The sequence below is a fragment of the Camellia sinensis genome, chromosome 2 (assembly GCF_055761805.1).
Source record: "Camellia sinensis isolate YWXY chromosome 2, ASM5576180v1, whole genome shotgun sequence".
NCBI classification, from domain to species: domain Eukaryota; kingdom Viridiplantae; phylum Streptophyta; class Magnoliopsida; order Ericales; family Theaceae; genus Camellia; species Camellia sinensis.
In genome coordinates this window covers 36,502,550-36,574,638 of record NC_138962.1, presented here as the reverse complement: position 1 = coordinate 36,574,638, position 72,089 = coordinate 36,502,550, and the positions used below count along the sequence as shown (strand labels likewise).

At 35.5% G+C, this 72,089-nt stretch overlaps 2 protein-coding genes and 1 pseudogene across 2 annotated transcripts; all 3 read right to left on the bottom strand.

Moving 5' to 3' along the window:
* Positions 1 to 4,584: 4,584 nt before the first annotated feature.
* LOC114272153 (ADP-ribosylation factor-like protein 8a) lies at positions 4,585 to 9,655 on the bottom strand. Its single transcript, XM_028213814.2, has 6 exons — positions 9,280 to 9,655; positions 6,572 to 6,653; positions 6,438 to 6,470; positions 6,175 to 6,296; positions 5,670 to 5,831; positions 4,585 to 5,036 (listed from the first exon to the last, which is right to left on the bottom strand). Exons 1-6 carry the CDS (start codon positions 9,315 to 9,317, stop codon positions 4,919 to 4,921), a joined length of 555 nt encoding a protein of 184 aa, XP_028069615.1. The 5' UTR covers positions 9,318 to 9,655; the 3' UTR covers positions 4,585 to 4,918.
* A 3,900-nt stretch (positions 9,656 to 13,555) lies between these two features.
* LOC114272170 (uncharacterized) lies at positions 13,556 to 18,067 on the bottom strand (annotated as a pseudogene).
* A 16,451-nt stretch (positions 18,068 to 34,518) lies between these two features.
* LOC114272169 (endo-1,4-beta-xylanase 5-like) lies at positions 34,519 to 38,257 on the bottom strand (the record flags this gene model as incomplete). Its single annotated transcript, XM_082908248.1, has 6 exons — positions 34,519 to 35,082; positions 36,071 to 36,441; positions 36,769 to 37,180; positions 37,254 to 37,352; positions 37,474 to 37,637; positions 38,017 to 38,257. Coding segments are annotated over 6 exons (1,647 nt in total), but the record flags the coding sequence as incomplete, so codon positions are not given.
* Between the last annotated feature and the right edge of the window lie 33,832 nt (positions 38,258 to 72,089).

Here is a 72,089-nt window from a genome sequence, read left to right as displayed (position 1 = left end):
GGGAGGCCAACTTCCAGTGGGATTACTGCTTCTATTCCATAGGCTAAGGAGAATGGTGTCTCTCCTATTGATCGTCGAGGTGTGGTGCGGTAAGCCCATAAAACATGAGGAAGTTCGTCCGACCATTTGCCTTTTGCCTTCTCTAGTCTTTTCTTAAGTCCATCCAAGATGACTTTATTTGATGCTTCTGCTTGGCCATTTGCTTGAGGATATGCCGGTGTAGAATTGTAGAACTCTATCTTGTATTCTTCACAAAAGTTTCTGAAGATTCTGCCGTCGAACTGAGTGCCATTGTCTGAGATTAGGGCTTTTGGTATGCCAAACCGAGTGATGATATTCTGCCAAACGAACTTCTTCACATATTTTTCTTTGATTGATGCCAATGCTTCTGCTTCCACCCACTTTGTGAAGTAGTCTGTTGCTGCGATAAAGAACTTCCTGTTGCCGGGTGCTGTTGGAAGTGGTCCTACTATGTCTAAGCCCCACATTGCGAAAGGCCATGGGCTGGTCAATGGTAGGAGTTCTCTTGCTGGTTGGTGAATTTGGTGTGCGAATTTTTGGCATTTTTCACACTTCTTGACATATTTCTCTGAGTCTGCCTGCATGTATGGCCACCAGTAACCTTGTGAAATGGCCCTGTAAGCTAGCGATCTTCCACCTTGATGGCTTCCGCACACCCCTTCATGTATCTCGAACAAGAATGCTTCCACTTTGCTGGGATGGACGCACTTTAGGTAAGGCCCTGAGAATGACTTCTTGTATAATGCCAAAGATGGAGATAGCCAAAATCGCTGCGACTTCGCCCTTATTCTGTTGGCTTCTTTTTTCTCTTCTGGTAGGATGCCGTCTTTTAGAAACAGGATAATGGGATCCATCCAAGAGGGGCCTAATTCTGCGCAACATACTTCTTCTGCTTCGGGGTCTTCTATGCTTGGTCTTGGTAAGTAGTCGATCAGTAGTGGATGAGGTATGGAGGAATCTGCCATTGAGGCGAAGCCTGCTAGTTCGTCTGCTCTGCTGTTTTCCTCCCTGTCGATTTGTTCTATCCTTACTACATCAAACTTCTTGATCTCTGTTCTGACCAACTCTTGGTACTTGGCCATCCTATCATCTTTTGCTTCATAGTCTCCAGAAATTTGATTTACCACTAGCTGTGAGTCGCTGTAAACCATTAGTTCGGTGGCCTTCATATAGCATGCTGATTTGAGTCCTGCGAGAAGCGCTTCATACTCCGCTTCGTTGTTTGATCCTGGGAAGCCAAGGTTGATTGCTTGCTCTACAACCAGGCCGTCTGGGGAGATGAGGACTATGCCAAGCCCTGCACCATGCCGGTTGGATGCTCCATCCACAAAGAGCTTCCACATCTCTCCAACGAACAACTTCCAGCACGTGGAGGGGTCAGATGATGTCGTGGGGTCAAGAATGGTGTTTTCTTCAAGGTCCATGTTTGCTGTCTGCCCTTCGTCCTCTGATTGTACTGTTGGTGAGCCTTTGTTTGTCTTTTCCTTGTTGTCCTTAGTCTGGTCTGTCTTGGCGTTTGATTGACTACCTTCTACTAGGGGTTGCGCTATTCCGGCGTCAACTTCCGTCCCTAGTTCGGTTGTGTCAGTTAGGTCGACTGGGCAGATATGATGACTTCCAAGAGTAAACTCTGCGACGAAGTCTGCCAAAGATTGGGCTTTTATTGCGGTCTTGGGTTGGAACTTGATGTCGAATTGTCCTAACTCTACTGCCCACTTCAAAATTCGCCCACTAAAGTTCGCCATTTCAAATAGAGCTTTTAGTGGAAAGGCTGTGAGGACGACTATGGTGTGGGCATGAAAGTAGTGTGCCAATTTCCTGGAGGCCATCATTAAGGCCAATGCTAATTTTTCCAAGGGCAAGTACCTTGTTTCGGCTCCCAACAATGTCTTGCTGACATAAAAAATTGGCAAGTGTTGTATTCCTTCTGCACGAACCAATACTGCGCTAACTGCTGCTGAGAGACTGCCAGGTATAAGAAGAGTTCTTCACCAGGTACTGGGGTGACAAGTAGTGGTGGGGAAGACATATATTCCTTCAAGCTTTCCAGAGCTTGGTCGCATTCTTCATCCCACTCAAACTTGGCCTTTAAAGCTTGAAAGAATGGTCGTAGTCTATCCGACGACCTGCTTATGAACCGATTGAGTGCAGCCGCCATGCCGGTGAGATGCTGCACTTCTTTGACTGAGTTTGGTCTCTCCAACTCCTGGATTGCTTTGATCTGGGAGGGGTCTGCTTCTATACCCCGGTTGGTCACAAGGAAGCCTAAGAATTTGCCAGATCCTACTCCGAATGCGCACTTGGATGCATTGAGGCGTAACTTGTGCTTCTTCAAGACTTCAAACATCTCTCCTAAGTCCTGGAGATGGTCATTCTCATCCTTGCTTTTGACCACCATGTCGTCGATGTAAGCCTCCATTGTTCTGCCTAACAATGGTTCAAACATCTTGGTGACCATTCGTTGGAATGTCGCCCCTGCGTTCTTCAGGCCAAAGGGCATGACCTTGTAACAGTATAGTCCTCTTGGAGTTGTAAAAGATGTGACCTCCTGGTCTGGCTCATGCATAGCGATTTGGTGATAGCCTCTGTATGCATCCAGAAAGCTGAGTCGGTTGTGCCCTGCCGTCAGGTCCACTAGTTGATTTATCCGGGGTAGAGGAAAGCTGTCTTTTGGGCACGCCTTGTTGACTGTTTTGTAGTCGACGCAGACACGCCACTTACCATTCTTTTTTGGCACTACGACGGTGTTGGAGATCCATTTTGGGTAGTGCACCTCTTTAATTGCTCCTGCCTCCAGTAGGTTACCAACTTCTTCTGCCACTATTTCGGCGTGGTGGAGTGCCGATCTGCGTGTGCGTTGAATGACTGGTCTGGCAGATGGGTGGACATTGAGTTGTTTAAATCAACCCAAACCAACAGTCAAAATATTTTTGCTTAAATAGATTTAGTGGAATTTGTATGCTTGGCATAACTAGCCATACAAAAATTCTTCAGAAGAGCTCTTTTGAATCTTAACAAGATGCCCACGAGAGAGATGAGTTCTTAGTCACAACAAAAACCACTGTGCCCATGTCCTTCTCTTGTGGTGTGCATACCATGCCCAACACAAGGCCACATCAACCCAATGCTGAAACTAACAAAGCTCCTCCACCATAAAGGCTTCCACACCACCTTCGTCAACACTGAATTCAACAGCCACTGTCTCCTCAAATCTCAAGGCCACTACTCCCTCTCCAACACCGCCTCCTTCCGCTTCGAAACCATTCCCAACGGCCTCCATTTTACACAACTTCTTAGATCCCTTTAGAGTCCTACTCGCCAAACTCAACCCTTTGGAGACTTGCATGCGTAGTTTCAGATGTTGTAATGGGGTTCACTGTGAAAGCAGCTCAAGAATTGGGTAGCATTCATGATGTTTTTTTCAACAGTTCCAGTGCTAGTGGCTTCATAGCCTATATTCAACATCCCAAACTCATGGAAAAAGGTCTTACTCCACTCCAACTACTATTTATTTTTTTGAAATTTGAAAAATACCGTGATTGCATCCTGCGTTGCAAGCAACATTTGAAACCCAGACCTTACTTTAGTTGCATGTGTTCGCCACTTCGAACGATGTAACAACTCAATGTAAACATATATGCCATAAACAACGATTGTTCAATATTCACGAGAGTGGTAATGCGTTCCGTACCAGAGCGCCGTCGGGAGCCTTCACGTTGGCTGGAACAACTCTTGTTCTCCACACACGATAGACTGAACCACACAACCCTACCCCCCCCCAACTGCAAAATCTTTGTGTACTGATTCTCCTCCGTCCTAAAAACGTGGGATTACAAATTCTAAATATAATCAAAACATCCCAACAAACGTGTGAGGGTATTTTTGGCAAACAAATACCATCAACATTTAAAAAATGACCTGTTGGTAACAAATCCCGCATATGGAGGACTTTAGAATCAAATAATAATTATGTAGGACCAAATGGATCACATGTTCCTCTAGTGAGACTTTCTAATAAATTTCCCTTTTTTATTTTTTATTATTTGAAAAGCTCATTAAAAAAATGAACAAATGCAAACAAAAATATCACGATCTATTTATCAAAAAACAACCTTTAATAATTTTAAAAATATCTTTTATCTACACACAGAAACCCTTTAGTCATCGAGCTAATTTCATTGAATGATACGCCACATTATTTCTTTGCCTTTACACAGGAGAACAAACCACTACAGTTGAAAATTTCAATTTGTCCCGGTGCTACCAATCAACTCACTAATATCAGAAAAATCTGACATTAAGAGCTTAATAATAGTTGTTGAGTCTCCTTCATTCAAATCATGTGTATTATTGTTGTATTATGTTTATGGTAGACATATTCATATGTTACCCATGTATCCTCTATTATTGATAGACCGTAGCAAGTTTTGTAATAAACTCACTCTTTTCTTGTGTGCTTAGCCATCCTCTCCATCAAAACAATGCCAAGAAACTACTCATTGGAAAATGCAATTGCTTCACCCAATTCAATGCATGTTGGATACTCTAGTAAAAGGCCAAAACTTACCACTCACCAAATAATTGCAACCAATTCTATTCATACAATCGGTATCAATACAAATTTGAGATCACCTTCCCATTCAAACAAGCAGTGGAGGTCACCATCCATGACATCTACCCAAAAAAACAATAAAAATTTAAGCCAAGCACTAAAAAGAAAGAACAAAATGCAAAAAAAAAAAAATATATATATATATATATATATTTAAGGCACACATTCAAAAGAAAGAAGAAAATGGTCAGAGTCGTCAGACAATATGAACCCTGCCAACCCAAGAATCAAGCTTTTTTTATAAATCAAGAGAATGACATCCACAAAGATGGTGGGAAATGATACTTAGTTTTTCACTTTCGAATGCTTTACAAGCCAATCAATAACTGTATCAATGTTGGCAGAGTTCTTGCACGAGATCATGAAGCAACAAACTTCCCGGTCTGCAATGGACTTGAGATCCCTGGACAAAATAACAATGTTCTCAACACCATGACAATAATACACTCTCTTACTGAGATTGTTGGAACCAAAAGAATTACAGGCAGAACAAGTGGATCGTGTATTATGTGTTTTTGTTACCATTAGGCCCAAAAATACCTCAATCTCAATAATCAATATATTCATCAAATCTACCAGTCTCTGAACCATAACATATAGACATATATATATAAGCATCCTAAGAAACCCTACTTAAATTGACGTTAGCAAAAAAATATATATCATAATTAAATCCTCATAAAGCAATAAAACCTGATAAAATAATAAAATTCAATAAATATAAAATAATGCCAAAATAAATCACTAAATCTTCGTCCAATGCCTTTCCAATCCCCATTGGTAATATTCTCATTATTTTCCACAATTTAGATGAGGTTCTGTATTTTCGTAAGATAAGATGTGCTATTTGGTGCAAGAAAAACTATTTTGCAAAACAGGACAACGTGGGAAGGGGCATTTGCTTCAGCCCTTATTTTTATTTTTATCCTTTCCCTCTGAACAAAAGGCAGAATTAAGATGCTAACCCACAGAGCACCACCCTTACATTGCAAGGAAAATTATACTGCCATGAATATATATATATATATATACTTACATTTGATCGGTCAAAGCTTGTTTAGTCAATGCTTCAGGTTTGTCAATCTTGTTGCCAAGTACCAACAAAGGAATACCACTCAATGACGGTTTACTCAGTAGGTCGTGAAGTTCACTTCTTGAAACAGGCAAGTTATCCTGATCCGCAGCGTCCACTACATAACTGCATAAAAAGCAATCATAGTTAGAAACATCAACTGAAATCCCAATATGATGAATGGGGAATTGAAATGGCTGGTCTGCTACAGCACATCACCCTATAGGCTATACTCAGCTGTGAAAGTTCAACTGTGTTATAGAACACTGAAATAAAATATAGCTAAGCCAAGTGGTCAAAACCAAAACAAAATCATACTGTTGGTATATGGTAATTCACTTTGAGACCTATAAAATATCTTTGGGCATCTTATGTTATTCAGGTCCAATGAATTGTATGCGAAGGAGAAAATTGTGAGACCAAATAGACAAGGTAGTCCAAACAGCAAGTTAACAAGGTTAAAACATACACAATGGCTGAAACTGCACGGCAATATCTCTCCCACATACTGCGAAACCGGGGTTGACCTCCAAGATCCCACAACTTTATTGTGACATTCCCTTTAGTAACCTTCCTCATATTAAATCCAACCTGCAATGAATGTAATTCTATTTAAAACTGTAGGGAAATCAAGCAATTATAATAATTTAAAACTGTAGGGAAATCAAGCAATTATAATAAAAAAAAGTTAGCTTATAGGTAAAGTTCCACACAAGGATATAGATTACGCACCGTGGGAATCATGTCTTCACTATATCCACCCGTCTTGGAATGAGATTCAGCCACAGTTTCACAGCAGTTAGCCTCAAACAATATATAAACAAAAACAAAAATAATCTCTCAAAAATTTCATGAATTTTGCTTACTGCGATGACATTTACGAGCGATGTTTTCCCTGCATTTTGAAGCCCTATCAAAGATAATTCCATTTCTTGCTTGAAAAAAAGGCTGCAATATACAAATATATAAGTTAAAAAAAAAAAACAAATCCAATTGATTGGCAATACCCAGTTGATGTATCAATCGTCCAATAATACACTAATACGAAAAAAAGAAAAGAAAAAAGGGTTTGTTTAAAAAGGCAAATGTTGGGGGTACAGTGGAGAGGCAAGGCAGTTTAATCAAATGTAATTTCTTACCCAACCTGACATAGCACATGCAATAAATCCTCGTACTAGATTACATAATTCCAACAAAGTTACCACATGGACACATAACAAGGGAAAGATGGTATAACCTATTTACTGAACCAAAATTTTTGAGAAGATAACCTAGATCCCAAATAAATGAATAAACAAAAAAGAAAAGAAAAGATGGGATATAAACTATTTTAGAATAAAACATAACATGTTAAGTATAATTTTAGCAGAACAATAAATGGAAAATAAGATGGAGTATAACTTAAAGCCAAGAGATACCCGTAAGTAACCAATTTTTATATTTTCGATCAATTATTTATAGAATGAGACTCATAAAATTAGATCAAGTTAGATGAAATAGAAAGTGCATCAAGAGTGACAGCAACAGGAAAGTTAAAAAGGATAGTTTCATAGGACTTCTATCCAGCTTGCTATGATACACAGTGCAAAATGTCAGATGGTTAAGAAACAATATGTTCGAAACATGAGTATAATGGAAATGAGAAAGTTGAGATGGATGTTAGACCACCAATTGCTCCAAAAGCATAAGCTGTTAGGAAATGAGCCCAACAATTTATATCAAGCTATTCAATACTTTCCCTCACATGCAAACTTGTCTTGCACATGAAGATGCAAACATCCATACATACAAAGAAAAGAAAAATGCAAACAAGAGAAGAAAAATACAAATGGGGAACAAACGCAAACAAACAAACTTGAACCCAAGACCAACTCAAACCTAAACTCTGATATCATGTTAGATTACCAATTGTCCGAAAAATTTAAGTTGTTCAGAAATGAGCCCAACAATGTATATTAAGCTATTAAATGATAAGATTGTCTTGATCTTGAGTGTTGATCTTAACTGGGGATATGGCTTTCAATAGAGCCAATTTGAGGAAAAGATTCATGCAACCAACCCCAACTAATTGGGATAAAGGATCGTTGAGTTATGTATCATTAACTCAAAACATAGTTAAAAAATGACACCATGCGTAAGAAGATTGATAGGATAGAAAATACTAAAATTCTTTTCCTTTGAAGAGATTCCCAACTTAGAGCATATATGGCAATATATTGGAAACTAACCATCATACCATAAATACTAGGAAGCTCATTTCGAAGGGAAAACTTATTCCATCAAATCACGTTCCCAATCTGGGTACAAACTCTTCTTGAAAATGTGTGTTTCCCATTTTGTGATGTTTAGGTGTTTATGATTTGCACACATAAATATCATTCTTTTGTAACATCTTCCCATCCTATAGAATTCAATGATTTCAAATTTGATCATATCAATCCTATTTAGATCTCAGTTCTAATCTTTCCAAAAATCTCAAAAAATTAGAGTCACGCTAACATCAAGCTAATCAATTACAAAAGTTGAAAACCATGTAATTAAATTAAAGCATTTATAAATGCATCCATTGCAAATAACTTAATTAGATTATAATCTCCAGTATGGGATCTACGCACGCGTAGGCAGTCCAACTAGGTAAAGCAGTGCCCAAGCTACCGTAGCAACTTGACAACACGTGCAAATCATATCAATCACTCAAATTTTATATAAAAAACAAGGGCCAATTAATACACATTAATGTGTGTTTGGAAAGGGAAAGATGAGTACACATCTAATCTTCGACATAATACACAAAGTGGAGGTCCCAAGACTTGAACCCATAATCTCAAGATTATTAGACCAAGTCTTAACCATTGAACCAATAGTCACCCTTTAATGACTCAAATTTTATATACCGTAAGAAAATTTCAAAAGCTCACAGTTCACAAAACTTTTGTTCCATTACTTTAAAAGTTAGGTGAAATTACAATTCAGTGTATTTCTAGAAAATAATATCAGATTCATGGAAAAGTTTAAGATTTTAATTATTAACATTTATAACCTTTACCACTGATCTGAATTTTTTTTGTTAAACTTACACTGAATTGTAATTTCCCTAAAAGTTAGCCATATATAAGAATTAAAAAAATTAAAATTGAAAACAAGGGCAGGACTAGAATTGTTTGCTGTCATGCTCTTGACTAGCTTCAATAGTAGTATCAAACAAATTAAACCCAAGTACCAATCAATAGAGCCAAAACCGAATGGAATCAACCATTAAAAAGTATAAAAAGCAAAGTCCAAAACACTGCCCACTCTATGTGACAAAAACAAATCAATCAAAACTTCGTTAAACACATCAGTATCAACAAACCCATTAACCCACATGGCTCAAAAAGTAGCTAATTTTTTTTTTTTTCATTTTCTTTTTCTACAGCTTCTGAGTGACCAAACAGAGACAAACCCAGAATTTCATCAAACACAAAAACCCATTAATAATACATCACACAATGCCAAAAAATTCATATGGGATCAAACTGTGAAGTTATGAATCAAAAAGATCAAAATCAAATTACTTAATGAATGAAAAACTTACCTCCGAAGCCAATTGAGAAAAGCTTCCCACAACCCCATCGAACCCAAAAAAAAAATAAAAACCCAATTAAGGTTTCTGATTCTGATCCTGATCTGAAGAAAAAGATATACTTGAATTCACTTCTCTCTCTCTCTCTCTCTATATATATATATATATATGGGTGTGTATTGAATTCACTGTTCAACTCCTGAAAGCTTTCAAATTCGTAAATCTGAGGATTGAATTTGGTTTCATCAGAAAAAAGGAAGGTGATGTAGTGATGAAATAGGAATGGGAAGCTTTTTCACGCTCCACGCGCCAAATTGTGTGTGGTTTGGAACTGTTTGTGGAGAAGAGATACGATGTAGTTTAGGGTACTTTGAGGAGTGGACTAAGTGTATTTTGAATTGAATGTGTTGTCATTTGTTGATTGCTTCGCCGGAGACGTGGTCCCGCTGGTCGGTTGTAATTGCCAGGTTGTAGAAGATCACGATGCCACCCTTTGATTCAGACACCACGTAATCATACCCTCACACAAATTATAATTTACCATGTCTGTTGTTCCCTGGTTACTCAGGCTTCATTTGGAAAGTGGGTTGGTTTTTTGATTTTTTTGCTATTTTAGTTAAGGCTAAAAAATTTAGTTTTGGAAGGATTTTTTTGACTTTTTAACTTTTTAAACTTTTTTTGTGAGAGAAAAGTATAATAATTATGGGTTGAATGTGATATTTTATTTGTTATGACTAAAATAGACTATTTTATTTTTTATGACTAAAATAATCCTAAACTTATCCAAACCCACTTGCCAATCCATTAACACAAATTCTTGAGTCCTACTCCTCCTACTAATTACAACAACAATGATAGAGATCACTAATTTTGGAGCTCTAAAAAGATCACTAATGACATGGCACTCAATAAAAAAAGAAAAAAAATACAACACCAAGGCTAAAACATCAAATCATTTATGGTAGGATCCACTGCCACATCATTAGTGATAGCACTAATTAGTACTTTCACTCATTTTCCCTAATTACAATACTATTGACACACCACGTAAAGATGGCTCAAGACTACCTAATAACTTTTTCACGTGGATAAATTTTAGAGAGAATTTGGATAAATTACACTTTACTTTTTTGTTTTATTTTATTTTTTTGATGATTGCCTACATTTTTACTTTGGCCTTTAAAATTTATTTATTTTCTTATTTTGACTTTTCACATTTTAAGTTTTTTTTACTTTATTTTTAAAATTATTTTTTATTAAAAATTAAATAAAAAATAATACATTAATATTTAAATAACATAAAAATATTTTATTATATATAATTCACGCTATTAACATAAACTTAAATTCTAGGATGGGCGATGCTGTTGCTGCGTAGCTTTACAATGCCATTTTGGACAAAAAAAACTTTGATTTACTTTTTGATTGCATTATTAAAAAGAAATAAAAGTTACGTTTGGTAGAATTTTCTAAGTATGATTTGAAAATATAAGCTGTATTTTAAATTTATGAGTTTTAGAATTATGATTTGAGTATAGAAAATTTGTTTGGTGAAAAGAATTTTGAATTGAGTGGAGAATTTTTAATGTGACATATGATATGTGATACAAAAATTTACAATTCATAACAAAATATACAACTTCAAAATCTATTAAACCTCATAAATTTTTTTAAAAAATTTCAAAAATATTGTTTTATTAAAAATATAAAAAAACACACAAGTGCAAAAAAATAAAATAAAATAAAATAAAATCACACTGTAGAGATCAACCGGCTGGACATCCGATAGGCCAAATTTCAAAATTTAAGAACGAGTTTTCAAAACAAGAGGTGGAATTAACTTTTCAAAACTCAAACCAAACATCATACTAGAGTATAAAGGTGGAACTATAATTCTAAAACACTTCCAAACACAGCCAAAAATTTTCCCTTTATTTTTTCTTTTTATATAGTATTTCTAAGAAATTCTTTTACATTTTGGTTGTATATGTTACCCTTTTTTTTAATAAATATTATGTAAAATTTTGATAAAATTATGATAATTTGTAATTTAGAAATAAAATTGGTATTTTGTGATAATGTCATATATTTTTTAATAATATTTTTTAACTATAAAATATGTATAATACTACAATAATACGTAAGATGTTTATAATACACACTATTTGAAGGGTGTGAAATTTCCTTTCTATAAAATTTCAATTTCTTATATAATTTTATTTAGTTGAATACAAAAGTATGTAAAATAGAATTTAAGCTTAATATAATTCTTTTGCTTTCAATTTGAATGAGTCCTTTAATAAAAATAAAATAAAAATAGTATTAACTTATTAAAACTTCTTATTTCTCATATTTTATATACCTTTTACATATTTTAATATAATTTTTAGGGGATTTTTTTTAGGGTCCCTGATATTAAGATTTTATAGCATAAAGAATATCTAATATTTTTCATAATGCCTAAGGTCCTTCAAATCAATTTAGAGAAATTTCAATCCAAACCAAAGAATTTTTCTGGACTAAACCAAAGAAAATTTAGTCCAAACCAGAGAATTTCTCTGGACCAACCCAGAGAAAATTCAGTTTGAACCAGAGAAAATTCAGTCTAAACCAGAGAATTTATCTGGACTAACCAAGAGAAAATTCAGTTCAAACCAGAGAATTTATCTGGACTAACTCAGAGAAAATTCAGTTCAAATCAGAGAATTTCTCTGGTAAACTAGAGAACTTCAATTCAATACACAAAGCAGAAGCAGTGATCATTATGCACAAAAGTGAAAGACAATCCCGCCAAGAAAATACAACATTTTCCTGGTCGAAGATGTGCATCTACCGAGTTCCATTAAAATAGTCATCTCATTAAAATTGTTCAATAACATTTCACAATAATTAATGCCACCCTACATGTTTATTATAATAGCAAAAATGATCTAGTCATCAACCAAAAAAAAAAAAAACTAACCTGCATTTGATTATGTTCTACCTATTTGGTAACGTTTACGTTTTCAGTTTATATTCACAAAAATTTTATAAATTGGTTTTTGTTTATTTTTTGTTTATTTTTAGAAAAACATAAACTACAAATGCGTTTGGTTTAGACAAAATGTTTAAAAAAATTTAAAAATATAAAAAATAGTGAGAAATGGCAAGTGGTGGCGGGTGGTGGGTGGTGACTAGTGGTGACGGCGGAAGACGGTGGTGGAAAATGACGGCGGGTGGTGGTGGCGGAAAACGGTGGTGGAAAATGGTGGCAGATGGTGGGTGATGGTGGCAGAAGACGGTGGTGGAAAGTGGTGACGGGTGGGTGGATGGTATAGCAGATGGGTGGTGGATGGCGGGTGGTGGTGGGTGGGTGGTGGTAACGGTGGGTGGGTAACGGTAGTGGGTGATGACGAGTGGGTGGTGGTGGTGGCGGCGGGTGGTGGTGGCAGGTGGGTGGTGGCGGGTGGTGGATGGTGGTGGCAGGTGGGTGGTGACAAGCGGATGGATGGTAGTGGCGGGTGGCGGGTGAGGGGTGGATGGTGGTGGTGGTGGTGGCGGGTGGGTGGCAGGTGGGTGGTGGTGGCTAGTGGTCGGTGGTGGATGGTGGTGGCTGGTGGGTGGTGGTGGCTGATGGGTGGTAAGTGGTGGTGGCGGGTGGTGGCGGCGAGCGGATGGATGGTAGTGGCGGGTGGTGGATGGTGGCGGGTGGGTGGTGGTGGTGGTGGTGGCGGGAGGTAGGTGGTGGTGGCGAGTGGGTGGTGGTGGTGGTGGTGGCGGGAGGTGGGTAGTGGTGGTGAGTGGGTGGCAGGTGGCTGGTGGTGGTGACAGGTGGGTGGTGAGTGGTGGTGGCAGGTGCTGACGGGTGGCTGGTGGTGATGGCAGGTGGGTGGTGAGTGGTGGTGGCAGGTGGTGATGGGAGGTGGGTAGTAAGTGGTGGTGGGTGGTGGTGGTGGAGGACGGTGATGGAAAATGGTGGCGGGTGGTAGCTAGTGTTGGGTGGTAAAAAAAAAAAAACTCAAAAAGACATTTTTTGAGTTTACATTTTTTGGCCAGATTTATAAACTGAGACCACTGATTTATAAATCAAAAATTTACCAAATAAGTTTTTATTTGAGTTTTTTAAATTTTTGTAAATATAAACTGAAAACGTAAGTATTACTAAACGGCACCGTTGTAAACAAAAGTCATAATCATTTTCACTGGGCATCCGAAAGCCCTACAACAGCTAAGCGAATTTCATTATTTGAAAATTCTTGATTTGGGCTAGTGAAAACTGCAACTTTCTTGCATTGTGCTGCTTCGGTGCCTACAGCGCAGGTTCGGAGTTTTCCAATGTCATTGCCACAACTTTGCATATGGGAACACTCTCATATTTACTGAAAAGCTTCAACAATGGGTGAGCCTCAATATCGTGCATAAACACCTTATCTTCAATGTCTAGATTGCTTATGTCCACCTCAATTTTGGAGGGGATGTGTTCAGCTAGGCATAGATATTTTAAAGTGGTTCTTATCCTATTTAAAATACCTCATTTCTTAAGACCAGGACAAACATCTTCTCCTTTGAAAACAGCCAGCGCATATATCAACCTTCAACTCCGATCCTTTATCAGCCCAAACTGTAACAACCCAGATTTTTAATTATTTTGTAGAATTTATACTAATATTATTTAATCTCAGTTCGGAAAATATATAATTTATTATATATTATTATGCATAATTTTGTAAAATAATATAATTATTAAAAATTTAGGGGTCAAAATATAAATAATAATAATATAGATAATATAAATAATAATAATAATGGGTGTGGTACTAAAATAAATAAATAATTTTCCCTTAATATATAATAAAGTGTAATTTAATTAAGAATTAATTAATTTATATAATTATATTAAAATATTAGGTTAAAGGGTAATTATCTTAAATATCTATTAAAGATAAAGATAAAAATAAATCTATATAATTATGAATTAAATCTTAGCGATAGAGACGCTTGCCACGTGTTGACCGGCTGTGGCTTGCTCCTCCCTTAGGAAGGAGGTGATCAACCTGCGTGAAAGAAAGGAAAAGAAGAAAGGAAAAAAAAGAAAGAAAATAGAGGAAGAAGGAAAAAATAATGAAAGCTGAAAGGGTTTTTAATAGTAGAAAGAAAGAGTAAGGTATTAAAATTAAGGTAAGTTATATTATATCTTGAGTTACCATAATGCATTTTATATATGTTTTGACTTACCATATTTATTTTATACAAGTTATGTTTTATAAGTTATTATAAATTATATAAACATTTCAGTTACGTCGTTTTATTTCTGAACCCTATTTGCCTAAAAGGAAAACCATGGATATCTTTGTTTATATTTTAAAGAATATTTGACTATAACCTTATATGCAATTATATTTTGTAAGTACCACATGGGAGTCCCATGCCTTGGGGGACTTAAATAACTATTGGCCTCTGTTTGACCACTTTGTGGTCCTCTGTTTGTCATGGATCCATTGACCTCTGTTCTATGAGGACCAAAGTGCTGTGTGGAGCTAAGTGCTACACTATTGTGGGAGCCACCTCTAGAATCCGTACGAGCCACCTCTTGAATCTGTACCTTTGTTCTGTGCGGAGCTAAGTGCTACACTATTGTGGGAGCCACCTCTAGAATCAGTACGAGCCACCTCTTGAATCCGTACCTCTGTTCTGATTGTCACACCTGTGACATCTGTTCTGTTCTGTCTTGTACCGTGGTAATGGTCATTTACTTACATAATTTCTGTATTTCAATTTCTGCCATTTAAAGGATTTATTTACCAAACTGAGTTATATAAATGTTTTGGTCTAACTAACTATCCATAGTTATTTCGTGTCCTTTATACTCTTGGTGTAATATTTCTCACTCTGCCATGTGCTTATAGTTGTTTACCAATTTTCACGAAACATGCAATTCAGAAATACCTTTTGGAAAGTCTTTGACGCGGGGCTGCAGAATAGACACACACAACACTTTTATGATATTTTTTTATATGTAACTATCGGTCTTTTTGGTCAAAATAATTTTGTAATAAAAATAGAAACTTCAATGATTATTTTGGCACCCTCATTTAAATATTACTTCCGCTCGCGTTTATTAATTTGTTTAAGAATTGGCCGTAGGTAACTTTAGTTGCTGGCCATCACGATGCTTAACCCTTGGGTACGGGGAGCGGGTTGTGACAAATGGTATCAGAGCAATGGTTTTTTTTAGAAAAAAAAAAAAAAAAAAATCGCCATTGGAGCATAGGACACATGCACATTTAAGAAGCAGGACAGCGGGTAATTAGTATCTAAATATTACATTTTGTTAGTCGATTTAATTATATTATAATTTTATATGATTATATATATATAATAATTTTTTTTTTAGTGTCCCTAACTTGTGAAGGAGATTAGATATAATTTATATTTGTTATAGTAAAAGAATGACAAGAAAAGAAGGATGTCGGGCTCAAGCACCTACCAAAATTATAATATAATTAAATACATATAATTTTCAGTTCAGTATTCAAAAAAAAAAATTATTTTGATGTTTTTTTAAAAGTTGGTTCAAATTATAAAGATATTAATTTTGAAACTATTTTCCATCAATAAAAAGTTCATTTCAAATTTTTTTCAATTCTTGCATATAATTCTGTCATTGTGTTCTCATTTTTATTTATTTTTATCGTAAACAAAACGAGTGAAAAGTTTTTAAAGTCGCTCTTTATTTCCTATTTTGGCCCAAAACAATTTTTGACAACTAGACAGTGAGTTATTTTTGGTAAAATTTTTTTGAAGGTACTATTTTCTATCAGATTAATCATCTAATATATATTTATCAGAGTGCGCAGCAGATAGTTTACATATGACAAATTTCGACGACGAAATTTTAAAAGGAGAGAAGATTGTAACAACCCAGATTTTTAATTATTTTGTAGAATTTATATTAATATTATTTAATCTCAGTTTTGAAAAATATATAATTTATTATATATTATTATGCGTAATTTTGTAAAATAATATAATTATTAAAAGTTTAGGGGTCAAAATATAAATAATAATAATATAGATAATATAAATAATAATAATAATGAGTGTGGTACTAAAATAAATAATTAATTTTTCCTTAATATATAATAAAGTGTAATTTAATTAAGATTAATTAATTTATATAATTATATTAAAATATTAAGTTAAAGGGTAATTATCTTAAATATCTATTAAGGATAAGGATAAAAATAAATCTATATAATTATGAATTAAATCTTAGCGATAGAAACACCTTGCCACGTGTTGACCGACTGTGGCTTGCTCCTCCTAATAGGGAGGAGGTGATCAACCTGCGTGAAAGAAAGGAAAAGAAAGAAAGAAAAGATAGGAAGAAGGAAAAAATAGTGAAAGCTGAGAGAGTCTTTGATAGTAGAAAGAAAGAGTAAGGTATATCTTGAGTCATCATAATACATGTTATATATGTTTTGACTTACCATATTTATTTTATGCAAGTTATGTTTTATAAGTTATTATAAATTATATAAACATTTCAGTTACGTGGTTTTATTTCTGAACCCTATTTGCCTAAAAGGAAAACCATGGATATCTTTGTTTATATTTTAAAGAATATTTGACTATGACCTTATATGCAATTATGTTTTGTAAGTAACACTACGGGAGCCTTGGGGGACTTAAATAACCATTGGTCTCTGTTTGACCACTTTGTGACCCTCTGTTTGTCATGGATCCATTGACCTCTGTTCTGTGCGGACCAAAGTGCTGTGCGGAGCTAAGTGCTACACTATTGTGGGAGCCACCTCTAGAATCCGTACGAGCCACCTCTTGAATCTGTACCTCTGTTCTGTGCGGAGCAAAGTGCTGTGTGGAGCTAAGTGCTACACTATTGTGGAGGCCACCTCTAGAATCCGTACGAACCACCTCTTGAATCTGTACCTCTGTTCTGATTGTCACATCTGTGACCTCTGTTCTATTCTGTCCTGTACCGTGGTAATGGTCATTTACTTACATGATTTCTGTATTTCAGTTTCTGCCATTTAAAGGATTTATTTACCAAACTGAGTTATATAAATGTTTTGGCCTAACTAACTATCCATGGTTATTTTGTATCCCTTATACTCTTGGTGTAATATTTCTCACTCTGCCATGTGCTTATAGTTGTTTACCAATTTTCACGAAACATGCAATTCAGAAATAACTTTTGGAAAGTCTTTGACGCAAGACTACAGAATAGACACACACAGCACTTTTATGATATTTTTTTATATGTAAATATCGGTCTTTTTGGTCAATATAATTTTGTAATAAAAATAGAAGCTTCAATGATTATTTTGGCACCCTCATTTAAATATTACTTCCGCTTGCGTTTATTAATTTGTTTAAGAAATGGCTGTAGGTAACTTCAGTTACTGGCCATCACGATCCTTAACCCTTGGGTACGGAGAGCGGGTCGTGACACAAACAAACACCAAATTCAAAATATTTCCATTCTCCTCATCGCTATGAATCTTGATGGGGAGAACAGTGCCAGATTTGAGGAGAGTGAAGGAACCAGAACTAGCGCGGATCTAGAGAGGGAAAGTGGTGGAGTAGAAGAAGGGGAGTTGAACGGAGTTGAGGATGGCTTGAATCTACTTCCTCTCGGTGGTGACGAGGTGTGTCTGGAGGCCGACCTGCAGGTGGTGGTGGCGGTGGTATGGTTGCCATTGTCTTGGGCTAACACGACGGCGGGGATTTGGCCTTAGAGTCTGTCTGTGGCGTAGACTTTGCGGGCAGTGTACTGTCTGGGAATGGCTTGGATCGTGTGGTATGATCACCGTCTTCACCGCCTCATCCTCTCTCGTCGCTCCTTCTTTACGGACTAATTTGATTTGAGGGGGTTAAATTTCTTTGTGATATATGGGTGTGAGATTGAGGGACCTTAGACATCATAAAATAATATCGTGGATCTCTTCCATTACTAAAAGTCGGAGAGGGATCTTAGACTAATTTTTCCTAATTTTTATGCACATACTAATATTAACCACCGCCCACTAGCCCATGGTAAATACAAATGAAATTATTTATAAAAATTAGGCCTTGTTTGGGAATTGATTTTTTGTGATTTTTTGACTAAAATATGAATTTGTGACTTTTAAAAATATTTGTAATTTTTTTTGATTTTTTAAATAAAATAGTCACTTGCTAACTCAATATGATTTCTAAATTTCAAAAACAAAAATGCTATGAACCCACCCTTATCAATCCATAATTTACCCTAAATGTGTTTGTGTGGTGGAGATTAAATTGATGAAATATGGATTCATGAGTAAAATGAATTTAAACCAATAATTCATTTTTCTGAGTAAATTCTGGATTGATAATAGTGAGTTTGTAATATTATTTCAAAAATCAAAATCTATTTATTTTTTATTAAAAAATGATAGAAGCAGCCCTAAAGACCTTTGTTAGTATTGAAAAATTGTATAAAAAATGTGTTAAAGTGAAGACGTAAAGAATTTCATAGAAATACTATTTAAAATGAAAAAACAAAGGGACAAATTTTTATTTTTATTTTTAAAAATGCAGCCAAGAAGTAAATCAAAGTTTTGTTGGCCCAAAATGGCACTGTAAAGCTACCCAACAGGAGTTGCTGTGCTTTGAGCACAACAGTATCCTCTATCCTTAAATTTTAATATAATAATATATTTTTATATTATGTGATAGTTATTGTGATATTTTATATTTAATTTTAAACAAAAGTTAGCTTTAGGAATAAAATGGGAAAAACTTGAAAAATATGGGTCAAAGTGAGAAAAAAATAAACTTTAAGGACCAAAGTAGAAAAGTGATCAAACATAAAAGGGGCAAAGTATAATTTACCCGAAGAATTTCAATATTGCCTCGTTTGGGAACAAGTTACTTTAGTAATTTTTGTCTTTTGAGTGGTGATTCATCCCACTAATTTTTGGACCACTAATAGCTCTAATGAGCTTAAAAAAAAAAAAAAAAAAAAACTCAAGCCAAAACATCACATCACTTTGGTGGGGGCCACTGTGCCACATCATTAGTGATGCTCTAGAGCTCCCAATTTAGTACTCTAAAACATTATTCTTGTATTTTTATCAAACCATGCGCAGAAAAATAGAGAGAATGATGTGATACTTATAGTAATTTTTTGCCTTTTTGGCTAAAACTAAATGTTGCCAAATGAGACCGTGTAGATTTTTAAAAAAAATTACAGATAAGTGATAAATTTTATACACGTTAATAATTAAAATTATAATTTTTTTTTATAATGTCAGTAATTTTTTCTGGACTTTTTTCTTGCTAAATTTCTTAACACGAGGTTTTGATTTTTTTAAATTAAAATAAAAAAAAATGATTAAATACAAATTAAAAAACTTGGTCTAAACCAGATAACAAAACAAAGAAATTGTAATAGACACTCACTTGCGTTAAAAAGTAATAATAATAATAATAATAATGCTACTAATAATAAAAAAGGTTCAATTGGGTCCCATAAAATTATGGAAAAATTAGTCTAACATTCCTCTTAAACTTTTATTAGTGCAAGAGGTTCACAATGTATTTTTTTTGTAGTGTAAGGTCCTCAGATACATCACCTGTAATTACAGATATCAAACTTCTTCTAAACCCACTCTCTCTTTGTAACGCCCTCAAAAAAATACATAAAATCCATCACTTTAGACATGTATTGATATAAAAGAAACCAACCATTTATATTCATCAGAGTAATTCTTACAACTGTATTACATGTTAACAACAAAAGCAAATGCCCTATGGGCTTATAGCTTTCCAAGTCAACACCTGGTTACACAAAAGAAGAGTACTAACTCTTTACAAAATAAACCCTTGGCTTGATATACATGTAATACAAACAAGGTAAACAAAAAAAAGAGTCTTCAACTCTCATCATCATCCAAGCTATGTCCTTGGAAGTGGTATACTACCTGTACCTGAAAATAATGTCCCATAAAGGGTGAGCCAACGCCCAGTAGAGATATGCTAAACACAGTATGAGCAATAACTAAGACATTAGCAATTAATAAATGTTCAATTTCCATAAATCGATTCATAACCCATTTCCATTTCATTTCAATTTCCATTTCTTATCAATTTCACAATTTACATCAACGGCTCAGAACCTGCCCAACCACTTATATGAGACAATGACTCATATTAAACATTTCCCACTTTACAATAGACAAACATACTAGTTGTATCAACATCTCAACAGATAAGCATACTAGCTGTATTCACATTTCAACAGACATGCATATTAGCTATATCAACACTTCCAATGATAAGCATATGAGCTGTATCAACACATTATCTGACAAGCATATGAACTGTATCAGTGGAGTCTATCGCTTATCTCCTCCCAAACAACATCCAGTTTAGAGGTCCATCCCTTATCTTCCCTTAAACCGTGGAGTACATCCCCTATCTCCTCCCACACACACACAACGTATATACACAAAGGTCATATACACAATCAATCAATGCATAACGTTAATGTATTCTATCAACCGTCATACTCTATGACATATCCAATTGATTAGTTTTAGTTTGCCTAATCATCATGCATTGTCTACAACAATCAAAACTACCCTCCACCGGTAGCCCAAACAATTATTTCTAAACAGATAATAAAAGCTCCAACAGATAAAATATCAATGTTTTCAAAAGTGAGCGATTAATAAATCTAACTCCACTATTCTACCATACAATGAACCAATTTCATTATTTCTAACTCAATTCCATATAGCTACAATTTTCCCAAATTAATTATACCAATTAATTTAAACAACAAATTAGGGTTTTTTTCCCCAACTCTCAACATCACCTCAAATGTTCAAATATCACCAACCAACAACTATATCATCATTTTGAAACTCAAAATACATATTATGAGCCCAAAATCACAAAACCCTCTTTAACACATTTTGAAACCCTAAGTCCCAAAATCAACCATTTAAACAATAAGCTCAAAATCTAGGTTAAAACCCATAAGAGTAAGTATAAATCCTTACCTCAAATTTGGAGCTCAAGGAAAAAAGATGAAGAAACTCGACGTGCTCCAAAACTCAATATACTCGGATCAAAACGTAGCCCTCGACGATCAACCCAACTCTTACAAAGGCCGAAGGAAAAAGAAATACTCTAACTATATCAAACCCTAGAGAGAAGGGAGTTTCTAGAGAGAGGAACTCTCAAAATGTCTTTTTAGAAAGTAAGAGAAAGAGAGAGAGAAAATGTAAAAAAGTGATTTTAAAATGCCCAGCTGCCAACTGATATACGACATTCCCACTCGAGCGGATGTACTTTATTCTTGTGTCTTGACGCTAGAGCGGGCTTTCTTGCGCTCGAGCGTACCTAGTTTTTTGTTCTTGACGCTCGAGTGTTGTGTTCTCCGCTCGAGCGGGAATGTCGTATATCAGTTGGCAGCTGGGCATTTTAAAATCACTTTTTTACATTTTCTCTCTCTCTCTCTCTCTTACTTTCTAAAAAGACATTTTGGGAGTTCCTCTCTCTAGAAACTCCCTTCTCTCTAGGGTTTGATCTAGTTAGAGTGTTTCTTTTTCCTTCGGCCTTTGTAAGAGTTGGGTTGATCGTCGAGGGCTACATTTTGATCCGAGTATATTGAGTTTTGGAGCACGTCGAGTTTCTTCATCTTCTTTCCTTGAGCTTCGAATTTGAGGTAGGGATTCCTACTCACTCTTATGGGTTTTAACCTAGATTTTGAGCATATTGTTTAAATGGTTGATTTTGGGACTTAGGGTTTCAAAATGTGTTAAAGAGGGTTTTGTAATTTTGGGCACATAATATGTATTTTGGGTTTCAAAATGATGATATAGTTGTTGGTTGGTGATATTTGAACCTTTGAGGTGATATTGAGAGTTGGGGAAAAAAGTCCTAATTTGTTGTTTAAATTAATTGGTATAATTAATTTGGGAAAATTGTAGTTATATGGAATTGAGTTGGAAATAATGAAATTGGTTCATTGTATGGTAGAATAGTGGAGTTAGATTTATTAATCGCTCACTTTTGAAAACATTGATATTTTATCTATTGGAGCTTTTATTATCTGTTTAGAAATAATTGTTTGGGCTACCGGTGGAGGGTAGTTTTGATTGTTGTAGACAATGCATGATGATTAGGCAAACTAAAACTAATCAATTGGATATGTCATAGAGCATGACAGTTGATATAATAAATTAACGTTATGTATTGATTGATTGTGTATATGACCTTTGTGTATATACGTTGTATGTGTGTGGGAGGAGATAGGGGATGTACTCTACGGTTTAGGGGAAGATAGGGGATGGACCTCTAAACCGGATGCTGTTTGGGAGGAGATAAGGGATGGACTCCACTGATACAGCTCATATGCTTGTCAGATAATGTGTTGATACAACTCATATGCTTATCATTGGAAGTGTTGATATAGCTAATATGCATATCTGTTGAAATATGGATACAGCTTGTATGCTTATATGTTGAGATGTTGATACAACTAGTATGTTTATCTATTGTAAAGTGGGAAATGTTTAATATGAGTCATTGTCTCATATAAGTGGTTGGGCAGGTTCTGAGCCGTTGATGTAAATTGTGAAATTGATAAGAAATGGAAATTGGAATGAAATGGAAATGGGTTATGAATCGATTTATGGAAATTGAACATTTATCAATTGCTAATGTCTTAGTTATTGCTCATACTGTGTTTAGCATATCTCTACTTGGCGTTGGCTCACCCTTTATGGGATATTATTTTCAAGTACAGGTAGTATGCCACCTCCAAGGACATAGCTTGGATGATGATGAGAGTTGAAGACTATTTTTTTTGTTTACCTTGTTTGTATTACATGTATATCAAGCCAAGGGTTTATTTTGTAAAGAGTTAGTACTCTTCTTTTGTGTAACCAGGTGTTGACTTGGAAAGCTGTAAGCCCATAGGGCATTTGCTTTTGTTGTTAACATGTAATACAGTTGTAAGAATTACTCTGATGAATATAAATGGTTGGTTTCTTTTATATCAATGCATGTCTAAAGTGATGGGTTTTATGTATTTTTTTGAGGGCGTTACAACTTAGTATCAGAGCGTACCGGGTTCAAATACTTTGGGTACGTGGGAAGTGATTAGGATCACAATGGGTTTGTCTCGTTTGATAGAGACTTAGATGTAGTGTCATATGCTATGTGCTTAATTGATAACATGCTTATGTGACTATGTGAGTATGGAATGTAGTTTCTGGGATATTGATTGGATCCTTGGGTTTCTGGGAGTCTTGTTGGAAAAGCACTTGATTAATGCTGTTTCTAACCGGAACTCTAGTAACGCCTCGGGACTATCATTATCCGGAAATGAAATTCGTAAGTGCTTATGTGTTTATGTGCTTACATGGAGTGAATTACAGTTGTCCATGCATTAGGACGTGAGTGTTATAGTTTCGGCACATTTGTGAATGTGCTAATGGTCTTGGTTACCTTTATTAGGATGTTAGGACGAGGACGTGGTAAACGAGGCAGACGTGGTAGGCAGGAGATGCCTTTACCGGATGATATTCTGGCACAGCACGAGGGGGTTGGCCAGACCAATGTAGCCGAGCCAGCAGGTCAGGAGGCTGTGGACGCTTTAACCCGAGGGATAGCCGATGCTTTGAAGGAGTCTGTGGGTATTTTTCGAGCTGAGAATCCAGTTCAGGCTCTATTTCAGGCCCAGGTTGTTGAGGCAGGGCCTTCCTTCTTGAAGAGGGAATTCTTCCGGTCCAATCCGGACGAGTTTGTTGGGAATCCGAAGGAGCCACTTAAGGCTGACGAGTGGTTAGAACAGATGGAGAAGACGTTCGAGATGCTTGGCATCGAGGACGGGGCTTTAAAGGTGACCTTGGCATCCTTCCAGCTGAAGGGAGATGCGGGTCAATGGTGGAAGTACGAGAAGGGCAGTGTTGGTGGTGCATAGGAGGCGTTTGTGAATGCTTTCCAGGAGAAGTTTTTATCTTCAGCTGCAAGGGAGAAGCTGAGGGAGCAGTTTTGCCAGCTTAAACAGCAGGGCTTGTTAGTGGCCGAATTTGAGGCTACTTTTGCTAGTATGTCCAGGTTTGCACCTGAACTGGTGGCGTCCGAGAAACGCCGTTGTTTAGAGTTTGAGCGGAAGTTAAGGCGTGGACTCAAGTTGAGAGTTGGAGGGTCCTTTATCCGAGAGTACAGACGTTTGGTTGATGCTGCTGCTCATATGGAGATTATGATGCAGGAGGAGGATGAAGGGCAGAGAGGCTCCAAGAGGAGCCAAGATGGTCAAGGTGACGGCAGGAGACAGAGGGGTTCTAACCCTTAGCAATCTCAGGGTGGTTTGGCTAGATTGACCTTTCCAGTGCCGAGTGCGGGCTCTGGGAGAGGTAGTTAGGGAGGCTTGACTTGTTTTGCGTGTGGCCAGCTGGGTCACAAGTCTTCGGTTTGCCCGCAGAAGGGAGGGGGTCAGCGAGCTGCTTCTTCTTCAGCTAGACCTCAGGGCCAAAGTCAGGGCAGAGGCCAGCCTTTGTCTTGCTATCAGTGTGGTCAACCTGGGCACCTGAAGAGGTATTGCCCACAGTTGAGTGCTACATCATGAGTGTCTGGTTCTAGGTAGACGCAGAGTTATTAGCCAGCTCAGTCTGTGCAAGCCTCGAGGGCCAATCTGGGAGCTTCGTCATCCTAGTCAGTGCAGCAGTCTTTTGCTCCTAGAGGTGAGCAGGTGGATCAGGGGCCTACAGGGCACGCGTATGCTGTTACCGCGCAGGACCTAGTACCGGCTCCGTCAGTAGTGAGAGGTACCTTTCTGTTTTGCAACTCGATTGCTAGTGTTTTGATTGATACGGATACATCTCATTCTTTTGTGTTTGCTACATTTGCATCTGTTTTGGAATTGGAGTTGGCACAGTTAGCATCTCCTATTTGTGTAGTATCGCCTGTTGGTGGTGAGTTGATCTTGAAACAAGGTGTTAGAGGTTGCGATATAGAGGTCGCCGACCATAGGCTTCCTTTTCCCTTTGTTGTTATGCCCATGAAGGGTTTTGATGTCATTTTGGGTATGGACTGGCTATCGTCATACCGGGCTGTTATTGATTGCTACCGCTAGAGGGTTACAGTTTGTACCTTGAGCGGGGAGTGTTTCCATTTCTTGGGGGATCAGGTTGGTAGTGTGTTGCCACCGATATATGATCCGCGAGGGCGGAGTGAGCTTAGTGGTCTACTTGCTAGCTTTATGAGTGGTGAGTGTGATGAGACCCAGATTGTATTGCCGAGGGTGGTTTGTGAGTATTCAGACGTTTTTCCCGAGGACCTCGTTAGTTTGCCACCTCACCGAGAGATAGAGTTCTCTATTGATTTAGTGCCCGGCACAGCGCCGATTTCTATGGCACCTTATCGTTTTGCCCCAGCCGAGTTGAGTGAGTTGAAGATTCAGCTCCAGGAATTGCTAGATAAGGGTTTTGTTCGCCCTAGTGTTTCACCGTGGGGAGCACCGGCCCTCTTTGCTAAAAAGAAAGATGGTGCCTTGAGATTGTGTATAGACTACCAGAAGTTGAATCGGGCTACGGTCAAGAATAAGTACCCTATGCCCCGTATAGATGATCTGTTTGACCAGTTGAAGGGATCCCGTTGTTTCTCTAAGATAGACTTGAGATCGGGTTACCACCAGTTGAGGGTCAGGGAGGAGGATATTCTTAAGACGGCATTCCGTACGCGGTATGACCATTATGAGTTTCTGGTGATGCCATTCGGGCTTACCAATGCACCGGCAGTCTTTATGGACTTGATGAACCGGATCTTCTGGGAATTCTTGGATCGATTTGTAGTCGTTTTCGTGGACGACATTCTTATCTATTCGCCTTCAAAGGAGGAGCACGAGGAACACTTGAGAGTGGTGCTTGAGTTGCTTAGAGCCCATAGGCTTTATGCCAAATTTGAGAAGTGTGAGTTCTGGCTAGGAGAGGTCAAATTCTTAGGCCATGTGGTATCCAGGGAAGGGGTGTCTGTTGATACATCCAAGGTAGGGGCAGTGCAAGATTGGGCACAGCCTAGGATTAGCTGGGATTAGCTGGGTATTACCGTCGGTTTGTGAAAGATTTCTCCAGGCTAGCTTCGCCGTTGACTAGATTGACGCGAAAAGGGATCAAGTTTGTGTGGAGTGAGACTTGCGAAAAGTCATTCCAAGAGTTGAAGGTTAGATAGTTTTGATTATTCCGGAGAGAGGGTTGGGTTATGCGATTTATTGTGATGCCTCACGAGAGGGTTTGGGTTGTGTGTTGATGCAAGAGGGGAAAGTGATAGCTTATGGCTTACGTCAGTTGAAAATACATGAGAATAATTACCCTACACATGACCTAGAGTTAGTAGCAGTGATCTTTGCCTTGAAGATTTGGAGGCACTACCTTATGGTGAGAGGTTCGAGGTGTTCTCGGACCACAAGAGTTTAAAATATCTGTTTACACAGAGGGACTTGAATTTGAGGCAGAGGAGATGGATGGAGTTCATTGAGGACTATGATTTTGAGTTGCACTATCACCCGGGGAAGGCCAATGTTGTGGCCGATGTCCTTAGTAGGAAATCCATTAGTGATGTAGCTTGTATAGCCATCCGGGAATGGGAGATGTTGGGTGCACTTGACGAGTTTGACTTGCTTCTGAGTGAATCAGCTGAGGCTGCGGCCTTGTTTTCTGTTGTTGCGCAGCCTACACTTGTGACCCGAGTGTTAGAGGCACAGAGAGCCGACCTTGAAGTAGAATCCCTCCGAGAGAAGATCTCAAACGGGAAGGTTGAGAAGGGTTTGACGGTGTATCCCGACCTGAGTGTGAGATACCGAGACCGTTTGTTTGTGCCGGAGTCTCGCCAAGAGGAAGTACTCCGAGAGTTCCATCATTCATGTCTTGCTGTGCATCCGGGAGGCACTAAGATGTATCGGGATTTGGGTCGCCAGTTTTGGTGGTGGGGTATGAAGAGAGATGTGGCTGTTTTCGTATCGAAGTGTCTTACTTGCTAGCAAGTGAAGGTCGAGCATCAGAGGCCAGCGGGTTTGTTGCAACCCTTGCCTATTGCCAAGTGGAAGTGGGAGCATGTCACTATGGACTTCGTTGTAGGTCTTCCAAGGACTCAGCGGGGTAGTGATGCCATTTGGGTGGTTGTAGACCGGTTGACTAAGTCGGCGCACTTCATTCCTATGCACGTGAGAGATTCGGTAGATCATCTCGCCGACTTGTATATTCAGGACATAGTGAGATTGCACGGGGTCCTAGTGACGATCGTCTCAGATAGAGATCCTTGTTTTACTGCTAGGTTGTGGCAGAGTTTGCAGAGTGCCTTGGGCATTAAGTTGACCTTTAGTACGGCTTATCATCCTCAGACTGACGGGCAGTCCGAGCGTACTATTCAAATCCTTGAGGATATGCTTCGAGGTTGTGTCCTTGACTTTAGTGGGACGTGGGAGAGGCACTTGCCCTTGGTGGAGTTTGCCTACAACAACAGTTTTCAGTCTAGCATCGGTATGGCACCGTTTGAGGCCTTGTATGGCCGACCGTGTAGGTTTCCAGTGTGTTGGGCCGAGGTGGGTGATGCACCTTTGTTGGGTCCGGAGTTGGTTAGAGAGACGACGGAGAAAGTTGAGCTTATTCGTAGGAGGCTTGTTACAGCCCAGAGTCGCCAAAAGAGTTATGCCGACCGTAGGAGGAGGCCTTTGGCGTTTGAGGTAGGTGATCATGTTTTCTTGAAAATATCACCTAGGCGAGGTTTGATGAGGTTTGGGAAGAGTGGGAAGTTATCCCCTCGGTTTATCGGTTCCTTTGAGATCCTTGAGAGGGTTGGCGAGGTTGCTTATCGTTTAGCTCTACTGCCGCAATTGCCCGGAGTGCATGACGTGTTTCATGTGAGTATGCTTCGGAAGTATGAGCCGAATCCATCCCATGTGTTAGATTGGACCGACTTGGAGGTAGATGAGGATGCCTCGTATGAGGAGAGACCGGTTCGGGTCTTGGATAGGCGGGATCATGTCCTGCGTGGCAAGACCATTCCTTTGGTGAAAGTTTTGTGGAAACATCACGGAGTGGAGGAAGCCACTTGGGAACGTGAGTTGAAAGTCCGTGAGAAATATCCGGACTTGTTTGTTGATGTGTAACCATGTATTGGTGATTCTGTAATATCGTTGAACTTTAAGAACATTATATGTGTCGTAAGTTGTAAAACATTGTGAATGTTTTGGTTAATGGAAATTTGTTATAACATTGCATATGTTCAATGTATTGTGGAAATGCAAGCATGATGATAATGTTGCATGTATTATGGAATTGTGAAAAATGAGTTGAAATTGGTAAATTTCAAAGGAATGCATGTTGATAATGCAGGTTGTTATGTGTAACGTGAAATGCCTCTTGAAAGAGGGGGGATTGACCGTTAGTGGGTCGGATTGTTTAATATTATGTTGTAGCATTGTTGAGAATGGAGAAAACCTGTTTTTGAAAAACTTGTGTTTAATTTTGGAGATGAAATTCTTTAAGGGGGGGAGGTTATAGCGATCCCGATTATCCCTTTACTGTTCTGTTGTATTCCGGACTCGGTTCGGTGAAGTGGATAGTTGTATCTATCTTGTTGTCATCCTTTAATTCCGCTTGATTAAGTTTTAGGATGTATTGGGCAGAGTTGTTACAAGTTGGTTAGGCTTTGGTTTCAATTCCTTGTTGCCCAGTTTTCTGGAGGTCCGCTCGAGCGGGTCTTCTTGCCCTCCAGCGGAGATTGCACGACCCCAGTATTTTGGTGCTCTGCAGAACTTCTGCAAGCATGTTTTTCACGCTCGAGCGGGTTTCTTTACGCTCGAGCGTTGGAGCTCCAGCGGGTACTCTGGCGCTCGAGCGGGTAGTACCTTTTGGTGTAAGTTCTGGGAGGGGGAAATCTACGCTCAAGTGGACTGGTTCTCGCGCTCGAGCGGATGTACTTTATTCTTGTGTCTTGGCGCTAGAGCGGGCCTTCTTGCGCTCGAGCGTACCTAGTTTCTCTCTTTCTCTGTCTCACACACACACACACACACACACACAGAGTATAGCAAAGCAAAAAAATCAAAGTAGATTATTCTATGGATAGACAAAGGTTCAGAACCTTTGACCAAAAGTGAGATAGCCATCATTCTGTGATTTCGTCGTTCGCTGTTCTAGTGGAGTTGATTTTGAGTTTTTCTTTGTTATTTAATTTTGGTTTGATTTGTGTAAGAATTCTGATTTCGCATTAGGTTTTCAATTATGATTTATGGTTCTCATTAGGTTTTTGATTTTAATTTGCGATTTGGAGATCGTGTTTTTTGTAATTTTGTTGAGATTTTTGTTTTTGAAACATTATTCGAGTTGATTTGGCCAAAGAAAATCACAGAGAGGAGTATATGATTTGGCTAGAGAAAATCAACAAATTTCTCTGGCCATCATAGAGAAATTTACCCCAATCTTTAAAAATGTTCATTGTAAAGGTAGAGAAAGTCCAGGACAGAGAAAATCAACATGCCAAAGAAAATTATATACATCGATTTCAAGTTGATTTGCGGCAGAGGTGTTCATTGTTTATTGATTTCGAGTTAATCTAGCCACCGAAAATTACAAGTGAGAGTATGTGATTTGGTTAGATAAAATCAACATAACAAGGGAAAGAAAATCAAAATTCTCTTGTCATCACACAAAAATTATCCCAATCTTTCAAAATGTTTACTATAAAGACGGAAAATCAACATATCAGAGAAAATTACACACACATAACTAGCTTGAAGAAGAAACTCAAAGGGGGAGTAGTAAATAAATTCCAAAGAAAATTAACAAGCACAATGGGAATTCTAGAGAAATTTCATATCTCAAAGGAATATCTTAATACTAGAGAAAATCAACATGTTAGAGAAATTTCATTTTTACAAATTTCTTTACCTATCGCACACAAATCTGAGAGTCTAATGTGGTCAGAGAAAATTTCAAATGTCAGAGAAAATTTCAAATGCCAGAGAAAATTTCGCACACACACATACACAGCTGCCAAAGTTATATCATATATGTATATTTGTTCATATGAGTCTGTTATTATACTTAATTTGACTACTCCAATCGATAAACTCATATTCAAGAAATTTGAGTAAGAGCATTTTTAATCGTCAATCTTTTTTTGTGTACGTGTTTGTTGAAGGTTGCTTGAAGTTTATCTGTGAAAAGACACAATTTTCTCTGATTTGGTTAAAACACAGAGAAAATTATAAGCAAATCAGAGAAAATTAGTCAAATACATAGAGAAAATTGTGAGCAAATTAGAGAGAAATTTTTGAGCAAATCAGAGAAAATTCAACCTAGAGAAATTTCAGAACACAGAAAATCAGAGAAGTTGAGCAAACTAGAGAAATTTCAAACCAAAAAAATTTCAAAACACAAAGAAATCTCTAGGTCAAAATTTCTCCAGATCGAAATTTCTCTAAAAAAATGTCGAGGGATCCCAACCACTATGAAAAATATTGCATATCATTTATGTTATAAAATCTTAATAGCAAGGACCTTAAAAAAAATCCCATAAAATTATACCCAACAATAATCTATACATAATGGGTGTTTAATTTAGTTTATTGTAAGTTAAAAATTTGATAATCAATAATTTTTTTCTTTATCTTTTTAATAATCAGGTTTTTAATTATTTTTTATTTTGTGGGTATAATGTTGATAAATTAGCAAATTAATTTATTTTTATTTTTGCTAGGTAAGTCATAAATTTTATATAAAAAAATTAGATATTACAATAAAACTCATTACATGCTTAAAAAACAACACACCCTTGAAGAGAGGGACAACACTCCTAACTATTAACATGCAAAATAATGTATTGAGTAGATCTAAATAAGTTCAAAGTTAGAACACAATAGTTAGACAAAATAAATTTTATATAATGTACTGTCCAATCACTCATTTACTCCAATAAAACTAGTCAAGGAGTAAATTAAATTAATACAACTGAACATATATATTAAGTACCACATGGTGGTATTCCCAATTAATGACACTTCTTACATTGGGTGGGATAATGAAAATCACACGATTAGGATAGCGAAAGAACAGTTATTTACTTAATTCGATTTATGATTTTTCTTAGCTTTTTTTTTTTTTTTTTTTGAGTAAGCATGTCATAAGTTTTATACCACAAAATAAATATTATAATGACGTTCAGGGGCAACACACCATTCAATAAAGAAAACATGCCTAACTTCTACGCAAAGGCTTATTAACTTTTATGTTGTGTTTGGTCGGGAGATTTAGGGAGAAATTTGGAAAGAAAAATGAAAAAGGTAGATGAAATGTAAATTAATCATACTTATATTTCACATAGTTTCACATACCTTTTCCCTTTCCCTTTTCAAATCTCTCCCCAAATCCTCTAACCAAACACAGCATTATATCACCATTACATTTAATAGTTGTTTAACAATTGACCTTCAATAGTTTTTTATAAAATCAAATCTCAAATCCCTCTCTAAAACATTAAAAGTACAATCACTTAAACTATTTGACATTAGAGAAAGTAAAAATTTGAGACTTCTAAAGAAAAATTGGTTCCTTTCGTGAATGCTAAAATGCATGGTCTAAAGCAAGTGTCCACGACTTCATTAAAATAGTGTAGAACGTGTGATTTTCACTTGACATGATTTTATCAAGCAACATAAATTTAAAAAATAAGATAAAAAAATATTTTCATTTAAAAATTTCAAAACTCAAATTTGATCAAACAACACTTTCATTGTGGCACTTTTTCGAGCAAAATAATGAACCGAAGTTGAAATAAGGTTAATAAGGTTAAGAAACATTCTATGTATTGTAAAATTTTATGTCGAATTTTATTTTGAAACAAATTATATGGTATAAATTTAAAATTAATGAAACGTTATGACATTTAAAATAATTATAATTTATAAATATGTTTTCATAAAGAACCATGCTACATACACAAAATTCTGTGCACTGTGTGCACATAAATTTTCACATGAAAGTGAGCCCACACATGCCTCAATGTGAGAATTTATCTGCATTCTGTGCATATATTTTCTTTGTCAATAATATTTATCTTTTGTAAATATTTTTGGGATTTTGTAGTAAAATTAAACTAAGAAATTTCTTGGGAACTCATGATTGTGTCATATGTACATGATTATTGGGGGCCCACTATACCACATGACAAAGATAAAGGAAGCATCCTCGAAGCATCGGCAACATTTTTTCTTCAATCATTCAAAATTCTCCTCCTAAATGTAACACGCATAGTAAAAGATGCAAAACGTAAAACGAAAATTAGCTCGATTCGAAACAACAATGTACTAACGTGTTACAACCTTACTTCAACGTCTCTTTCTTCATTCTGGTTTTTGAACTTCACGTTTTAAGTTTCAAAGACCCCAGTAGTCTCTCTCCTTCTCTTCTCGTTACTCTCTCTCTCTCTCTCTCTCTCTGTGGATTGTGATGCTAAGTGCATTTGGTGTGCAAGCTGTGTAGAGTGATGGCTACGTTGCTAGTGATTCTTGATGGGTTTTGGCTGTGTGTGTCGACGCTTTGGGATCTGCAAGAAATGCGCTTTTCGGCCATTTTCGACGATGTGAACTCTTTTGCAGTGACAGTGATCATGGCTGCTGTGTCCTGTTTCATAGCAGTAAGAAGAAGAAGAAGATGAATTTCAAAGTTTTTTTTTTTTTTAGTCTCTTATTATTTCTCAATTTGAGTTCCACTTGTACTACTTTGTTTTTGCTGCAAGATATTTAATGTGCCTTTTTCTTGTAAAAAATGTTGTGAACCCAATCTTATTAATTCATAATTTATCTCAAATGTGTTTGTGTGGTTGTGATTAAATTGATGAAGTATAAGGTTCAAGTACAAAATCAATTTGAATTAGTGTTAAATTGATGAAGTGTGGGATCTATGAATAAAATGAATTTGAACCAATAATTCATTTTTTTGAGTAAATTTTGAATTTATAGGTCTGAATTTACAACATTATTATTTTCTTATTAGTCAGTTGGCGATTTTATGATTTATGGGATTGAGGAGTGGAATGTGTTTTACAGAATTGGAATACATGTGAGACAAAATGGTGGGACTCACGTGCAAATCCCATATAATGTTGTACTTACTTTTATCTCACATCTATATTTTATTCTGTAGAATACATTTGTGTTTCTAAAATTATTGTATGGGATTGTCATTAACCTCATATGAATTGTTTTTTGGGTCATTCTCATTTTATAACACATTAAAAAAAAAGAAAAAAGGATAAGTAATAATTTTAGTCCTAGGTATGCATTTCTTTTTTGAGAAAAGTTAAGTATCATGAATTTTTTTTCATAAAAATGATCATGAAAGATTTATGATCCTTAGATTACCTTAATTAGTGTGTGGTGCTTTATTGTAAGTGTAATCCAAAGGTCACAAAACTTTCATGATTATTTTTATGAAAGATTTTTTATGATACCTAGCATTGTTGTTTTTTTTTGAAGTTTTAATTTTGTTATTTTGATTCTTAAAGTTGTCAATGTAGATTAAATTGGTCTAATTCTAAGAAGGTGTTTAAATCATCAATGGAATAATTATATATCTCAATTCAATTATTGGCTATTAAAGTATCAATTTTATCAATTTCGTCCTTCAATATTATAAAGTTATGTTTCATTTTCTTTATCAATGTTTTAGGACTCGATTGACAAAATTAAAATTTTAAAGGCTAAAGTGACAGGAAACATATTACCTTAAAATAGTGTGTCTTTTATTGTCATCCCATTAATTATTTAAACAGTTAGTTTAAAATTTGACTAAATTGACTCAAATTAAAAAATTTAAAGGTGAAATTGACAAAATTAAAAGGATCAAAGTGATAAGAAAACGCATTTTAAGAATTATAAATGTATTTAAACAAAAATTTATTAACATACCCACTGGATAAATTTCTTTTCATAATGTACTATGCAAATAATAATTCAATTTTTTTAAATTTTTTTTTACCAAACATTGGGGGTGTTTGGGAAGTTAGATTTGGATAAAAATAGCCAATAAAAATAAAATATGTTTAAATAGTTAATAAGATAATTACATTTAAATTGGAGTATAATTATTTTATTTTTCCTTTTATAATTATTAAATCAACTAAGAAAGAAAGAGTAAACTATCATTCCAAGCATAACTTGTTTAGCTAAGTTAAAATAGTCAAAAAAAAAAAAAAAAAAAAAAAAAAAAAAAAAAACCCAACTAAAATAGTCTATTCCAAAGGGGAACATTATTGCATCAAGGATATGACAAAAAATGGATTTCAGTGTTACTTATTCAAACTTTCCCTCCACAAATGAGAGATTCAAAGACATCCTTAATTCTTCAATACATCCATGTGAAGAATCAACCAACAACCCAAAAACAATACAACCATTCAAAAACTAAAACTAAACAACTGTCACGCGGAAACTTTAACATGTAGCAATTTTTGCTGAGATTTTTTTAAGGGAGCAATCTTGAAGTTTCGAGTCACTGAAGAATTCACCATATTCGGGTGAGTGATAGTGACTTCGTAATGTCCATGAGAAAGGTGAGTTTTAAAGTGACCGTTGGAATCTGTGGTGCCTGCAGACAATCTTGAATGGCTCCACTCCTTGATGAGCCTGTCGACGACATCTCCAGTTGGGAGATTTCTGAAATTGTTGTCTGTCAAACACATCCGATAACACCCCTGTGGACTCCATGCCGCCCATATTATGATCCCATTGACACGAGGATGTGAGTACCCTTCCCTTAACACTTGATCTAAGAAGGTAGCCTGCCCACAAAAATGCAGATAATTAAGAATATTTTTATGAACACTGAAGTTGATAATAAAATTGAATATAATTGCCTCACATAGGTGTGTTGTGTTTGATTATGCAATTGGTTCTATTCCCAAATCTTTTGCTTTTATCTCACTTTGGGCTATTTTGGGAAGACAAAAAAATTAGCTTTCGGCTTATTTCCAATAAGCCAGCCAACTTATTTGAGCAAAAAATCATTTGACAAGTCGGAAATAAGTCAACTTTTGAAATTACAAAAATATGCTTCTTGTATGAAAGAGAACTAAGGTAAAGTTGTAATTTCACATAATTTTTATGATAGTAATATGATCAATCTATCTCTTTGCCTAGCGATGTGACAACATATAAAAATAATTTTAAACAAAATATTAAAAATAGCTTTTTTCCATCTTTCCTGATTTTGGGCATAAACCAAAAAGTAAGGGAATAAGCCAAAAAAAAAAAAAAAAAAAAAAAAAACTGCCTATTTGCATCTTCCCAAAATAATCCTTCCTAGAAGGCTTTTATTTTATTTTATTTTATTTTATTTTCTTGATTCGCCAATGGTCATCTCTACGTAAATCTTTGTGTTTTCTTGTCTATGTCATTAGATTGGAAAATTATGTAGTGTTCTTTGGGCAAGATGATGTCGCGTCTCAATCTGACTTCTATTGGTTGAAGTAGTGGGCGACCTACCAATTTTATGTTGTGTTTTGTGAGACACCATAATGCGTCACAATTTGGATAGGGTGTAGTATTGATCCTAGAGAATGAAATAATCTCTTCATTAAAATCATAGGAGATATAATTTAATGACGCATACAAATAGATAAAAAAATATACAAGAATAGAGAATCCAGTACCCTCTCATAGTGAGCAATTACTATCCATGGCAAAAAGAAATATGAACTTAAAAATCTAGAAATACATTATCTGATCGGTTTCTGTATTCTTAGAAAGCTGTAATATTAGAACAAAAACAAATACCTGATTGGGGCCTTGTATATCTACTTCAGTGAGCCAAATTGGCAACCCTGTAGCACCAAGTTTGTCAATTGCAGCTCTCATGTAAGGAATGTTGGGAGTACTGAAATGTGACTCAAGTCCAATCGCCATTGGTCCTCGATAACCCCCTGACCGAATCTGTAGAATCTTCTGCAAGTAGCGGGCGGGTGAGGATGCCACGTCACCACTCTGTTCAATCGTATTGTAATCGTTCAAGAACAACATGGCTCCAGGGTCAAGCCGGTGAACATCGTTGAAGAACATGGCGGAAGCGTTTGGCCCAAGCTTGCTTTCGAAGAACTGGAAATGCAAGTTTTCATTCTCTACATCCCACGCTATGACCTTCCCTGATCATATCATTTTGTATAGAAATTCTTTTTAATAATTGAGATTGATAACCTTATACACATGATTATAAAAATAAACAGTTGCTGCCCATTTTTTTGAATACTAAGACAATAAAATCATGTAGTTATAGTTATGAGATCAATCTCATTTTTTTTTAAATGAATAATTAAAAAATGAACATAATATATTATAAAAACAGAACTCATGACAAGTATAATGGGCCAAACTATACTATCTAGTAGATAATCTAGTGTTAAAAAAAAAAAAGGAAGAGATTTTGCCTTTTTTAAACTCTCTTTTCTTTTCTTTTTTCTTTCTTCACATACCTGCATATCTGGGGACAATGGAGTTCACCCTTTTGTTGACAGCAAACAAAAGATCATTAGATGAGAGCGATTTCACCCATTGCGGCTGGAACCTAGGATCGTCCCAGAAAACGTTGTGACCACGCACACGGATGTTGTTTGTGCTAGCAAACCGGAGCATGGCATCAGGGACAGAGTAGTCCTCCCTGCCTCTTGAAAACTCGGTGCTGTACCATTTCATTTCATTCTCGAATGTGGTTACTCTGAACCTGGACCTGAACCAGTTTTGGTAGCCAGTGTTGGTGAGGATGTTCTTGTTCATGGCACAACCGAATGGGAAATTGGGCCTTTGTTGCTTTATGGAGAACTTGGCGTTTGCTAGAGGATTGCCTTTGTCATCCATCGCAATAAGTTTCACTGAGCTCTTGCGATTCTGCCAAGTTTAATTGTTAATAACCCAAAATTTCAATGCAATATGCCTTTCACCTAAGTTTATCTTTGTTTACCTTATCAATGCTTTGATGTTGATGAGATCTCCACTGCTTTTCGGTGAATGGTTGTAAGGAAATGCTATCTGCCCATATCTCAACCAATGTATTGTTGCTCTGCAAAGGACACCGGATAGTCAAAATCTTAAAACAAATTACTCAGAAGAACCCTGAACTTTTTATAGGTCCAATTCTGAGACCGATTTCAATGTGATTTTGATTATATATACATTATTACCTCAAAATAGAGGTGAGAAGGGCCAGAAGCATTAACAACAAGGCCACCCTTAAGCATGGACCAACAGCCAGACTTGGCAACAACCCAACCGGCATGTTCAAAGCCTGATGGTGTTTTGAACATGGCTGCTACTTTTGCATTTCCTAGGCTTACTTGTAACCATGCTGCACCACAACACAACATAATTAATGGTTAATATTTCTTAAAAGAGAAATTGGATACCGCTTTGTACATGTTGTCATCCCACATGATCGTCAACAATGTCTAGGATGGACTTATAAGATGGCGTAGAACACCTAACTCTTTTATGAAGACCGACTACTGGGTTGGGTCAATCATAGACGACAAGACTATCAGGTCGGAGCTAAGTCACCCATCTAATATGGGTTGTGCATCTAGTATGATATCAAAGTCAGGATCGTGGCATCTCACAAGATGAAAGGGACAAATTGGCTTTTGGGTTAGGATGGAGCTCAAAAGACAAACCCGTAAAGTTGTACATTAACAATGCTGATAAATTTACCAAAAACAACTTTTAATTACCAGAAAAGGTGTAGAACATTCCCTTCTCCAATTGAAACTTCTGTGAAAAACTGTCATGCGATTCGTGTCTGTGTCTTGCGACAAGGTATGCGTTGCCTCCTTTCGATGCTCTATGCTCTATTTTTGCATCTCCAAACACTGTCCAGCCCTTCAATCCATCATCTAATTCTGGGTTCACTACAATTCCTCCACTGTACTGAGGTTTGTGTGGATTTTCCAAACACTGAAAAAAAAAAAAAAAAAAAAATCACATTAAAGCAAATCAATTTCTACTTAGATAAAATTAAAACTGTTTGTACAGATTGTATGTGCAAATATTGGAAAATTTTTAAAGAGAAAAAGAATGAAAGCTTACTTCCCTAGTGGCACTGTAATCGTAGGGTAATGCATCAACTACTAGCCCTGGGAAAACAAATATATAAGTTGTTAATTGCTGGGCTTGTTTTGCGAAGAAAGTTAAAAGTTAAATTTTTTTTTTTTTCGCAAAATAAGTAGATAGGAGATGTGATCAAAAAAGCCAAAAAACTGGCTTTTTGCCCAGATGCCTGAATTTGGATAATTTAGTACCTACACTTCAAGTCTAGTTTCAATTTAGTTATTCAGTTTATTTTTTTGTTAATTTTGTCAATTTGTACACCTTAGAAAATTGGCAAGTACCTCAAAATTATCTCCAATTTAAACATAAGGACCAACTTTTTTTTTTTTTAGATAGATAGAAGGACCAACTTGAAAGCTTAGAGAATTGACAAGTGTCCTAAAATTATTTATTTAATCCCCAATTTATATAGAATGACAAAATTGAAACTAAACTTAAAGTGTAGGGAACAAATTGTGCAAATTAAAATTATAGGAGTAAAGTGAAATTTGATCAAACTACAGGGGTAAAAATTAATCCAATAATTTTTTTAGTAGGATGGTTTTTGGGACTTCCAACATGGGAATGCATAAAATTATAGCAATACTAGAGACCAAAACACTCATACCAAAGTTACTTGAATGTACACAAAATTAAAATATAAAAAAATATTTCCAATATTCACATTATTTATGTGATTATGTATTTATTTTTTCTCGAGATTTCGAAATACAATATTTGGCAATCTTATTAAAATGGAAAGACATCTCATAAGATTTAAGTTCAATGATTTCTTCTCTTATTGAATAAACGTTTCTAAAAACTACCTTCAATTTTTTTGTTTATTATCTTTAGAAAATTAAAGGTTTCCCCTTCAATACACATACATTGAATAATTTAGGTATTTTAACAATCTTACTAAAAATACAAGGGGCTAAATATAATTGGTTGACAAAAAAGCAATGTTATTTAAACCTCCAATGATATTTGAACATATATATTTTTAGTAAGAATGTAAATAGATGTAGGCCTTGTTTGGGAAGTGACTATTTTAGTAGGTTTTTTGTTTTTTGATTATTTTAGTAGACTATTTTAGTTTGTGTGTTTGGGAAGTTGGGTTAAATTTTTGGGTTGATTGTTGTATTGAAAAATATGTTTGAAATGATGTTTAAATTGAAATGACAAATTTACCCCTGACTTTATTTTTTCCAAAATTGTTGGTGGCAGTGTAGGCTGCGTTGCTGCAGCAGCCATTGCTTTTTGACTTTATTTTTTCTTTTTTCTTTTTTTTGAAAATCAATGGTCGGTGAGGCTTTTTGGCTATTTTGCCATTTGAGGCTAAAATAGCCTCTTTCAAGGCTTCCCAAACACCCTCGTAGTATTGCTTCACATTTTCTCAGTACTTTTTGAGTAATGTTAGGAATCATGAAAAAAATATCATAAAGGTGATCATGAAAGATTCTCCACCTTTAGATTACCCATACAATAAAACACCACACATTAATCACACACTAATCAAGGGATGAAAATTCTTCATGATGAATTTTATGATATATTTTTCATGATCCCTAACATTATTGGTACTTTTTTTAACATCTTTCATTACACTTTTTTTACACATGTATGAAAATTATTGAGAAAGAAAAATTAAAGATAACATGTAAAGAAAACAAACCTGAAAGAAGAGGAGAAAATAACAATAGAAGCAGAATGATATTCTCTTCAATCTTCATTGTTTTGGTTCAATACTGATTCACACCCTGAAATCCATTTAGAATCAATGTATCACAAGAACAAGTTATATATAAATTAATACGTACGAAAATTATTGAGAAAATTAATTTTTACTGTCTCACATTTTACGATAATGTAATAGAAGGTTGCATTCGCAACCTTTGTAACACTATGAATTTAAATATATATATATATATATATATAAACACTAAAAGTTATTAAATTATATCTCGAAATTTTTACACTACAAGAAATCATATAATTTATTGATTATGAGTGTTTTGGAAGATGACAAAAAAATTGATGACTGAGGAACATTGGTCATGATTGTTCAAACTAAAAATAGATTAGTGAGTAATAATATACAACAAGAATTTATACAAAATTTCCTACAACAAAAAATTCACTTTTCTAACTTATATAATTCTAATTTTTTTGGGGGTATACAAATTAAAATTTGTAAATTATATTTAAAATTGAAGTGAACTTGAAGCTCAAAGTAAAAATATAAAAATAAAATGAAAATTTAACCACTGCACGTATGGATGAGTATAGTTATTATAGCCCTTAGATCACCAAGCAAAACTAATTTTGATCAGCCTAAAAATAAAAATAAAAAACAAAACTAATGCTACATATTAATAACACCAAAAATAAATAAATAAATAGAAGAAAGAAAACACGCAAAGATGATGTTTGACTCCCTCAGAAATTTCGTCTCACTCCATAGATGTGTATACATATATATTTAGAGAGAGAAATAGACAAACAATATACTTTTTTTGTGAATGAGAGCTACAACAATGGATTTGCTTGAACCAAACTACAATACACGTCAATATATATACATAAACACATGATCTGTAAGGCAACAAACTCTTCTTTATGACAATTTATTTTACAACTAAGAATTTCTAAATACATATTAGTTCTGCAAAAATGCTAAGAATTCCAAATAAATTATTAATATTCTACTAAATATTTATATGAGTATGGGACCCACACCATATGCAACTCACATCACTACAACATATAAGAGTTTTAGAGACCAAATATTTTGGTTTCTAAAAGTAAAAATTTTGTTACAAAAGACATTGAGGGACCAATTTCTATCGTTATCAGAATAGTTACTAAAATGTCGTCCTGAAAAATAAAAAACAAGACTTTTAGTGATCGAATTTTGAAAATGTCACTAATAAATAGACTTTTAGGGATAAAATAATTTGATCTCAAAATGATTTATTTTTTAAGACAAAAGATTTGATCCCAAAAGAATAATACTTCATCACTAATGTCTAATTTTCGTTGCTAAAATTATAATTACACTTTTCGCAACAAAAATATTTAGTCTCTAAAAAATAATTATCCTTAAATTTTGATCTCTAAAATCTTAATTTTTTGTAGTGCATCTATGTGAGTATTTAGTAAAATATTTGGTAATTTATTTGATCCTTTCCCTTGCCGTTAATTCTGTGATGTTTGCCTTTGTGTAATCTATGTATTTTTGGAGAATAATTATTGGGTGAAACACCAATAAATTTCAAATAGTGATCTTATCAACTTATTTTTTATTTTTTATTTTTATGGACCCAAAGATTTCATTCTAATGTGACTTATATAAAGGGCCAAGTATAAATGCACGTGTTATGTGTTGAGAGACAAATATATAGTGTTCTCATAATGTTGAAATTATTAAACGTAACACTTAAAAAAAATTCTTTAGTGTATTTTTTCCAAACGTAATACTCCAATATAACACTCAAAAAATGTAATACTCTAATATAACACACTAAAAAAAAATTCTTCAGTATACTTTTTTTAGACATAATAACGTAACATTCCAAAAAAATTTTTTAGTGTATTTTCCCAAATGTAACACACTAAAAAATTCCTTAGTGTACTTTTAACACTCCAATGTAATATACTAAAAAATTCCTAAGTGTACTTTTTTCAAATGTAACACACTAAAAAATTCCTTAATGTACATTTCTCAAACGTAACAACATAACATTTCATAAAAACTCTTTAATATACTTTTTCCAAACGCTTGTAACATACAAAAATTTCTATGTATACTTTTCTTAAATGTAACACACCAATGTAACACACTAAAAAACATCTTAGTGTACTTTCTGAAATGTAACTTGTAACATTCTAAAAAAAACTCTTTAATATATTTTTTTCAAACGTAACACTTCAATTAACACACAAAAACTCCTCAATGTACTTTTTTTTTTTTTAAACGTAACATTCTAATGTAACACCAGAAAGTCACACTAACACAAATGTAAATTTTCACACTCGACAACCAATACTTCAGCCATCAATCCCCCTAAAAAGAATCTTCTACACCTCACATTTTCATTTTATTCCCAAAAATGACACCAAATCAAATAAATACAACTTTTCAAAACAAAAAGAATTAATTGGTTCTCAAAAAAAACTCTTAAGACTAAATTAATCAATATCACCATATGGGATTTATGGGTAAATTTTACCATGAAGGAGTCAAATAAAACTCATTCATAAAAATTTAAAATAATATATATATATATATATAATTAGTCTAACTTCCCTGAATTAACACTTGGACTAAATACATTGAGAAAATTTATTTATTTATAAAAATTGCAAAGAAATTTGAAAGTCATTGCAACCATAATATTTAATTTATTATCCCAAAATATTGTTACATATCAAGCTTAAAAATATATTTTTAAAAAGAAGAAGCATATTCTATAGTCTAATATTGTTACGTATCAAACTTAAAAATATATATATATATATATATATATTTTAAAAAAAGCATTCTTATTCTATAGTTTCTTTAGATATTATAGGGTAACATTTAATTTAATTTAATTTTTTTTATAAACATACTCTTCACTATATTTATGTAAACTGAACAATTTTTTTTTTGATGATTAATATTTAAAATAAGAGTAAATTATATTTTGTCCTATTGATATTTTATTATTTTTTTCACTTTGACCCTTAAATGGTTTTTATTTTTCCCTGCTACTCTTTCACATTTTATTTTTTATTTTTTCAATTTACTCTTAAAATTAATTTCTATCCAAAATTAAATAGAAAATAATGTGTTGGCGGTCATGAGACATAAAAAAATATACTATTATATTTAGATTTAAGTTTGAGGAAGAAATGTAAGTTAAATATAATAATATATTGCATATCATGTGCCTACCAGTGCGATATTTTCTAACTAATTTTGGACGAAAGTTAATTTTAAGAATAAATTAAGAAAAACTTAAAATGTGAAAGGCCAAAATAGAGAAATAAATTTTTATGGCCAAAGTAAAAAAAATGATAAAATATAAAAGATAAAACGTGTAATTTACCTTTAAAATTAACACTATTGATTATTTGTCATGTACAACACTATTTTAAATTCTCTTTAGTAACGGCATTTTCAAAATATTTATATAAAAGACTGACTCTATTTCTTGAGGGCAATCCATACGTGATTTTGTCTTAATTTTAATTGGGTCTCCCGTAATGGATGGTAAAATTGGTCCTCCATATTAGTTGATCTAATGACCCAAATAATGAATTATTAAAAAAAAAAAAAAAATTAAATGCATAACATTTGAGATAATTGCTATGTCATCAAACTCCAAATTTCTAATTTAATTTTCATATATATGTATAACTATTAACAACTTTGACTATATATCTTATTTTTAAAAATTTCTATGTCCTATATCTAACTTAACATATTTCTTCCTTTCGTATATTTTTTTTAACATTTAGTAGAAAAAAATTTAATTTTATGTTTCATGTATCTCTTTGTATAGTAAATTAATTTACATACTAATTTTGTTAGCGTTATTTAAAAAAATGATCTGCAAAAAATTTACTTACATCTCAAGTTTTTCTATTTAAATCTCATGGATTTTATTGCTTAAAAAATGACAATAATACTTACACTATCATTTGGAGAGTCCAGAAGAAAAAAAATGTAAATTATTTCTCACAAAAATTATAATATGAATGCATTTTAACTAAAAATTTATGTCTACTTTTTATTTAAATAAAAAATAGAATTGTTGTGCATAATATGGGTGCACTACTAGTTAGTCTATAAGAAAATTCTTGAAATTAAATAGATCACCACTCTTTAAGATGAGATTTATAAGTAAATTTTTCAAAAAAATACATACTACCAAATGGTATCATAATTTATTAAGTATACAACTTTGAGAATGCAATCATGGGATATCATTTTGTAAATCATAAAGCATTATAAATTAACGCAGCGGATAAAAATAATTCGAATCATACCTTAATGACACAACCTCGTGGGTAAATCACGTGCTTCCAAAATCTGATCAGCCAACGAACCTAGCAGTGGAGTGATACTACAAAATGAGTATCACCCACACAAGTCACAGTGCAAAATGGCTTGATCGTTGTTTTTGGGAGAGAGTCAGAATATGAGAAATTTCTGTGTATTTTAGACTTGACAGGAGGGTCTCAATTTATACATGTATAGGGGAGAGAGGAAAAGCCTCCAGCCTTTATGGCTGGTCATTAATGCACCATTAACCTCTGTAATAAAGGCAGGAGTTACAAACCTCATTAATGCAGGAGTTACAAACCCCATTAATGTAGGAGTTACAGTTATAAATTCAAAGCATTGAAATGGTCATGCCACATGGGCACCCATTTCTAACATCTCCCACTCGCACATGAGTTGGCATGACACTGCCACATCTCTTATCTCAATCTCCTCAAAAAAAGAACAATCTCATACTAGCCAATGCACCGTGCGACTGCTGAGAACACCTGCATGTGGGAGCTCTATACTAGAAACTCAAAATGAGCTAGCATAGAGACATCAACCCAAAAAGAACAGAAATAGTATCTCATATACCCCAGACCCATCTAATTACACCAGTCCAAAAAACATCTCTAATCCCTCAAAAGAGCATGTTTGACCCTCTCAATTCTTGCATATATTCACACTCAATCTGCTTCTCATACAGAGCGATGTGAGTTGCCGGCAGTGAATATACAACAGTGGTGTAATACTAGATGATCTTCCCTTTGCCCTCATGCCATTTGGTTTAGGATTGATCGCTTTCCCAGTGATGTCCCTTAAGGCCGAATCATACATGACCGCAGGCAACATACCAAAGTAGCAGAACATCAACCCCTTACCTTATGACATAGTCAAAAGTCACAAAAGGGTACATAAATGAAAGTCATATCAATAATGACACGTAAGACTCATACGGTGAGGAAACAGGGATCCATTCTCTCACCTCATTACTCAGTTGCCAAGCACATATAGTATGAATATATGTTACGGTGGAGTAACTCTTCCAAAAGAGTGATGTCATCCTCGATACACTGTACAAATATAAGTCTAGTCGCTTTCTAGCGCCTAACTCGAATTCTCTATTTGCTCGCCTTCTAGGTGCCAAATGAGATCTCGCATTTGGCTAATCATAACAGGCACAACATGGAAAGTGGGTACTAATATCCATGCTTGATCCTTAACACGACCTCATTTTGGTTGTAACCAAGGCGACATGCATAGTAATTTATTTAAGCCTCTCTTGGCTCCAAATAAAAATAAATCACTAGTCTCATCCTTGCTCGCTCCCAAGCGCCAAGGGCGATTGCTCGTGTGAGTGAGCCAATCTTGCCTGCTGACATCATCATCTGCTAATCATTACGACACAAACCATAATAGTGTCAACATCCCATCATCTCAAAATAAGTGATCGATTTTAAAAAAGATGACCACAGCTTGCGCACTCATAGATTTCAAACATAAGCCTTATCAGCTGTGAAAACCCATCTTTTAATTATTCTTTAAAGAAAATTAATTAATTAATTTATTAATTAATTTTGTCTACAGTCTATCTGAATTATACATTAGTGTAAAAGTTAGTTTTAAATTGACTCAATTCAATCACTAACAAGACATTATTAAGAATAATAATTTTGTGGGTGTTCAATATTTGTTGTTTATAAATTATTTTAATTATGATAACTATTTTTACTAAATACCTTAGTTAAAAATCTTAGTGTGTCAATTTTCAGAAACCCAAACAAAAAAAAAAAAAAATAAAAATAAAAATACAAACCAACAAACCGTGGGCAAATAACCCATAGTTCCTACCAAATCCACCATCTCTTAGAAATTAGGAAACCATGAAAATTAGAGAAAGTTTTCTCTTAGAAATTGGAGAAAGGGAATTGAATGTTTTTGAGAAAATAAAATAATGGAAAGAATGAGAGGGAGAGAGAGATGTCTTCAATATTTATATGCATGCAAGCCTTCCTTGTGCATGCAAGCATCCGGTGAGAAAGAAAAAAAAAAGAAAAAAAAAAAGAAGAGGGAGAGAGAGATGTCTTCAATATTTATATGCATGCAAGCCTTCCTTGTGCATGCAAGCATCCGGTGAGAAAGAAAAAAAAAAAAAAAAAAAAAGAAGAAGAAGAAGAGAGAGATCCCCAAAGCCACCAAGCTTGGTGTTAGGAGAGGAAGAAGAGTAGGAGATTAAAGAAGCCAAAATTCTCAACCATTTTGTCACTCTATTACTAAGTAAGAAAACCCTCTCAATCCTCTCATTTTTTTTTTTACATAATTGAAATTTTCAGATTGCGTACATATGATACATTGTCTAAATTGTGTTGAGAATACTCTGTCTTGAATCTGCCAGCATGTTACCCCAATTTTTAGACAATTTTATACTCAGAATTTCGAGATAATTTATTCTACAAAATTGTTGATAATGATGTCTAGTTTATCCAAAAATTTTTGGAAATAATTTTTGAGCTTTCTACGAATTTATACAAATTTTTAACTAAATCTAAAACTGTGTTGAGAAATCTGTCTTGAATCTGCCAGCATGTTACCCGAATTGTTAGACAATTTTATACTCAGAATTTCGAGATGATTTCTTCTACAAAGTTGTTGATAATGATGTCTAGTTTATCCAGAAATTTTTGGAAATAATTTTTGAGCTTTCTACGAATTTATACAAATTTTTAACTAAATCTGAAACTGTGTTGAGAAATTTGTCTTGAATCTGCCAGCATGTTACCCGAATTTTTAGATAATTTTATACTCAGAATTTCGAGATTATTTCTTCTACAAAGTTGTTGATAATGATGCCTAGTTTATCCAGAAATTTTTGGAAACAATTTTCGAGCTTTCTACGAATTTATACAAATTTCTAACTAAATCTGAAACTGTGAGACAGATTTTACCATGTATTTGAAAATTTATTTAAAATTCTATACTAAGCCAAATCTGGTAATTTCTAACTAGAAGATGAAATTTGAGAAGTCTAGTTTCATAATAAATTTTTAGATTATGGGTTTGATCTATAAATTTAAGCATGGAATTAATGTAAGGAAATGTGACAAATCTGTGTCATAAACACCCTTGGAATTTGTTTAGAATTATTTATAAGTTATTTTTGGAAAAGGCTTTCTGAAAAATAACCATAACATGTTTATTGAGTATCCTGTAGATTGATATGAATTTTAGAGTTGTATAAGTAATGTATTTATAATTTTAATTGCAAGATATATACTCTGAAAATTTTTCTAGACAGAATAAAATCACCACTTTAATATTATGCTAGTCTAATTTTGTAAATCAAAAATTTGTGCATGTGTGTATTTAGGGTTTAATTCTTGTATCTAAGTTATTATTTCATACCATGGTTTAAATAAATTGTTTATTTAAATTCTGTACTTTTATTTAGTATTGTGTGACCCATGCAATATTTTATGATTGGGAATTTTAATGAGTTGGTATAACATTACTTGTGATTAAAAATTTGGAGTTATTTGTGATTAATATCAAAATTAACTGAAATGATTAACGGCATATACAAAGTTAACAATCGACGATTAATACCAGTTGTTCGGGGTGAGTCTTGGTTTAAAGACTGTACGGAATTAAGAGTTGACGGTTAACACCGGTTGTTCAAGGTGAGCCCTGGTTTTGAGAATTCTCACGTAAATTGTGTTGCGAAACTCTAAGATGGCACGGGACTTATTTGAACCCTTTTCGGTATTCGGTTTTGGAATAAGGGTGGATGTGCAGGTGGCACACAGGGAGGTTGCTTACCCCTGGCAGACCGTTTCCTTGGGGCAGACCACGGATGCCACTACTTGGGTATATAACTCCGGACGTGGGCATCCCTGGTAGTTACGGTTGGTAACATTTAAATATTTGACCAAGGGAGGGTTTCAAATTAACCGTTGCCATGCTTAGTGGTTGGTAAGTTAAATCTCTTTGGTGAGATTTCGAGTGTCACATAAATTATTAAAATTACTGAAACTATTCTAATGGTTGTAATTTCTGTGTATAATTATATTGTTATCTTATGTTTAGAATATTATTATTTGTCTCTTAAAAAGAATGGTAGGTTGGTTACGTTTTCTTACTGTGTTGCAAAACTCATGGCATATATTTTGTTGCCCTAGCGTTTTATGCCAGATTATGTCGAAAAAGGGATTGAGGCTGAAATTGGAGCTGCTGCCAATGTCGAACCTTGGCTGACTTAGAGTCAAGATTTTATCAAAATAAAATCCTGTTATCCCTTGTATTAGGATTTAACTATGTTGTGACGTTGTGTGTGAACTTGTAGTTTTATTTTGTCGTTGGACTTTGGCTTTGTAAGAACTTAAAAGTTCCTAATTAGTAGTTAAAACTTTATCTAGCAAGTTATTGTTATTTAAATCTTATGACGTTTCAAAAAAAAAATTTGGGGCGTCACATCAGCACCTCTTGCGATAAGTATATACAACGGAATCCACCATGTGCGCCTCACATGAAGTAATTTAAGATCACTACCTCTTGCGCAATAACCTCTCTAAAGATATTTTGGTAACAAATTTGCGTTATTCTTGATGCGCCCAACTAGCGCATATGCACCCAACTAGCGCATTGAATCTTACAAGGAGCAAATTAATATACTACTAGTAAAGCATTTTATCTACAGTCTAATAAGTAAGGTCAATGTCTAAACAACTCAGTCGACCATTTACCAAAGATAACACTTATCATGCCGAATACGCCCACATAGCGTACTTTAGGCTCTCACAACAAAGAAAAGATTAAGGAATATAGGTCATCTATTTCTCCCAAAGACAATCCGAGGATTCACTCAATAGCTAAGGCTCTGGCTTTTGCCGACAAGTAAGTCAATGGATTTGTAATTTTGCATCTAGAATCATTCTAGGATATTCTCTATGTAAGTCATTGAAGACAAACCGAGAATTTTCCTAAAACAATCCCTAAGGATCGTACATCCGAGCATATAAATTACATCGCCCATGTCCATCATATCTAAACTAGAGGACTGCCCACCCTAGGTGGCGACAACCTTATAAATTCCTGGCTCATAATGACTAAGTAAGGAAAAACTTCTTTTGGACCATTAATCATGCCTCAGTGGTCTTCATCGATCATCGTTGGCCTATCATGGCTTGACGAAATCTAAGAACCACTATTTGGATAACTGTTTTAGGCTGTAAAAGATTTATTGGAACTAGCAACCTTTTTGCGCTCTTAACTTTTCACCATAAAAGCAGAAGGTAAATTCCTACGGATCTACTTATCCAATTCCCTAACGAGAAAGTTGGGTCACAATGTCCACAAATCAATGTTCCGAACTTATGTCAATCATAGCCTAAGTCAAAATAACCTCACTCCCCAGGAGGAAGTCTTCTCATGGTCTACACTTTCCTCAATGGTGCGACTTTTCGGTATCTAGCGAGCCTTATGCCTCAACAATGACTATCCAAATTACGCATAACTTCAGAACAGTTTCGCGTCATAATGGAAAGTCAATCAAATTATAGAAATGGTTAATCCTCAAAGACTTTGTCTTAAGCTACGCAACATTAATCCACTTTCTAAAAACAGGGGACTAGAGCCTTTGGCATTATCCTAAGCTCTTTATCATCTTGCGGAGCAATCATGAATGTTTCCCTCTCAATCACCTAGTGATGACGTGGAAAATTTTCACATTCGCTACCACGCAACTAAGAATGTAGAGTATTCTTCTCTAATGGAGTAATCCATTAGTAGGCACATCGCTCCCATTGTCCCTAGGATATTGAAAATTTATTTCCATTCTCAACTAGGCTATATAGAGCGCTATGCTTAGAATTCTCTATCTTATAGAGTTCCAAAAAACTCTATTCACATCACCTTTACTAATAAAACTTTATGTGACTTAGTTACACTACCACAAAGCTGCTTACCTATATGCACATGACCCGGAGAGTTTGCATGACTGCATTCAATAATGTGCCACACGACCCTTTGTGTTTACAAGACAGCATACAATAATGCGCTATAGAACCCTAGGTCTTAACTTCACAATCTTATGAGAAGTAAAATAAAGATAAGCTGCTTAACGGTTACAGATCGCCCATAGATGGCTCTCTGCTAACCCATTACTCAAAATGGAGTGTAAAATCTGATATGGAGGGTACTTAGTTAGGGATATAGGCAACAAACTAGTGCAATTCCCAATTGGGAAACATTTTGCGCCATCATATACCTAACATTAACAATATTTAATTCCTTATCTCTATTACACCATTGTGTTGTTGAGTACTAGGAATAATCAATTTTCTAAGCATCCATTTCTCTTCACAGAGTTTTCTAAACAATAACTCAAATAGATACTCGCCACCTTGGTCAAAACTAAAAACACAAAAGCTCTTATCTAATTGATCTCGACCTCATATGTGCAATGTCAAAAATCATCTCAAAACTTTTGACTTATGGGAGATCAAATAGTCTTAACTCAGATGCGTATCGTAATCTATAAATGTGTCGAGATTGAGGCTTAGCTATCATGCCCTCACGCATATCTAGTCACAAATATCATAGTGGACTAAATGCGCCAAAACAAATGACCTTCTACGGCTTTCCTACTTATTTGTGCGCACCTATTGCGAACAAAGTTACACATTCACATGAGAGCAGGATGTCATAAGCGAGTGGACCCGAGAAGGCCTACGCAAACCATCGTGTCATCATCTCATTAATGTGATTAAGTATAATAAGCCCTGGTTCATGACCAATGTCATAAACTAATTCCAATCATCTTAATGTGTGAGTTCTCGAAGACAAGTTTTAAAGGTTTAGGCCTAACTAGGTAATGACTTACGACTAATTCATATTCACTAGATCATAAAAGGATGTCATGGAGATATCAAGTGCGCCTAAGTCGCAAATTTAACTAGTAAATGCTAATCCCCTGCATTTCAAGTCAATTTTATTCTCCATACACTTTACTGCATCTAGTTGAAAGATGACGATACTCCTCTTGCCATATCTATTTCTCGCTTCATAGTTACTTGCAATTAATTCTACTATCCACAAGAAGGAGAGAATAAGCTATCAACTATGACAGCTCCAAAGTAACTTAAGCGCGAATTAGGCTAAAGAGTCTAACTCAACACAATGCTCCTACAAGCGATGCGTCAAATTCTTAGAGTCATAACAACCTTGTCGGTCTTGACCTTTTCATCACTATGCCGCAACGTTTGCGCTTAGTGTTAAACGTTATTTAAAAACGTTAGCCTAGCCAAGGAATCATACAAAGAAGCCCCTCCTCATGTCTTACACTCAAGTATGGAAACAGTAAGTGTCCAGACTTGGACAAGTCGGCAATGCTAATAGATTTTGCAGCTTCTAAGCGCTAATCTTTTCACTTAGTGTTAATAGATTTTGCAGCTTCTAAGCGCTAATCTTTTCACTTAGTGTTAATAGATTTTGCAGCCACTAAGCGCTAATCTTTTCACTTCACGTGATATTTCAACGCACACTATTATAGTGCATGAAATTTTGCTTCATCCACTCCCAATAATTGGGTAGAGAGCAAAACACTGCTTATACTGGCTACTCGTCTTACACTTAATGACTAATTTATTTAAGCTCGCATTTCTAAGATGACGTGACTCTTGAATGTTACTTCATCCAATGATGAAACATTATTTACAAGTCAAATTACAAAGTCAATCCGCGCAGCTCAATAGTCAAGATCATATACAGATCTATTGATGGATTACTAATTTCATAACTCCAAAACTCGCCAACCAAAACTACGTAGCGTGCCGCTAACCATAGCGCACATATTAGTTTTTATTATGCCAAACAAGGCAACAAAACCACGGCGACTTTGAGTCATGTTTCCTTACTTTGGCTCAATTAAGACTTGACCTAAAGTCTCCAAGACTTTTGCTCATCTAAAGAATGGGATTACATTGTTCACATTTGAACATCTTTACTAAGTCTAGGTCAACCAATTAACTTCCATAAGCTAAGTCAATTTAGAGAGAAATTCGCATTGGGATTAATTTGATTAGAATAATATAATTTTGCCACAAAAATCTAAATTAAATAGTGACAATATTACATAAGTCGCAAGATCGAAAATCTGCTATGCTCGTAATCATCTCTTGCGCCACAGGTGACAATTATCCAAAATTTAATTTAATTTATGCGCAAAATATTGGTTTTCGGGAGTAAATCTACAAAGATTTCTCTCAACCGAACAACCTCCCACTAACTATGGCATGTTTAAAAGCATGATAAAAAATTATAATTCCATACAATAGCATCATAATGTAGATTCACAATCAATACATGCTATATTCATTTAATAATGGAATTCAAATAAATAAATAAAAAACTAATCATGCTATTATAATCACAACACATTACAAACCCAAAAAAAAAAAATAATATGCTGTATTGAATATTCAAATTATGCCATAACAGAAACTGTATCACTTCTGAAATCAATGAGAGTTGAAGTGCAAAAAACCGTGCACTTCATCTTCCTCCTCCATTAATTTTCATGCGTATAATATGTATGTATATTTGTATAAAATTATACACATATTTTATCGCATACAACTAAGCACGAAAATACCCATATTAGGCTTTGATACCAATGTAAATCATAAAGCATTATAAATTAACGCAGCGGATAAAAATAATTCGGATCATACCTTAATGACACAACCTCGTGGGTAAATCACGTGTTTCAAAAATCTGATCAGTCAACGAACCCAGCAGTTGTAGACGTCCCCGAACGTCCCGGGAGGATGGGTCCCGTTCTGTTCATTTTGGACTCACTACAGTTCGGGCTCAAATTGTCACGGTTCTCAATCTGAACCAAAGAGTCCAAATCCGGCAAATCATTGTGAGAAAACAGATTTTTTTTGAACGAAGTGCCAAACATGGACTGCTTTGCCAGATATAGAGTCGCCACCTAAATATTTTATTTTGGGAAGTTTAGGAAACCTTGACTCGTGCCTAAGGCCACGTGTCCGTCATCACCAAAGTTGCCTCGGCTCGGGAACTTGGGTACGATTGTGGAAGGTCACTTCGTGAGCACCCCCGCTCGCCCGATCAAAGATCGGCCTCTACTAACCATGATATCTGGTTTTGAAAAGGTTATGTGTTCTTATTCCGGTTATTAGCCTAGATTTACTATGTGATGCGCACAGCATACAAGTATAGACTGGGTTGCCTGAATTGGAACAAAACATTTCATGTTTGTTTGTTTGAAAGATGGTTTGATGGTGCTACCCGCAAGTAGGCTAAGACGTGGATTTGCCACCCTCGGGTGGGCTTAAGAAAACATGATTTTGCCACTATCTAGTGGGCTTAAAACTTACAGTTGATGAATTGTTCCAATCCAAATAACCCAACCTTCACCCACAGACATTCAGGCAGATGTATCACATAAGCATATAGCCTCATGGTAAGCATGCTATCATGGCAGTCACTCACACGCATGCAAGGATGCTAAAGCATAAAAACTTACCGAGTATTCCAAGCCAAAACAGAAGCTATGTTAGAAATCCATGCATGATCCTAAATATACAGAAATGCCTAATGCAACACATGCAAAATGCAACTATAATAGGCTCGGCTATTCTAAACATAGCATATGGAATGCTACAGCTAACATGTATTCAACTTGGAATTGAAATACGAATGCAGTTAGTATGATGCGCCGAGCCCGGTGTATGCAAAACAGATGAATGAATGCAAACATACTACATACTGTATGCTAATTGAAACATGCCCTAATCTGACCATCATAAGCAGGTAAATAAAAGGGAGAAAAACGTGGGGTTGGAAGACATACATCACACGCATGCACACTTATTACAATTGTGCCCTCACTCGGAGAGTCCGAAAGAATAATACAGTCCCAAATAAATAATTACAGTCCAAATAAATACAAAACCCTAATTAATTAACAAATTAATCTAGGAAAACAGTAAATTGGCACACAAATCCATGGATTGCCTTAGCTCTATTCCGAATGATGGATGATGCATGCTTGAGTCGCCTTGCGCGAAAACTCGCTACCATAGCACTGTTGCCTCCGTTTACACTGCCTCACCCCTCTGAAATTTATGAAAGTCTCCAGAACTGCTCTAAACTTCATTCTGAGTGCAGTGGAGTGCCACCGGCCAGATCAAAAGGCCACCGGCCATGGGAATGATGTTATCGGCTAAATATTGTGCTCTCGGCCAAAATTCTTTGCCGGTCGGCACTCAACATTGCCGGCCGGCCAAATCCTCCTGCTAAAACCTGCAGTTGACAGCAGCGGAGGGCAAGCAGTGTATGGCATGGAATTCTCAAGCAAATGTGAGCATGGGCACACTCCCTATCATGCAAGGGACTCAAGGGAGCATGACCCTCGACCCTCGGGCCATCAATTATGCATTTTGATGCATGATGGCCTAAGAGGCCAAGTTTGCAACCTGATGTAAATGCATGCAACCAAAAGAGATGAATGCCAACACCCTATCATGTTGAGGTCAAGGGGATTGACGACTAAGGGGATTAGCTCATTTCATCACTTTTGAATATGAAATGGACTAATCCGCCTTGTATTCGATACAACGTCCGATCGAACACCTGACACATGCAATGCCAACTCATGTTATGCTTATCTTGCCATTTTACTTGGTCAGTTTTATTCACTCATTTTAGCATTACCCATCCATCCTTTAATTGATTAAGTCCAAATGAGAGTCCTTTAATGGGAAAGAGGGCCTAAGCCTCAAGTGCCTTGAGCGTGAAGAGGACCTCATGCCGTTGGCTAGTAGAAACCCTCAAGAGGATTAAAGCCATTAAGCATGAACGTCTCAACTTCATGCTCAAACCAACAAGAGGCTCAAGGCTACTTTCAAAGCAATGAAAGTGAAACATGTGAGGAAATGGCATGAATGGCATGAAGCATGCTCTGAAATTGTGTGCAAGACACTACTACAACATGCAAATGGTTCAAGCACTCATGCTCAAATGGACCAATCGACTAGGCATGCGAGCATTACACCGTAACCACACAAGGCAAGCCTTAAACAACAAAATCAACTCAAAACAGAGTTATGGAGCCTCAAAACAGTAGCTAAAGTGCATGGAACAAAGGCCAAAACAAGTCAATGAAGCATGCTCATGCAAGAGACTAATGAAGCACATAAACCATAGCTATATGGTACGATGCATGTAGGTCTCAACCTCCTCAAAACAGTGTTTCTACATGCCAAAACAATGCTAAAAATGCTATGGACATGCACCAAAACAAAGCGATATAGTATACCAACTCATTGGGCTCTTGAAGCACATGAACTACAACTATGTAATGTAATGCATGAGAGTTGTATCTAGCTCAAAACAGAGTTTCTATATGTCAAATATGAGCTAAAAACATGCTGGTCATGCACCAAAACAAACTCGCAAAGCATGCTTTCTTTTAGGCCATTCTAAGCACTCAAACCACAACCATGCAAGGCCATACACAAACCATCTAAACAAGTTAAAAGAGAGCTTAAACATGCTGAGATATGAACAATTGTAGGCCAAAGTTAAGCTAGCATGTGTTAGGAAGTTAGGCTAAAACATGAAGCATGTTAGGCTAGAAAGCGAGATTGCACTACAAGTGCAAGAAATAAGCAACAAGGGCTCTATCCACCCCAAAATAGATCTGAAACATGGCAAAATAGGGCCTAAAACATGCTGGGCTTAAGCTAAAACAACCCAAAAAAGATGTTCTTTTACAAAGCCAACAATGCATGACATGAGGAAACTAGGAGGGGAGGCTATCCCCTCTCATTTGGAACCTCAAAACAACTTTTCCACCACTGAAATTCCACTGGAATTCAGTGGTTTAAAGGCCAAAGAAAGGTTGTTTTAAAAGCTTTAGAACAAGGCTCAACACATAGCCAAAAAGCTACAAAAGTGGGTGGATCACCCGTAACTCAAAAAGGGCTTTAAACCATCATTTTTTAGCCATAAAAACAAAGGTTTTTTCAGTCGAAAACCGGGCCAAAAGAAGCATGCAAAGATGGCTATATAAATACACTAAGAATGCGCTCAAGAGGAGAAGAGTTTTACCCTTAAAGCTCAGCACCAAAACAGGTCCTTCTTGGACCAAAATCAGCCTTAGGAGCTCCAAATACACCTCTAAGGATCACCTCTTCAAGATAGACAAGTTTGATCAAGGGTGGAGGCTCAAGAAATGGGAAGAACACTCATTTTTTGGGCACTTATATGCTTCTATACACACAATATAGGAAGAGAGAGAGAGAGAGAGAGAGAGAGCTGAGAATTCTAGAGAGAGAGAAAAAAAAACTTGCTCCAAGTTGTATCTATCCTTGTTGATATGTGAGAGAGCTTGATTGATATAGATATATATCAATCTGCAGCTCCTCAGAACACCCACATCCAGGTATGGGCTGGGGTATGGTCTGGAATGACAGTTGCCAGCTGTCTACAAAGATATCTGTTGAAAACCACATTTGGCCGACCGGCCATCGAAGTGGTCGACCGGCAATCAAACTGGCCGGCCGACCATCACATTTGGCCGATCGAAGTGTTCCCCTTCCCTCAGGAACACATCCACAAGCTCTTGGTGCAAAACCAGACACAACAGAGAAGTTAAGAGATTCTAAGGCAAGGCGCGCAGCCAAGACTTTTCGAAACTCAAAACGAACACAAACAAGGATGATCACCGAGTGTTCAAACGGTGACGTCCAAGTCTTGAGGACGGTCAAAAATAGGGTGTCTACAGCAGTGGAGTGATACTACAAAATGAGTATCACTCACACAAGTTACAGTGTAAAATGGCTTGATCGTTGTTTTTGGGAGAGAGTCAGAATATGTGAAATTTCTGTGTATTTTAGACTTGACAGGAGGGTCTCAATTTATACATGTATAGGGGAGAGAGGAAAAGCCTCCAGCCTTTATGGCTGGTCATTAATGCACCATTAACCTCTGCAATAAAGGCAGGAGTTACAAACCCCATTAATGCAGGAGTTACAGTTATAAATTCAAAGCATTGAAATGGTCATGCCACATGGGCGCCCATTTCTAACACATTTATATTGAAAGGTAACATTTATATTCCATAACAAGAACGTTACATAAAAATAATGAAAATAAAAACAAATCAAGATTATGAATGAGAAAAAAAATAATAATAATAAAAAAAATAAGGCCCAGTACTTAAAAATCAATACATGATATTATACTATTAGTGTTGTGGATGAGTTGTACAAATTTGGCATGGTCGAGGTTACGATAAGTTAATGTCACCAAATAAAGATGTTGCCAAGCAAAGTAGAAGGGAAAGTTGTAGGGTTCATTTGGGATGTAGGTTGATTTTCTGACTTTTTGACTCTTTGGCTATTTTAGTTTAAGACTAAAAAGTCTCATTTGGGACGTGTTTTTTTATTTTTGTGAGAGAAAAAATGAAATAATTGTGGTTTGAAAATGGCATTTTATTTTATTTTAGCCTCGTAACCTTATGTCAAACGAGTGTTAAAATAGTTAGAATTTAGAGAGATGCAATTATAATGGTAATGATTTTTTAAGAAAACAAGAATTATGGATAATGGTAACATTTTTGTTTTCATTTTGAAGTATAAAGGATGGCATAAAAGTATAAGATCTTAACTTAGGCCATGGAAGTATAGCTTGGGTGTTTAAGTAAACAAAATTGCTCATCTAAAAATATATTAAAAAAAGGAAACAAAATTACGGGGATTACAAGTTAATGATCTTGAAAAATCTTTTGGTGAGATATGTTAATTGGCTATGAAATTTTTTAGGATAGGGCAGCAACAAATATTTTTATTCAATCACTAAAATTTGAATTTTTCAGATGAAACTTTGGAGGTTTCAGGACCTGTTTTTTTTTTAAAAATAAAATGTCTCTTTGCTATAACATATATATTAGAATGTCGATACATATAAAACCATTAAACATAATATATATATATATCAATAGGAAATGTGAATTATTCCTATATTTTAGTAGTACAAAAATTTATATTTTAAAATTGATTAATTAACTTTTCTTTTCAAATTTTTAAATGGATTAATTAATTTTTTTTAAAATGTGTAAATTAAGGCATAAAAGTTATTTAAAATTTTAAATAGATTAATTAACTTTCCTTTTTAAATGGATTAGTTACTATTTTTTTTTTTAAATGATTCAATTAAAGCTAACCAATAAAATATTTTTTTAATTATTTAAAAAACAAGAATTCTAGAGAAATAATATGAGGATTTGAGTTTCACAAGGCCTTCTCACTAAAAATCTTATTCTTCTTAATATATATATATATATATATATATATATTAAGCAAAAAGAGATTTCTAATGAAGAAGCCTCAAAGGCCTCCAAATCCTCATCCTAAAATTGTTAATTTTTTTTTATTTTAAAATTATTTTTTTTAAAAAAATACCATTGGCTATTAATTACTTAAAATTAATTATTATACCATAATTTGAAAATTTTGAAAAGCAAATATAAGCTTTTTACTATAGGGTGAACTACCAGTAAATTTCAAAATGTTATCTTGTGAACTGTTTAGTCCTCCGTCTTTTTTTATAAATCCAAAAGTTTCATTAAAGTGAAAATTACATAAAAAGGTAGGCACTTACATGTTTGGGTTTAATTTTTTAAGGATAAAAGTGAGTTTTTCAAAATGCAAAATTATACATTTGGACAATTTACACTATAGAAGTTTCAGATTTTCCCTAATTCTAAAACAAATCTTATATATATATATTTTTTGTGATCAGCAAAGAAAAACTTTATTGATGAAGAAAGCAAGATACATGTGTAAACTTACATCAACAAAGAAAGGAAATGCAAAAAACATCATAACTAACCTTACTAATCCCAACTAGATTGGCACCGATAAGGTAGCACAATCCTTTGCTAGTACTTAACCCATGATTGGTGAGGAACCAATCAAAAGAACCAAAAAGAAAGAAAGAGGAAACAACAAAGAACCAGCAACAATATTAGCAAACACACTTAGCAACCTTAACAGTCCCTAACCAGTAGCAAACTTGCTTTTTGAGGCCTTTTATGAGCAGCATACCACCATCATCTAACTACACAGAGCAGTCCAGCTTCCACCATCATCTAGCTGACCTCTGAACTACAGTATATAGCAGCAATCATTCTCAGACACCTATTTGCAGCCACCAATCAACCTCATATAGCAAACAGACCTCCAATACCATACAACAAACCAACAACCAACCAGCAAACACCAGCCTCAATCCTGCACTCCTAAACAACAAACACCAAATTAGCATACAGTAGCAGGCACAGCCAAATTAGCATAACACTGCATCTGGAGGTAGCCCTAATACATTCTACAGCAGCAGGCACACCAAATTAGCATACTGTAGTTGTGATATCCCTGTTCCGTAGTATGCTAATTGGTTCTTAATATGAATATGATTATGTGTTTGATATGATTTTGTGCGCTATTATGTGAAAATATGTGGTTTTGAATTTCTATCTGTTCGCCGTAGAAATATCTGTTTGATTATCTGCTTTGGAAATTAAATTGAAGGCCCTATCGGCCACAGAAACCGAAATTGATTGCGCCATTGTGATTGGCATAATTTTTAGAGCCTATGGTGAAATTTAATTAAAAATTGATCTGGATCGAATTAAATAGATTAAATTAATGACTTAGTACTCAAATATGTAATGTTGATAATTTTAATTAAGGGAAATTGTATACAGTGGGGCACTAAGCACTCAACCTCTCTCTTCTTATACATTTTGGCTGATAATAACTCTTGAAAGGGAGGGTGAGGGTCGGTTAGAGAGAGAGGGAGCTCAAAAATTGGAGTTTTGCTCTTGAAGCTTGGAAATCTTGAAGATTGCTCAAGAATTTGCTATAGATTGGAAGAATTGAACCTCTAGGTGAGCAATTGAACATGAATTCATGAGTATATGTTTGTAGATTTGTGTATTCAAGCTAGATGAGTAATCAAGAGCAAGAATTAAGATGGAATTGAGTTGGTTTTGGTGAATTGGAGATCAATGTATGCATGCATGTGTGTAATTGCTTTGGATTTGCATGTTTGAGCACAAAATGTATGATCCATGTAGAATTTTGGTTAGAACTCATGCTTGTGATCACCATTTGCACCATTTGAGTTGAAATTGGAGTTATATTCCACATGCATGTACAATTTATGAGGAAATGGGTTTGAAATACATGGAATTGTTATCATGAAAGCAAGTTGGGGTAATTTGGGTCATGCATGTAAGTAATTCATGGAATTGAGCTTCATAATGTTGTAATTTGGTGTTTGTATCATGTTAGTACATGTTTATGTGAAGATTGAGCCATAAAATGCAAGATGTATTGATTTGAAGGTTGAATTTGAGCTCAAGAACATTGTTGGAAAACCCAAAAATTTTGATGTCCGCTCGAGCGGGGGAACCGCCGCTTGAGCAAGAAATACGAGCTCTCAGTATTTTCTGCAGTCATGACGTCCGCTCGAGCGGGGGAAGTTCACGCTCGAGCGGGGAGCTATGTAGACCGAGTTCGCGCTCGAGTGTAAATTTGATGTAACCAGCACTTTTGTAGACCTCATGGGTCCGCTTGAGCGGGGAAGTCCATGCTCGAGCGGGGACCCTGTTTCTAAAAATTTTAAAAAGGCATTCTGTGTTTCATTTCTATTCTCTTTCACTTCTAAGTACTCTTAGGCATACATTGAGCATTGTAATTGAAGTAAAGGGATAAGAATAAAGCCTAAAGAGGAATATGTGAATTAAAGAACGGATTAAATCATTTGTGACCCGTATGTGTTATGTGATGTGTAGGGTCAAGCTCCAGGGCAAACCAACCAACCGATCACTGTGAGTAATATCTTCACAAAGATATCTGAAATATGTTGTTATCCAATTGCTTACTTCTATGTAAGTTTATAGGTTTGTTGATTTGATTGGTGGACAATGTTTGCTATGCTAAATGAATGGGCCGCAGCCCAGTTTGACATGAAAGTATGAGTAGGCCAAATGCCAGTTTGACATGAATGGGCCGAAGGCCAGTCTGACATAAATGAATAAATGGGCCAGAGGCCAGTATGATTTGAATGATAGAATGAATGGGCCAGAGGCCAGTACGATTTGAATGATAGAATGAATGGGCCAGAGGCCAGAATGATGTGAACGAAAGTATGAATGGGCCAAAGGCCAGTTTGACATGAAAGAATGAATGGGCCAAAGACCAGTTTGACATGAATAAATGAATGAATGGGCTAGAGGCCAGTATGATTTGAATGGTAAAATGAATGGGCCAGAGGCCAGTCTGACATGAATGAAAGACAAATGGGCCAAAGGCCAGTTTGACATGAATGGATTGGGCCCGAGGCCGTCCGAAGTGTTTGAAACTGAAGTTACTTGATCCATATCTATTTATGTACTAGATAGAAATATGAATTTGGCCTAAGGCCGTTCGATGTATATTGTTCCAATGCATTTTCTTTAATTGATATTATACACTGGGCTTTCGCTCACGCTCATTCATGTGTTTGTAAGTGAGCCAAGAGAGGTCCAGACCCAGCCTCAATGAAGTCTGTGTGGAACAACCAAGGTTTTGAAGAGTTAGCCCTTGCGTCTCACGCACGAGACTCGTCTTCGCCCTTTTGTTGTGTATTTATATTTTGTCATGTTAGCGAAGACTTTGATTCTGTTGTACATAGTTTCATGGGTTGACTTAGACTTAAATGATCCTGTTTGTACAGAACTTTATGTTACTGTGTTTTCTGCTGTGAGTTATTAATATGTCTATGTATGGTTGTTATGATGTGCCATGTAAGCACAGCTCTATGGACAAAGATTTAAATTTTGCTTCCCTTTGGCCCCCTTTACTCTGATGAGTTATGTCCGGTTTGGTTTGAGGCCGTAGGTAGTCTCATGATTACTGGCCGGTTATGTCCTTAACCCTTGGGGGCAGGTTCGGGTCATGACAACAGTAGCCCTAATGATTCAACTCAACAACAGCCACAAATCAACATATAGCAGCAGACATTAGCATAACTCTACATCTGAATGAGGATCCCCTTTGATTGCTGGATTCAATCTTGCTTAGCAGGCCAAACATAAGAGCAACATACACCACAAGACTACAGTTCAGACTCCAGCTTCCTCAGATCCCAATCCTTTTCACCTTGTGCTTAGAGGCAATTTCTCACCTGCTGCAATTTATAGATAACATTCGTAATAGAAAATGAGCATTTTGGGTCCTAAGATTTCCACCAAAAAGCTACCCTAACTTTGATAAGTTCACATAGTTCCACCAGGTTAGGCTGTATACCAGAGAACAGGTAATCATTCCTACATTTCCAAACTGACCATATCACAGCTGCTGGGATTGCTCTCCAAACTTGACTTTCCTTTTTCCTAAACTTCCAACTCATCCACCATTGTAGCAACTCTTCCAAAGACCCTGGAACTACCCATGGCAGCCCCCACCACTGCATTATATTCGACCTGATTTTCCAAATAACAGAACAGAAAAGAATAATGTGGTTCAAAGATTCCATTTATTCTTTACAAAAAATACAAGATGAGGTAACATTGTCCCTCAACACTCCAATTCTATTCAGGAACTCAGTTGTCTTTAACCCGTCTTTCCATGCTAACCACATGATAAACTTGGATTTAAGTGGAGCAAAAGTATTCTAGATTAGCCCTGTGGAGGTGGATTTTAAACCATTTGCCAATTGACACCATTTGTAAATAGTATTCACCTTGAAAAGCCCATTTGGGCCTGCCTTCCATCTCATGGAATCACTTTGTTCCATATGCAAACAAGGACCAACATCCAGCAAAGCAATAAGCCTTGAATTTTCTTCCTCTTCCCAAGCATGTAAAGATCTTCTAAACCTAAAGCTCCATTCATTAGACAGATCTTTCCTTGATATCAGATTGCTCAATGAGATCTCTTTCTCTTCACTCAATTGGTACAATCTAGGGAATTGAGATTTGAGACCAACTTCCCCCATCCATACATCATCCCACAAGCTTATTCTTTGACCATTACCAATTGAATAACCATATTCTCCTCAAAAAAATTATACAGATCAGAATTGTTGACTGTTGCTCCCACTATGCCCTTCCAAATTTTAGACATATGACCTGAATCTGTAACCAAAGGCAACCATTGCTTACCAACAGATCCATATATGCTGCAAACAACTTCTTTCCATCATGCACCCTCCTCCAAAGCATACCTCCACTACCATTTTAATAGCAAACACTGATTTGCCAAACTTAAATCTGTGATTCCCAAACCCCTTGGTTCTTATTCAACAATACTTCTTTCCATCTTACCAGTTGCACTTTTCTCCTGAGTTCTGTATCCCCCCACAGGAACGTTGCTTGCAATCTATTGATATCTTTAGCTACACCTTTTGGTATCTTAAATAAGGACATGTAATAAGTGGGCAATGAGGACAACACTGATTTTATGAGAACCAATCTTCCTGCAAATGACAAAAGTCTTCTTTTCCATCCTGCCAATTTCAACTTGACCTTGTTAATAATTGGTTGCCAAGTTTGTCTTCGACTAGGATTGGCTCCCAGTGGCAGCCCTAAGTACTTCAAAAGAAGTTTTTGACCCAAACAATTAAGCTTAGCTGCAAACTCCTTTACCAACTCATCATCCACACCCACTCCACAAACTACACTTTTATGGAAGTTTATTCTCAACCCAGATACTATTTCAAAACATCTTAATACTCTTTTCATGGCCTTAGTTTCTGACCAATCAGCTTCACATAAAACTAAAGTATCATCCGCAAACTGAAGATGGGAAACATTAATCCTTCTAGAACCCACTTCCACCCCTTTGATTATTCCCAACTCCTTTGCTTTCAATACTAAAATGTTAAGCCCTTCAACTACAACATTGAATAGAAAAGGTGAGAGTGGATCTCCTTGCCTTAACCCTCTTTGGGGATTGAACTCTTCAGATAGGGAACCATTTACAAGCACAGATACTCTTGCTGAAGAAATACATTCTTTCATCCACCCAATCCATCTAGAACCAAATCCAAAATTCTCTAACATTTTTAACAGAAAATTCCAATTTGCCGAATCATATGCCTTTTCAAAATCCAACTTAAGGATTATTCCTTTCTTCTTGGATTTCTTCCACCATTCCACAACCTCATTAGCAATGAAAACTCCATCTATGATGTTTCTCCCACCCAAAAAAGCAGACCGGACATTGTCAATTACAGAAGACAGCACTTGCTTGAATCTGTGAGCCAAAACCTTAGATAAAATTTTATATACTAAGTTTATCAAGCTAATAGGCTTGTAATCACCAAGAGAGGATGGGCAATCCTTTTTAGGTATCAAAACAATAAAGAAACAATTTACTCCATACCCCAACTTACTATTCTTATGAAATTCATTGATGAACTTCATTAAGTCTTTTTTCATAACTTTCCACCCCTTTTGAAAACATATCATGTTAAACCCATCTGGTTCTGGGGCTTTATTGCCATCATGCTCTTTTATTGCTCTCCACACTTCGGACTCTGAAAAATCTTTTTCCAGTATATCCTTTGCTAGATTGCAATCCACTTTCTTGAAGAGCCCACTAATTCTAGGCCTGATTTTCCATACTTCATCAAAGTGTGCCTTGAAATGATTAACAGCTGCTTGTTTAATATCCTTGCGCTTTTCTAAAATAGTTTCCCCAACCTTTATTGAATTAAGCATATTCCTACTTTGTCTTACTGTTGCCATGACATGGAAGAAACTTGTGTTCTTGTCACCTTTTAATGCCCAATCCAGCCTTGATTTTTGTAACCATAACCATTCCTTTCTCTTCCTGAGTTTCCAAACCATGCCTAGCACCTCTTTTTTCTTCACAATCTCTTCCTTATTGAGAATTCTAGACTCAGCCAACAAGTCAATGGTATGTAGTTCTGATTCAGCTTCTTTAATTCTAGTCTCCATATTCCCAAACACCTCACAGTTCCATTTTTTCAATGCCAACTTTAATGATCTTAGCTTGGTCATGATGATGTACCCAGCCCACCCTTGCAACTATGCGTTATCTTATATTAAAAATATAAGACACAAAAATATTCCAATGTAACATATTCCAATGTAACACACAAAAATATTAAAAAACTCCTTATTGTACTTTTTCTAAACGTAACACTTACAGTTTGAAATTATACATTTGGCCAAAAGTTACTAAGGAATATTTGTACTCCTTTTGGAATAGTTTGAAAGATCTCACATTCTTTTTTTTTTCTTTTTTTTTTGTAATATAGTGGAGTGTTATGTTTGGGAAAAGTACACCAAATATTTTTGTTTATGTGTTACATTAAAATGTTATACTAAGGAAATTTTTTGGAGTGTTATATTGAAGTGTTATGTTTGGAAAAAGTAATTAGGGAGTTTTTTTGTATGTTACATTAGAATGTTACATTAAGCAGTTTTTGTGTGTTACATGCTACACTAAGGAGTTTTTGTGTGTTACATTAGAGTGCTACGTTAAGAAATTTTTTTAGACTATTATATTAGAGTGCTCCATTTGGAAAAAATATACTAAGAAATTTTTTTATGTGTTACATTAGAGTGTTATACTAAGGAGGTTTTGTGTGTTACATTAGAATATTACGTTAAAAAGTTTTTTTGGAGTGTTATATTAGAGTATTACGTTTGAGAAAAATATACTAAGAAATTTTTTTGTGTATTACATTAGAGTGTTACAATAAAGAATTTTTTTGTGTGTTACATTAGAGTGTTACACTAAGGAGTTTTTTTGGAGTGTTACGTTTAAAAAAAGTACAATAAAGAGTTTATTTATGAGAAATGCTAGAGATCCCAAATGTTCTACCAAATGTTTCACATGGGTGTGGGTCCACTCCCACACCCATGTGAGACATTTGGTAGAATATTTGAGATCCTTAACATTACTCTTATTTTATATGTTACATTAGGGAATTACATCAAGATTTTTTTTTCTTTTGTATTACATTACATTAAGAATTTTTTTTTGTATTACATTGGAGTGCTACGTTTCAGTGTTACATTGGAGTATTACAGTTTGAAATTATATATTTGGCCAAAACTTACAAAATAGTTTTGTACTCTTTTTGAAATGTTTGAAAAATTTCACATTCTTTTGGAATGTTTAAAGAATCTCATATTTTAAGTAATTTTTGTATTCCTTTTGAAATATTTTCGAAATAAAAAAGATTTTTATATAAAAATACATCCCAAATTTAATTTTCATATATTGTGTACCTTACCTTTTTAGCATAAAAGAAAAAAAGAGAAGCAATATAATAGAAATAAGGGTATAACCGTAAATCTAATTTTTAAATAATATATTAAATCTACATTTCAAAAATCAATGGGACTAATTGGTCTATAAAAAAATCTTTAGAACTAAATGAATCACCATTTATCAAGATGCGATCTATAGTAAATTTTCCTTTACTAAGCTCTTTCTTACCTAACTTTCTTCCATTCCATATTATGTTTAATTTTAAAATCCTACAACATTACAATTTCAATACATTCATTTTATCCCTAAAACATTGTTACAATTCCTCCATAAGCTATTTACTATCATCCCTCACTTCATACCTACACGGTAAGAAGAAATCATGGCAAGAGAGAAAAAAGAAAAAAAAAAAAACCATGGAGAGGAAAACTGTGAAGTGATTATTATTGAAATTATCGTCATTCTTCTTCTATTTTAGGCTTTCTCTTGGTATAACTTAATGCCTATTCAACCTCTTGCCACATTATAAATTATGTTTCACACTTTTTTTTTTTAGCAATAATGATGTGTAAAGTTACTAAAAAAAAATTAATCTGTGAGTAGTAAATAAAAGTATGTAATTAAACATTTAATTTTTAAACTTTTTATTTATTTGTTTTGACTTTTTTATTTTTTATATTTTTATTTTTGTGTAAGAGTTGTATGAAATGCAATATAAGAATAGTGAATGCATGCATGTAATAAAGCATTCAATTTTAAAACACTTTCGATTTATTTGTTTTGATTTTCTATTTAATTTTTTTTTTAAATTTTGTTGTAGAGGTTGTATGAATTGCAATATGAGTTATGATTTGTTCTCAAATTGGCTTCTTAGGTTGTTACCCAATCTATATATCCATACTTACTATATATTAAGGAAAAGAGAATTTCTAATAAAAAGGGATGTGAGAGCTCCAAATTCTCAGACTAAATTTCTTGATTTTTGTAATTTACAATGTAAAAAAAAATAATAATTATATTGGTTAGTTAATTAAACTAAAAAAATAAAAGGTTCTAATTATCTATGATTTAGAATTTCAAAATTCAAACCAATATGGTAAATCACTCTTACCCTTACTAAAAATAATGTTGATCAAAATAATTCAACTAAATAATGTTGAATTTCAAAATTCAAAATAATATGGTCGCTTACCGTCACCCTTTTCAAAATAATATTGATCTCTTTTTTGATTCAAATGAAAGGAAACAAAGCAGAAAAGTATTAGTTCATACACCAAATAAATAGAGGGGATGAGACCCTTGTGGAATTAGCAAAGACCATGTATGCTATAAAAAGGGAAAAATAGAGCTGGATGGGTCATCTAAGAATGCCAGGTGTTTGGCTTGGTTGACTCCAAGATTGGCTAGAGCATCGGCACATAGATTTGCTTCTCTTGGGATATATTGAATACTGCAGTTACATTTTCGTAGCATGAAATTAGCATCCTCGATCAGAGCTCTGTATGGGGATGATCTTTCTGCTCCTTCCTGGATGAGCTTCATTGTAGTTTAGGAATTAGTCTCCAGATTTATGTTGGCCATTCTTTTTTGCATTATGATTGTGAGCCCTCTGTAGAGTCCCCAAAGTTCGGCCTCCAAGTTGGTGCCATTCCCTAGATAGCCATGGTAGCACTACAGCCAGGTGCCTGTTTCATCCCTCAGCAAACCTCCATATCTAGACTGGCCTGGATCTCCTTTGGAACATCCATCAGTGTTCAGCTTCAGTTTACCTGCAAAGGGAGCAAACCAGTTAGTTAGTCTTGGTTCAGAATAGGTGGGGTGGAGGGGGTTTTGGAAGGCTTCTTGAATCTGTTTTGCTTGCTAGAGTATTTGTGCTGTGCTGATGGGAGCAGGCTGGGTGTGATGTTCAAACACCTCTTTATTCCCGTCTTCCCAGATGTTCCAAATGGTCGTTAAGAAAATTGTTGCCCATTGTAGTCCAGCCATCTTACTTGGGCTTTTCAAGTTAGATTTTAACCAATCAGGGAGTGACTTCCTATCTTTTTCTTGCCACCAGTTGAGATCTTGCAAGTTAAGCCAAATGGATTTAGCTTTGATGTATCCTCTTAGAAGGTGTAACATATCTTCTGTGTGGCCTTGACATCTCTAGCAAATATCTGAATCTTTTAGATTTCTGGTGAGTCTCATCTGATTTGTGAAGAGCCTACCATGTATGGTCAGCCAAAGGAAGCATTTGAGCTTTTAAGGGGCTTTAATTTTCCATATCCACTGCCAATCTAACCCATCTTCATCTTGTTTAGTGATAGCATTGTAGGCTGCTAAAGTAGAAAAGTTGCCATTAGTTGTTCCTTGCCAGGAGGGTGTCTCCATGAAATTCACAAATCTAGGTCTATAGATGCTAAGGATGTTATCTTTATCGTGTTGGGAGAGCAGATGCTGGATAGGGGTCAGATCCCATTTACCTTTTTCATTAATTATGGAGCTAACTTTAGTAGTACTTTCAATGTGAGACCCTTGATTACTATTACTTTGAGTGCCACACCACCAGTCAGTCCATAAAGAGATGTTCTTCCTATTTCCCACATTCCATTTGATGTTATCCTCTATAACTTTTCTATTATTGATTATGCTTTTCCAGGTGAGGGATACAGTCCTCTTTTTGGGCTAATTGGAGTTGGAATGATGTTGAATGTATTTGGAATGGAGGATTTTATACCAGAGATTGTCAGCATTACTAGCAAGTTTCCATTCCAGTTTAGAAACTAAGGCAGAGTCTTGGTCTCTAGATTTTCTAATGCCCAACCCAGCATGTCTTTTACTTTTGCAAACTTGGTTCCAGTTCACAAGATGAACTTTCTTGGTAGTGTCAGTGCTGCCCCAGATGAAATTTTTGTTCAATCTATCTATTTTGTCACAAATATTCTTGGGAATTTCCATAGTTTGCATAAGGTGATTGGGGATGACAGAGGTGACAGATTGCACAAAGGTAATACGACCTACAAGGGAGAGGGTTTTGGCCTTCCAACCAGAAAGCCTGTTGGCGATCTTCACAAATGGTGTCTTTAACATGATTTCTACTGATTCTACTATGCAGAACATAAGTGCCTAGGTATTTACCTAGGTCATGAGTAAGGGCTATACCACATTGGTAGCTCAGGGAAAGGGCTTCACTCCTAGGGATATTAGAGGAAACAAAGATTTTGGACTTTGAAGATTAATTTTTTGGCCAGAAATCTCACAAAATTCATTCAAGACTTCCATGATGCAATCACAGTTTCTAGTGTTGGCTTTAGCAAAGAACAAGTGAGAGATAGGATCGCTATGTCTGGTAGCTTTAAGGCCTTTCCAAGCTCCATTCTGAGTTTTGAGTCTAATCATGTTAGAGAGGTTCTCCATGCAAAGCACAAATAAGTAAGGGCATAGCGGTTTTCTTTGTCTGAGGCCTTTCCCAACACTAATGTTAGGGAGGCTCTCTCCATTCCAGATGATAGAGGAATTAACATTAGACACACAGTTTTTGATGAGAGTAACCCAATCAGGGTTTAGATTGAATTCCTTGAGGGTGTGGTGAACAAAATCCCAAGAAATAAGATCATAGGCTTTCTCGAGATCAATTTTAAAGACCATACCACCAGCTTTGCCTTTCTCATTTCTAACGGTGTGAATAATTTCCTGGGTTATAATAAAATTATTAGTGGTGGTTCTACCTGGGATAAAGCTACTCTGATTAGGGCTAATAAGGGCAGAGAGCAGTGGTCTAATCTTGTTGACAATGATTTTGGTAATGATCTTGTAGGTCATATTACACAGACTTATGGGCCTAAATTGCTAGATAGTTTCAGGATTAGGCATCTTAGGAATAAGAACAACTTGAGTTTCATTAACCTCCTTAGGTATGTTTTTGTTAGTAAAACATTGTTGAACAAAAGCACACACAGAGGATCCCACAATATTCCAGTTTTGATGGTAGAAGATAGCTTGTAGACCATCAGTCCTAGGTGCTTTAAAGGCTTTGATGCTTTTGATGGCTTGCCAAATATCTTGATTAGTTACAGGACTTTGCAGATTCTTGTTATCTTCTCTAGTGAACCAAGCAGTGGTGATATCCCTCCAATGGTCAAATATAAGGGTTTCCTCCTATTTAAACAAATTACTAAAATAAAGGTGTATGTGAGTTTTGATATCCTCAGGATTAGATAGCCAGTTACCATTCTCATCCTTGAGCATATTAGTTTTCAATTTTCGACGCTTGTTGAGGTTAGTTATGTGGAAAAATTTGGTGTTGAGGTCACCCATAGTGAGCCAATTTACTCTAGATTTTTGGAACCAGATAAGTTCTTCTTGGAAAAAGGGTTGGGTTGTATTGTTTAATGAGATCTTGTTCTGGAATGAAAAGGTTATGGGAAAAGTTTTAGGTATGGGTTTGGGCTTGGGCTTGGGCTTTTTTGGATGCCCTCTATGTGAGCAAGTATAGATCTTTTCCTTTTAAAGACATTGCCAAAGACTTCTTTGTTCCAAGTTTTAACATTGTGAGTGAATTCAGTAATAGCCCCCACAAGGTTAGTATTCATGTTAGCCCAGGATTTCAAAACAACATTTGAAAAATTAGGGTGGCAAAGCCAAGCAGCTTCAAACCGAAAAGGCTTACTTTTAGGGTTAGAGGGGTGCATACCTTGGGTGAGTACAACAAGGGGAGAATGGTTAGAGTATGTTCAAGGTAGTGTCCTCACTGTGCTTTCAGGAAATAGAGCTCTCCATTTGTCATTGCTCATGGCTCTGTCTAGGCGCTCCATGGTGTTTGCTAATCTTCTCTTATTATTGGTCCAGGTGAGTCTAGGGTTGACGCTACCAAGATCAATGAGGTTGTAATTATTGATTCTTTCTGCAAATTTATGGGCTTTGTTGTGGTTATAGTTGGTGGAGTAGTTTCTTCTTTCATTGCAATTAATGTAGTCATTGAAGTCCTCTGCTACAAGCCAAGGTTTCTCCATGCTGCTAGCAATTTCTTCAAGGTTATCCCAGAGTTCCTCCCATTGAGAGGCATTAGGGTTGGCATAAACAGCTGATAAGATCCACTCCTCATAGTCTTCTTTGTGGATGGTAGCTTGGATGACTTGGTTGGTGGTGTGGGACCCAACTTGAGTTGTGTCCCAGAGAAGCCAAATACCACCTGATCTTCCTATTGGATCCACGATGGTTGCAACCGTGAACCCCATATTATTGAAGTAGGTACCCATAGAACTATAGGGAACTTTGGTTTCCATAAGAATAAGGATAGCTAGTTTGTGAGATTTGATGAGCTCACGCATGTTGCTTTTGAAGGCATTATTGCCTGCCCCTCAGCAATTCCAGAACATCATTG

Coding starts and splice junctions, on each gene's coding strand:
- LOC114272153 (XM_028213814.2), bottom strand. CDS start 9,317: ATGGGGTTGTGGGAAGCTTTTCTCAATTGGCTTCGGAG. Junction 6,654..9,279: donor TTTCTCAATTGGCTTCGGAG/GTAAGTTTTTCA, acceptor TGTATATTGCAG/CCTTTTTTTCAAGCAAGAAA. Junction 6,471..6,571: donor CGCTCGTAAATGTCATCGCA/GTAAGCAAAATT, acceptor TCTCATTCCAAG/ACGGGTGGATATAGTGAAGA.